This window comes from Nicotiana tabacum, chromosome 1, assembly GCF_000715075.1.
Source record: "Nicotiana tabacum cultivar K326 chromosome 1, ASM71507v2, whole genome shotgun sequence".
Classification (NCBI taxonomy): domain Eukaryota; kingdom Viridiplantae; phylum Streptophyta; class Magnoliopsida; order Solanales; family Solanaceae; genus Nicotiana; species Nicotiana tabacum.
The window spans coordinates 183382052-183454140 of NC_134080.1; the positions used below are offsets into that span (position 1 = coordinate 183382052).

The 72089-nt window shown below is 40.0% G+C and overlaps 4 protein-coding genes and 1 pseudogene across 4 annotated transcripts; 2 read left to right on the forward strand and 3 right to left on the reverse strand.

The window, feature by feature from the left end:
• Nucleotides 1–21364: 21364 nt before the first annotated feature.
• Nucleotides 21365–24944, forward strand: LOC107787560 (large ribosomal subunit protein eL43). Its single transcript, XM_016609149.2, has 5 exons — nucleotides 21365–21481; nucleotides 23968–24007; nucleotides 24277–24365; nucleotides 24459–24541; nucleotides 24629–24944. Exons 1-5 carry the CDS (start codon nucleotides 21479–21481, stop codon nucleotides 24690–24692), a joined length of 279 nt encoding a protein of 92 aa, XP_016464635.1. The 5' UTR covers nucleotides 21365–21478; the 3' UTR covers nucleotides 24693–24944.
• Nucleotides 24945–25745: 801 nt separating this feature from the next.
• LOC107787559 (uncharacterized) lies at nucleotides 25746–29431 on the reverse strand (annotated as a pseudogene).
• A 4051-nt stretch (nucleotides 29432–33482) lies between these two features.
• On the reverse strand, nucleotides 33483–33878 carry LOC107787557 (uncharacterized). Its single transcript, XM_016609148.1, has one exon. It carries the CDS (start codon nucleotides 33876–33878, stop codon nucleotides 33483–33485), a length of 396 nt encoding a protein of 131 aa, XP_016464634.1.
• Nucleotides 33879–42945: 9067 nt separating this feature from the next.
• Nucleotides 42946–53240, reverse strand: LOC107787558 (casein kinase II subunit beta-1-like). Its single transcript, XM_075255161.1, has 5 exons — nucleotides 52748–53240; nucleotides 45880–46098; nucleotides 44310–44419; nucleotides 43941–44106; nucleotides 42946–43308 (listed from the first exon to the last, which is right to left on the reverse strand). Exons 1-5 carry the CDS (start codon nucleotides 52983–52985, stop codon nucleotides 43154–43156), a joined length of 888 nt encoding a protein of 295 aa, XP_075111262.1. The 5' UTR covers nucleotides 52986–53240; the 3' UTR covers nucleotides 42946–43153.
• An 11830-nt stretch (nucleotides 53241–65070) lies between these two features.
• On the forward strand, nucleotides 65071–65508 carry LOC142164367 (uncharacterized). The gene has a single exon (XM_075222343.1). The coding sequence runs from the start codon at nucleotides 65071–65073 to the stop codon at nucleotides 65506–65508; it is 438 nt and encodes a 145-aa protein (XP_075078444.1).
• Nucleotides 65509–72089: the final 6581 nt, after the last annotated feature.

Here is a 72089-nt window from a genome sequence, read left to right on the forward strand (position 1 = left end):
AAGTTTCTCCTATCAGGCTAACACCTAGGAAGGATCCTAAATGGATGCTCCACCAAACTTTGAAGAAGGACAATCAACCTATAGACCTCCCAAATTCAATGGTCAATACTATGGCTGGTGGAAGACCCGGATGCATGATTTTATGATGGTAGAAGATTCAGAGCGATGGGACATCATTTGTGATTGTCCACATGTTCCCATGAAAAAACTTGAAGAAACAGGACCATTGGTGCCCAAATGGATAAGAGAGTACAGCGACATTGACAGAAAAGCTATAGAAAAGAACTATCGTGCCAAGAAAATCTTGATGTGTGGCATAGGACCTGATAAGTACAACAGAGTATCAGCTTGTGAAACTACCAAAGAAATATGGGAAGCTTTACAAACCGCACACGAAGGAACTACTCAGGTCAAACAATCCAAGATCGACATTCTCACCACTAAATATGAGCTCTTCAAGATGAAGGATGATGAGTCCATACAAGATATGCACACTAGATTCACCTCCATCATAAATGAGCTTCACTCACTTGGAGATGTCATTCCCAGAAACAAGCTTGTAAGGAAAATCCTCAGTGTTCTACCTGGGTCTTGGGAAAGTAAGGTAAATGCCATCACTGAAGCTAAAGATCTACAGACTCTGACCATGGATGAGTTGATTGGCAATTTGAAGACATATGAAATGAAAGAAAGAAAGACAGTGAAAGAAGAGAGCCCAAAAAGGAAAACAACCTGGTGCTTAAGGCTGAAAGCAACGATTCAAGTGATAAAGATAGTGACATGGCCTATCTTACTAAGAGATTTCAAAAGATGGTTCGAAGAAATGGTGGTATACCAAAGTGGGGAAGTTCAAGTAAAATAAGGAACAACGATCTCTGTCATAGATGTGGAAAGTCAGGGCATTTCATCAAGGACTGCCCCCTCGCAAAATAGGAGCAATACAAGCAAAATCCTGACAAAGCAGGAAAAAGGAATCTGGTTCCAGATAAAAGGTTCAATCGAAAAAGTGCTGCAGACAATATTGTTAAGCAGGCTCTTGCTGCTTGGGGAGACTTCTCGAGTGAATCCGAAAAGGAATCAGATGCAGAAAACAGTTCCATGATAGCAGTGGAACTAAAGCAACAAAGTACGATTCACTATTCGCGTTAATGGAACAGTCAGATGATGATGATGAAGAAGATGAAGAAGATGAGGTAAACTTCAGGGATGTTCAGAGAAATCTAAAATCCTATTCTTCTAAGAAGCTAATGTCTTTATCTAATATCCTAATTGATGCCTATTATAGCCTTGTAAATGATAAGGAGATCCTGACCGTAGAACTAGGAGAGGTCGAACAATCTAGACATGATCTAGTGGTCTGTGTAGTGGACTTAAATGAGACCATAGCTCATCTTGAACAAGAGAAGAAAGCCTTGAATAAAAGAATAACTAGTGTGAAAAATGAGAGAGACGATCTGATGGTAGTAGTTGTTGATCTAAAAGAAATAATAGAAGGTCTTACCAATGAGAAACACACCTTAGAAGAAAACGTTGCATCTACTGAAGAGGAAAGGGATGACCTGTTAGTAATATGCACTAATCTAGAGGAAACCGTTGAGGGACTCAATAGAGAACATAGGAATGTAAGTCTTGGAAAAGGGAAGTAAGTAGCCAGTGAGTCGCACATCATGCTTGAAAAGGAGTTAACTATTGTAAAAACAGTCTCTGTAGTGAACTCGAGAGGAATCAGCAACTCCAAGCTGAGTTGGAGAAAGTAAGAAATGATCTTCAGAAATTCCTAAAGTGGACCTGGTCCTCAGATGTTGTCACTGCCATGTATCTCAACAATAGTGGGAACAAGCAGGGCATCAGGCTCCAAAGGGAGAAAAGTCCCTACAACCCGCACATCAAGTATGTCACTGTACCTGATAACTAGCTATACCCACTGTGGGAACAATGTGCATTTTAAAGAAAATTGCCAGGCCAGGGTTCAGTCTACTTAGAAGTACAAAATGTATACTGATAGAGTGACTACTAGCAAAGGATCAGGTACCACTCACAAAAAGCGGATGTTGCCTGTATGGACTAGGAAATCCCTCATTCATCCTTTTTATAATAACAAGGGACCCAAACTAGTTTTGGTTCCTAAATCTAACCCTTGATGTGTATGAGCAGGGAATAGTGAGAGGAAGCGGACTGCGATGGACTATGGACAGTGGATGCTTAAAGCATGCAGCTAAATACATCATGAATTTCTTCTCCCTGAAAGCCCTATAGGAAGGGAATGTATCCTTGAGAAGGAAGTAAATGGTAAATTCTTAGTGAATGAAAAGGTAAAAAGGTTCTTTCGGCACTCAAGTGGGAACAAGCACTATGTGAATAGCCTAAAAAGTGCAGCCACCAATCTGATAACTCGCCAAGTGGTCTCAGTGGACAAAGGAAACAAGAACATTCACTCCTATTAATCATGAATCTCCACAAGTTGGCTGTATGAGATGAGTGAAGTCGCAACCATAGCATGAAGGATTGGTATATGCAAACTTCTCACCTCCGAATAAATTAAGTCAGCCGAACCTGGTCCGTGGTCTGCCAAACTCAAGTGTCACCTGTACATGAGTTCACAAAATGATAGAGGAGGGGGAGAAGGGATCACACACAATTTCTCAACACCAAGGACTCCACAGCAAAATGGTCTAGCTGAAAGAAAGAACGGAACTGAAAAATACTGCATGGATAGTGCTCATTGCCTATGGAATCGCCAAGAAATTCTGGGCAAAAGGAGTGAATACTGCTCTCTACTTTGAGAACAAGTGTCGCACCAGGTCCCTTATAAATCAAAACCCACTAGGAGCTGCCTAATGGAAGAAAATGCCTTGCTTTTGACAACAGGAAGGATCAGCTTGGGAATCTCAATGCAAAAAGACGAGCGAAGGAATCCTTCTGGGGTACAATCCAAAAAATAAGGCCACAAAGTCTCCAACAAAGGGCACACTAAATGGTAGGATGTGCTCATGGAGTATTCAACAAGACATTCCCCCTTTCCAAGAAAGAAACGGTGAGGATCAATATGATGAACCAATCCTATCTATGGGAAATATATGAGGATTCGAATAGGGGGTGATAAAGTGAGCAAGATGAAGGAGATTGGCGAAAGACAACGCAGCATCATCCTCCACATCTCACAAAGAACCTGGTACATTACCTACTATTACTGAAGCTGAAGGAAGAGTAAAGATGCAACTCATGGCACTGCACAAGTAGCAGAACACGAAGTGTGGGGAAATCAAATCAACCTCCACTTCTCCCTCTTCAATCGACTTCTGTCTCAAATTGGAAAACCAAAGGTTCCCATCTGTGTAACAAGTCAATTACTCCCTTTCACTTTAGAGCTGGATAAGAATGTTGTCCTATGGAAAAGAAAAGTGCTTTTTGGAACGGTTCACTTGTCATGTTTCATGCCTCATCTTCTGGGAGACAAGGAAGCAAAACGGAATGGCCTCATCAACAACTGGAGAGAAATTTCAAAAAACAAGAGGATCAAACACATTGAAGGGTGAGATCTTCTTCTGAGGGTCAATATGAAGAAGGGATTGATCGGTGGAAAACATTGCAGAATAGAAGACCAAACTCCAAATATCTGCATCAAAGCCTCAAGCAGAGAGTATTCTGGATAAATCAAGGTGAAGATGGGGTCACAAAGAATCTAATGAAGAACCTGATCCTCCATCTGTTGGCTGTGTAAGACACCGTCAGGTAAAGGTAGCTAAAGTGTTTTCTGACCAAGCCTAACTTATATCAATACCGTTGTAGGTAAACACGCATGACGATCATAGAAGTTAAAGGTACAGTTATGAACTACGAGAGGGGAACTGCTAAAACCTTGTTCAAAAGATTGCTCTAGCATCAAGTTCCTATATCTTAGGTTAGTAGTAATGTGCTTAATTATGCATGCCCTTTCTAAACAAAATAAATAAATATTTTGTAATTCAGCTGCCACATCATCCGACTTTTCAACATTTGCGTGTCATGTCTTGTCTTTCAAATCCTTTCATCCCCTCTGCACGGTAACACTTCCCCACAAACCTACCACCGTTTTCAGGACTATTCAGAGCCTGTTTCGCTCTCTACTCATCATTAGCCCTTCTTCTAATAAAACTTTCTTTCTCACGGCAAGCCATGAACATTCATCTCCTTTGTATAGCTAGGATCTTCTCCATATCTCTCTCTTTCACTCACTACGTGTCTACCAAGTACTCATCTAATGGCCATCGAACAATCGTCTCATTCTCCCGCCATTAACACCGCTCCCACTTCGTCATTATCCTTGAAATCATCCCTAGAGCGTCATTATTTCACGCCTTCTACCACCTTACCCACTCCTAGTTCCTCCTCCACTCCTATAGTTTTTCCATTTCTGATACCTTTTTACCACTATTTTGAGAATCCTATGTCTAGTCAATCGTACGATCTCATCAAAGACCACACATTAGGTTTTACTCCTCGAGTGTTAGAAGCCCCTGAGGATGATCCTGACCAGTATCTGAACTCCTCCATGTTGGACTCAGTGGCTCTCAAGGAGTCACCAGAAAAGGAAGCAGCTCATAACATCATGGCTATAGTTGATGAGAGTCTGATGAATGAAGGAGCATATCTCTATTCTAAGTACTAGGGGGAAGAAATTCCATTCCTAGGAGATGTAAAAACCACAACACTTCTCGAGTCCTTGGCTCATGAGATATTCTTAGAAAAGCCTTCTGATGAACCTGACTCTCTTTCATGCAAACTCACTCTTGCACCTCATGTTCACTCCAATCTCTTAGAGTCTTCCTCCAAATCACCCACCACCAGGTCACTACAGCAGGAGAGTTTTGAATCCTCATTGCAGAAAAGTAAGAGGAGTGTCAAGATAAGGAAAAAGAGGAAAATAAATCCAAAGGATTTCTTCAAGGGTGTGTCAGTAAACCGGACAGACAAAGATGCTTCTAGGGAAACTGGTTCCTTAGTACAACAATCTATGACAGTTGAGGAAACTATTGAAGAACAGAAAGGGTCATCCGAGAAGTACAACAACAAGTCTAAACGGAGTCCAACTAAGCTAGCCGTGTCTGAAGATAATACTGTGGGGATGGCAAGCTGGAAAGGAAAGTCTGTCGAAGGGTCTAGCCAACAACAAGGGGAAACTGGTAAGGAACCTAGTTCAACAAGGTCCATGACCTGTGATGGTGTTCTGTGGCAGCAGAGATTAAGAACTCAAAAAGTGTTGTGGGGTCGTACATTTGATCCAGCAATTTCGGAGATGGTAGGCATGAGACAAATTCTGGAGATTATGGAATTTCAACAATGGGAACACCTGTTTGAAGGGAGCACGCCTCTGGTGTACGAAGATGCAGTACAAACCTTCTACGCATCTCTTTTCACTATTGAGGGGGATCACATCTGTGCGCTCGTAAATGGAGTGGACATTGTACTCGACGCTTCAACGTTGGGAAAGGTTCTCAGAATTCCGTGTGAAGGCGTGTCCTCAGTTAAGGGTGTCTGTGGAATAAACTTTCGGAGAGCTATCATGAAAGAGCAAGCTATTCAATGGGGGGATAGGTCCATAAGAAGGTATTGCTTCTTGAGTACCAGCTTCTTTTTGAACTGGTCAATAAAGTATTATTACCTCGCTCTAAGAGGCACTCTATTGCTACAAAATCAGATATGGTCCTAATGGAAGCGCTTGATGAGTTTGTCCCAATCAATTTGCCAGCAATCATGATAGACCATATGCAGAAGGTGGAAAATTTTAAGGGTGGAAATCATGGGTTACCTTATGGCTTTCTCCTAACTTAGGTGTTCAGATTCTATAAGGTCCTCTTGAAAAATCCCAGAGTGGGCACACGCAAGCAGACCTTCTCTAAGACCACTCTAGAAGAATGTGAATGTATAAAAAAAGTTGGTGGAAGCATCTCGACCATTTCTCAGCTGATCAATGCTCAAAATGCATCCTCTGAGGAAATAAGAAGGTTGAGGGCTCGAATGCCATACTGGAAACTCAGCTCAGTCAAGCAGCTAAAGGACCTGATTTTGTACATGAGGAGGTTGTCGTCTGACAGAGGAAAATGAGAGACTTCGGGCTCAATTACTTGAATAGGCAGCCCTATGGGTTCGGTCACAATTCAATAAAATTTCCATTTTCCCCGCTATTGGAAACTGGGGTAGAATTTTGAGAAGGACCCTCAAAATTCCGAAGTCGATTCCAGCCATTTATCATTAACAGTCGTCAGGAGCAGCAGCCCGGTAAACTGGGACAGAATTTTGAGGAGGACCCTCAAAATTCCGAAGCAAGCGAAGTTGCAACTTTTGAACCACGTCGCAGTCGTCGGTTCATCTAAAAAAAATTATTCTTAATTATGCACTTATATTATGCTTTTACTAAATCATGCATGTCTGTAACCAAAATTTCTTTTTTTTAGCAATGCTACCCCAATGATACGCACAGTATCACTGAAACAGAGCCGAGTAGGTCAAGAAAAGTCAGCGGGGATACGAACTAACCTTTCCCTTTACAAAACTCATGATTTTTCTTTGGATGCAGGCACCTAAGTTGGAAAATCATCGAATATACTATACACTCATACTGATCAGGAATACAACTCTCAGAACCGTCACCTACTCACAGTTGCTATACGCACATAATATCCCCAACAGCCACAATATCGAAATCAGATATCAGCTAAGAAAACTCTACTGCCACCTGCCTTTTATTTCTTGCATAAGGCTACCATTATGCATTCCGAGACGAAGCACTGTCTCCATCTACATTCTTTTCATTGCATAAGGCTACCATTCTTCCTTCTGAGGCTAAGCACTATCTCCATCTGCATTCTTTGCATTGCATAAGGCTACCATTATGTCTTTCGAGGTTAAGCTCTACCTCCATCTGCATTCTTTGCATTGCATAAGGCTACCATTCTGCCTTCTGAGACTAAGCTCTGTCTCCATTTACATTCTTTGCATTGCATAAGATTACCATTCTGCCTTCCGAGGTTAACCTGTACCTCCATCTGCATTTCGTTGCATTGCATAAAGCTAGCATTCTGCCTTTCGAGACTAAGCCCTGTCTCTACCTGCATGGCTAAAATATCGCCACTTTATTTATGTCTTGCATGGCTGAAAGATTGCCACCTTCATCTACATCTTGCACGGCTGAAATATCGCCGCCTTTATTTTTATTGCATGGCTGAAATATCACCACTTTCTATCTTGCATCGGCTGAAATACCACCACCGCGTTTACATTTTTTGCATGGCTGAAATATCGCCACTTTCTATTTACATCTTTCATCGGCTGAAATACCGCCACCGCATTTACATGTTTTGCATTGGCTGAAAGATTGCCTCCTTCTACATCTCATGGGCTGAAAGATCGCCAAATTGTCCGAAGGCATCACTGTTCGGAGGCACCATTTTCTATTACTTGAAGAACAACTGTCTGAAAATGCTAGACTGGACCTGGTTCTTAAAACCATTGTTGTCTCTTCCTCCAAGCCTCCTTCCTTTCGTGTCCCCTAGGATCCTCCTAGTATCAAGCTATTTTTGCTCTAACATCTTGTGGCTGCTGTTTTACTTTTGTTTGCTTGTTGTTTTGATGGCATGTTGAACTTAACCATTACTGCTCCTGAATTGCTCAGTCCAATGTAAACATTAATAAAACAGCTCTTCATCTTTGCCTGTAAAATACTGTGTTCCTTTGGCTTCTCTTTTCTGTCATGTTATGTGCACATATGTGGCATGAGTTAGCTGTGTTAGACTTCTTTATGCTTATTAACTTCTTGTGCTCTTCTTCATACCTATACTTTTTAATGATGCCAAAAGGGGGAAAAGCACAGGTTGAGGGGGTAATATGCTTGTGTAAAGGTAAGGTTGATGGGGTAATATGAGGGGGTAATATGCTTGTGTAAAGGTGAGGGAAAAATCAAGTCTGAGATTGAGGGGGAACTAAAATCACAAAGAGGGAGATCTAAGATTAAGGGGGAATTGGCATCTCATCTGGTTATTTCTACTCTAAACAAATACTATCCATGTCTAAGTTTGTCATCATTAAAAAGGGGAAAATTGATGGGTTTTCAATGTCTTAGCCTTATGTTTATTATGTTTTGATGTTCTAAAAAACTTGTCATGAAGAACCAGATAGAGAACCTGGCCCACAGGATACATTTCATGCGAACTGGTCGAAGTCTGAAAATCAGCAAATGGATGAACGACCACAATGAAGAAAACATCAGGGACCTGGTGACCTAGTCCCTTAGGGTTCTCTGACACAAACAAGTCAGTGACTGTACGTAATCAATATAAAGAGGAACACAATACAGACCTGCTCCCTTAGGGTTCTCTGATAGAAGTACAAGTCAAGTACACAGCTGGAATGTAGCAGAAGAAAGTGATCATCTGGCAACTATCACAGAAGAGGAACACAACTAGGACCTAGTCCGTTGGTGTGTCCTGACAGAAGTATAAAGTCCACTATCTAGCTGGAACGCAACTGCCCAGAAGTGGCTGTGCAGACAGTACAGTAGTCACTTCTCATTGGGAAGAAGCATACACCAAGAGTTGACATCACTATCCATTGTGCTATCTTATGTGATAAAACAACCTGGTACAAGACACACCATTCTTTGTGCATTCAGTGATATTCCCTCAAGAAGCAAAAGTATTCATCCGACATTGAAGTCACTGGTGTGTCAAGAACAAGAAGACACCTCCACTAAGGATCAGTTTCTAAATGAGTTTATGTACATCCATAGTTGAGTTGTAATCTTGTTATTTGTTCGTCATTGTAATTCCTAGTTTGATTTCTTAGAAGCGTTGTCTTAGGATCAAATCAAATTCGTAAACTTCTGAGTTTATGTTGTGACTAGGGATAGTCATAAGTTTAAATCCTTTGTAACTAGGAGAGTTATAGAGTGGCTTGTGATGGTTGCATCACAAGTTAGTTTGAAGTCTTTGCAATAGGGTGTTTGCAAAGTGGCTTGTAATAGGTAGATTACAAGTTAGTAGATGTAACGACCCGACCGGTTGTTTTGAGCTTTTGCACTTTGATCGCCTGTTCTCGGGCATGACTTGCCCCGTATGATGTATTATGACTGATGTAAATCGTTGGTTTTGGTTTTCGCGGAGATCGGTATGAATTTGAAAGAACAGTTTCAGTTGAAAGCTTTGAATTTGAAAGGTTTGACCAAGAGTTGACTTATTTGTATATGATTTCGGAATGGAATTTTTATGATTTGGTTAGCTTCGTTGGGTGATTTATGACTTAGGAGCTTGATCGGAATTGGTTTTGGAGGTCCGGTGTAGAATTTGGCTTGAATTGGCGAAATTAGTATTTTGGCGATTTCCGGTTGGTAGGTAAAATTTTGATCTGAGGGTCGGAATGGAATTTCGAGAGTTGCAATAGCTTCGTTGGGTCATTTGGGATGTGTGTGCAAAATTTCAGGTCATTTGGACGTGGTTTGGTAGGGTTTTTCATCGAATGCGTGTTTCGAAAGTTTTAGAAGAACTTAGGCTTGAATTCGATGTGAATTGACGGTTTTGGTGTTGTTCGAGGTGATTTGATGATTGGAACAAGTTTGAATGATGATTTAAGATGCGTTGGTGTGTTTGATTGAGGTCATGGGGGCCTCGAGGTGGTTTCGGATAGCTAACGGGAAGAGTTTGGACTTGTGTTGTTGCAAATTTTCTGGTGCTTCAGGTATTTTCACACCTGCGGTTTGGGGACCCCAGGTGCGGTATCGCAGATGCGGGTTGGGGGTCGTAGAAGTGGAAAAGGCAAGGATTTGTTGGGACCGCAAATGCGGATAGGGAGCCGCACCTGCGGAGCCGCAGATGCGGCCAAGCGGGACTTAATGAGGTTCCGCAGATGCAGAGTATCAACCGTCGGTACCGCAAAAGCGGCTATTTGACCGCAAGTGTGGTTATGGCTGGGCAGAAGGTATTTAAGTTCTTCTTCGCGAATTTTGAAGGGTTTCTCATTTCTAACTTCGGACTTGGAGAATTTTGGACGATTTTGAAGAGGGATTTCAAGGAGCTTCAATAAGGTAAGGATTTTTGGACCTAAAACACAATCCTATGGCGTTATTACATGAATTAAGACCGGAAATTTTAGAAAATCATGGACTAAAAATGGAGGTTAGGGCTTGAACTTAAGAGAGCTAAGATTAGGGATTTGAGGGGTCAATTGAACTCCGATTCTTGTGATTTTTATATGTATGAATTCGTGGCGAGATAAGGAATCTAATGATGTAAAAAATTCTGAGTTTCGAGAAATGGGCCCGGGGCTCAGATTTTGCCAATTTCGAAATTTTTGATATTTTTCAACTGTTTTCGATTGGGTATTCTTCCCTTAGCCTATTGTGACGTATTCGTTATGGTTTTGGTCAGATTCGACGCGCGAGGAGGCCAATTTGAGATGCAGGGGAATAGCGAGCTAGAGTTTTGGCCGGCTTGAGGTGAGTAATGATTGTAAATGATAGTCCTGAGGGTTTGAAACCCCAGATTGCACAACGTAGTGCTATATTGAGGTGAGACACGCGCTTAATGGCGGGCACGATGTCAATTACTATTGAGGATTGCGACTTGATCCATCCCGATTGACGTTTTTACCGCATATTTGACTGAGACTTAATTGTTATCATCATGACTTGGGCTTATTGCCATATTTGGGCTTCGTGCCGATTATTTGAATCCTTCGTGGACTTTTATCATTGTTTCCTCACTATTTTAAAATACTACTTGAACTCAGTCCTATTGATTTACACTACTTTACAAACTCAGCCACTTTTACTTGAATTTGAGACTTAAATGATCTTTCAAATGTTGTTTGGCCTGAGCACTACTGTTTTACTGATGCCCAAGGGACTTGTGATGATTTCTGGACTGAGTGAGGCTGAGGGCCATATGTGAGGACATGCTGAATGATATGAGATATTTTCTATGCCACGAGGTGGCTTGAGTGATGTGAGGCCGAGTGCCGAGTGATGTTGCCACGAGGTGACTTGATATAGCGCTTGGGCCGTAAAGGGCCCCATCTGAGTCTGCACACCCACAGTGAGCATGGGTACCCATATGGTTGAGAGTGAGCCCGAGGGGCTGATACTATGCTGAGTGACTGAGAGTGAGCCCGAGGAGCTGATACTATGCTGAGTGACTGAGACTGATCCCGAGGGGCTGATACTATGCTGAGTGACTGAGAGTGAGCCCGAGGGGCTGATACTGTTCTGAGCTAGTTACACTGTGCCCGAGGGGCGGATTTCTACTTGTTATTTAAATGTCAAATTACCTGTTTTACTTGGTTTTAAGGGATTCCTACTGATTTCTCACTATTTCACTACCTTAAATGATTTTTACTGCTTTAATATAGAACTACTTTGTGCATTTACATGTTTCATGCTTTCAGTCATTATTTATAATTATTACTCACTGGGCCGGAGTACTTACATTACTCCCTGCACCGTGTGTGTAGATTCAGGCATAGCAGAGTCCGCACCTGAGCACTGATTCCTTCCAGACCAGGCAGCGATTTGGAGTTACGAGGTAGTTGCTGACGTTCGCAGCCCCTTGTCTCCCCTATCCTCTATCATTTATGTTTTCTTCAGACTATTGTATCGGATTCCATACTTCGTAGACTTATAACAGATTTTGTAGTAGCTCATGACTTGTGACACCCCGGTTTGGGCTGTGTCGGGATGGTTTCCCTTTTGTTATTATCGTTTTTTCCGCAATTATGGCTATATTAATCATGTTTTAGACTTGTTTATGTTAATTAATTGTTAAAAGAGGTGTCTCATTCGTTTTGGCTGGCCTTGTCTTCAATAGAGGCGCCATCACGACCGAGTTCGAGAATTGGGTCATGGCAAGTTGGTATCAGAGCCTAGGTTACATAGGTCTCACGAGTCATGAGCAGGTTTAGTAGAGTCTTGCGAATCGGTACGGAGACGTGTGTATTTATCCTCGAGAGGCTGCAGAACCTTTAGGAAAATTTCATATTCTTGAATTCTTATCGTGTGTCCTTGATTAAGCTTGAAAAGTAACTCTTGAAATTCCTTCCACGCGTTCGCATGCGCGCATGAGCGCGCAGTATCAGACGTGCCTTGATGGATTGTGATTCCCTGATCGAGGGGCGAGATGTGATCTCTGTGAGTTTGATGTTGGGCCAGTCTGGAAAACTTGAGGCCGGATCTTTGTCTGTGGCTTGAGCACCGAGGTGCTGATTGTGTGAGCAAGTGTGTTGCACTTATATATTTAGTATTGCCCCTATTAGTGGAAGTGACTGCTGGATAACTGTGTGGTGAGTATGTTAGTATTGCGAGATGTATCTATGCGACTTGGAAGTAACGAGGAAGGCCGGCTGGAGGATAGAAGAACTATTAGGTGCTTGAATTCCATCTTAATTCGAAGTATAGCCCTGAGTTATAGGCGCGTGAAGGATCTTTTCATGTTTTCCAGTTGAGAGTGAAGTAAATTTTATGTTGTGGTATGAGTTCAGACTCAGGAAGACCAAGTGACTGTGTAATGTGTATGACAGTGGAAGGTATACAGAAATGTTAGATTGAGGCGAAACAGGTGGGTTATCGCCTGCGGAGTATTCTGAAGTGATGTGATCCTTATGTGTATGTTAGAATATCTCATGTGTAAGTGAAAAGTGCGTGTTGAAATTTGAAATTTCGGGTCGCTTAAGAGAGTGGGCTTAACTGTTGCAGGGATGAATACGAGATTTGCAGAAGATTTAAAATACTAGATGATCTGTGTTTTCACAAGCTTACAAAAGGATTTGAGCTTAATCTCACTAGGGTATTGTGTCATCAATAGAGTATAAGTGTTATGAGTTATCGAGTGTATTTTGATCTATGGCACCGAGCCAAGTGGGGGAGTCTGCTGTGAGTAGTTGGTTGCACGGTTAGGCGCTATGTTGGTTCCAGTTTGAGGCGTACGGGCGAATCAGTTATGGCTTGCGGAAATTGAGACCGAGGATGACTCGAGTAGAGGAAATTTTTTGACAAAGGTTATATTATGCTTCATAGAGTAAGAAAAATCACGGGATGTCTTAAGTTGTTGTTGGTAAGGAATGCTCGGTGCATAGAACAGGAAGTTGCCTGGATGTGTTCGGACGAGGATTTCATTCTGCGGTGTCAGAGTGCTAATGAGGCACGGGTGACTCTATTTGTTTGATTAGGCTAATTGCAGTTTGAAGAGAGTGAGTGACTCTCGAGAATGGTTCTAATGTGTTCGAGGTTCTACATGTAACAATTGGGTATGTTAAAGTTGTATATAGGGTTAGAAACTGTGTTTTCATGGGAAGAGGTCAAGACTTGTGATATTTTTATATTGAATATAGGACTCTATGTATCAGTATCAGGAAAGCAAAGGTAACAGGTTTAGATTCGCAGGAAGTTCCTCAGAGTAAAGTGTTCTGGAATGTGGTGTTTCTGGGAGTAATTGAGTGAGTATTCAACGGATTATAGGTCTTAGACAGTGTGGTCTTGTGCTTGGGTCTCGTATGGTAAGCCTGGGTTGAGGAATTATAGTGCTACAACAAGAGGGAATATCCAGTTGAAGATGAATCAGAAGGAAATTAGATAGATGGAGTAGCTCGATAGTAGACCAGGTTAATTCTGTGCGTGTGTTCGGGGTAATGAGTTCTTGCGGGCATTTTGCAGCGATGCTTTTAGGTTTTGATGACTTTCTTAGCTTGGTCGAGTTAGAAGGATTCAGTCCTGGCAGGCCTAATTTGTGCAAAGGGAATTCGAAGAGTTCCTGATGGTTTTTACTGCGGTTTGGAGATGTATATTTTCTATGGGCATGCTTAGCATGGGATGTATAGTGATTTTTCTTCTAGATGGGACCAATGGAAAGTTCATGACTAGTTGAGTACGTAGATGTCTGTGGCTCGGAAGGGAGATAAAGTTCTCATGTTATCCTAGGATGGTATGGTATATGCGGTATGTTGTGAGGATTGAGATTTGCATGTGTAAAGTTACGGGCAGTTCTGAAAGGAAGTTCATGAAACCCTTAAGCAGCAGGTAGCCTCAGATGATTAAGGAAATTGTACTATTAATTGGAAGTGATTTGACGAGAGTATATGTTTTAGTAGAAGGGCAATGTGATTAAGTTAATGGCATTTCGGTAGTATTGCGGCACTTTCTTGTTAGACCGACTGGTGATATTCGGGATTGCTTGGTGGCACAGGGAAATTTTAAAGTATCTATCGTGGGATGATTGGTTATTAAAGGTGTGACATGTGTTCGGACGACGAAATTGGGATCGAATATGGTGATTCATGTTCCATGTGGATGTGGAGACGGAAGTTCTCATATTCAGGCTATGATGTGGTTGTAGATCGCATGTATCGGCACTGTTTAGCAACTACCGGGATTTGGAGGCCCGAGTGGATCTTTCTTTGCTTGGTATATTAGATTTTGGATGTGATGTTGGGGCTTAGACTGGTTGTCTCCATGTTGGGTTATTCCGGACTATTGCGCTTTGGGCTATGCCGGAAATGCCACGGGTTGAGTGGCGAGTGCGTCGGGTTATGTTCTAGTAGAGTGGTTTATATTTCAAGGACCCAGCGGACGGCTGGGAAGGATTGCCTTTCTTAATTGGGCCTTCATGATGGATGTCAGTGCAGAGGTTTCTACCATTGATTCAGTTCCGGTGTTGAGGGACTTTTCGGATGTGCTTCTTGTGGCCGGGCATGTCGCCGGGCGAGGTTGTGATTTCGGTATTAATTTGGTGCCGAGCACCATATCGTATGGCTCTGGCAGGAGTTATAGTAGTGGAAGGAGTAGCTTCAGGCTTCATTGATAAGGAGTTCGTTGGCAGGCCAATGTGGATGCGTGTTCTAGCTGAGTCGGCTTAGTTGGCCCCAACCTGTATTGTTGAGGGACATATTGATTCAACCATTATTGAGCTTACTAACGATCTGGGAGATCTATGAGTTGCCTTTCTGTGTTGCGAGACGTTATGATTTGTTGGTTATGGGCACATATGGTGCGGTTCTATTGGGGTTCATAGTGGAAGTCGAGCGGGAAAAGTAATTGGGTGTTGCTCGGTGGATGGCGTATAAGTTACGTCCTATCGGGTCTGCGAGGTATATGTTCCTTGTTTCACCGTGGGTGTAGTGATTTGCTTTGGTTCCAGGCGTCAAATTGTGCACGGTTGTCAACTTTGAGCATAATGACTTGAAGTGTTTCATGTGGAATAGTGTTTGGATAGGATCGCGCATTTTGTAGCGAAGCTATGTGGAGATATGACCTTGCGGGTTAGATTCAGGTGTTCTATTTCTATGATGTGAGACGGGTCCTCAGTTTTGTGTTGTGGTAGTACGGGTGAGCTTGAGGTACAACTCTTCATTTGAGTCATTTTCATGATTTGAGTATGTTCGGACCGTTGCTTATTGGTCCGCATATTATGCAAGTTGTGGCTTAGGCCTATATTGACATGTCATGTCGCCAGAGTGGTGTGTTGGATTAGAGGAGATCGTTGGGATCATTAATGAATATGAATGGATTCGATTTCAGCATGTTAGAAGGATAATATCGAGGTTCCGCTCGGAAATTTGCTATGGTATTTGCCAAAGGAGAAGTAACTTCATGAATGGTTGACTTGAGAAATGGTCGTGGTTTAGTGCGTATTTCATTTATCGTTTGCAGTATATGAAAGTGTTGGAATGAGACTTTAGTTGATAAGAGGTTTTCTACCAGTATTCGATTGTTGTGGGCAGCTTCTATGAATAAAAGTTATCGCTACAAGTGTTTGAGTTATGTGGTATATCATGGGATTGCTCCCGATGTTGCAGGCATGGGTTATTATAGCCGATTCGGGTCTATTCAGAGTATAGGTGTGATGTTTTGATCATATTGATGGTTTCGGAAGTGGAAATGTGGTTCTATGGCTTATGGGCCATACTGGATTGCGTAATTTTAGTTGCAATGTGATATCGGACCTATATGAGATAGGGTGACATGGGATCACCCCCGGGTATATGAATGGTAAAGTTATTCAGCTATGGGTTGGCTTTTAGAACAACTCTGGGTACGTTCGAGGACGGACGTATGTTTAAGTGAGGGAGGATGTAACGACCCAGCCGGTCGTTTTGAGCTTTTACACTTTGATCGCCCGTTCTCGGGCATGACTTGCCCTGTATGATGTATTATGACTGATGTAAATTGTTGGTTTTGGTTTTCGCGGAGATCGGTATGAATTTGAAAGAACAGTCTTAGTTGAAAGCTTTGAATTTGAAAGGTTTGACCAAGAGTTGACTTATTTGTATATGAGCTCAGAACGGAATTTTTATGATTTGGTTAGCTTCGTTGGGTGATTTATGACTTAGGAGCATGATCGGAATTGGTTTTGGAGGTCCGGTGTAGAATTTGGCTTGAATTGGCGAAGTTAGTATTTTGGCGATTTCCGGTTGGTAGGTGAGATTTTGATCTGAGGGTAGGAATGGAATTCCGAGAGTTGCAATAGCTTCGTTGGGTCATTTGGGATGTGTGTGCAAAATTTCAGGTCATTTGGACGTAGTTTGGTAGGGTGTTTCATCGAATGCGTGTTTCGAAAGTTTTAGAAGAACTTATGCTTGAATTCGATGTGAATTGACGGTTTTGTTGTTGTTCGAGGTAATTTGATGATTGGAACAAGTTTGAATGATGATTTAAGATGCATTGGTGTGTTTGGTTGAGGTCCCGGGGGCCTCGAGGTGGTTTCGGATGACTAACGGGAAGAGTTTGGACTTGTGTTGTTGCAGATTTTCTGGTGCTTCAGGTATTTTCGCACCTGCGGTTTGGGGACCGCAGGTGCGGTGTCGCAGATGCGGGTTGGGGGTCGCAGAAGCGGAAAAGGCAAGGATTTTCTGGGACCTCAAATGCGGATAGGGAGTCGCACCTGCGGAGCCGCAGATGCAGCTATTGGACCACAGATGCGGCCAGGCGGAACTTAATGAGGTTCCGCAGATGCAGAGTATCAACCGCAGAAGCGGCTATTTGACCGCAAATGCGGTTATGGCTGGGCAGAAGGTATTTAAGTTCTTCTTCGCGAATTTTGAAGGGTTTCTCATTTCTAACTTCGGACTTGGAGAATTTTGGACGATTTTGAAGAGGGATTTCAAGGAGCTTCGATAGGGTAAGGATTTTTGGATCTAAAACACAATCCTATGGCGTTATTACATGAATTAAGACCGGAAATTTAAGAGGATCATGGACTAAAAATGGAGGTTAGGGCTTGAACTTAAGAGAGTTAAGATTAGGGATTTGAGGGATCAATTGAACTCCGATTCTTGTGATTTTTATATGTATGAACTCGTGGCGAGATAAGGAATCTAATGATGTAAAAATTTCTGAGTTTCGAGAAGTGGGCTCGGGGCTCGGATTTTGCCAATTTCGGAATTTTTGATATTTTTTGATTGTTTTCGATTGGGTATTGTTCCCTTAGCCTATTGTGACGTATTCGTTGTGGTTTTGGTCAGATTCGACGTGTGAGGAGGCCGATTCAAGAGGCAAGGGCATAGCGAGCTAGAGTTTTGGCCGGCTTGAGGTGAGTAATGATTGTAAATTATGTCCTGAGGGTTTGAAACCCCGGATTACACAATGTAGTGCTATATTGAGGTGAGACACGCGCTTAATGGCAGGCGCAGGGTCGTTTACTTTTAGGGATTGTGACTTGGTCCATCCCGATTGATGTTTTTACCGCGTATTTGACTGAGACTTAATTGTTATCATCATGACTTGGGCTTATTGCCATATTTGGGCTTCGTGCCGACTATTTGAATCCTTCGTGGACTTTTATCACTGTTTCCTCACTATTTTGACATACTACTTGAACTTAGTCCTATTGATTTACACTGCTTTACAAACTCAACCACTTTTACTTGAATTTGAGACTTAAATGATCTTTCAAATGTTGTTTGGGCTGAGAACTACTGTTTTACTGATGCCCAAGGGACTTGTGATGATTTCTGGACTGAGTGAGGCCGAAGGCCATATGTGAGGACATGCTGAGTGATATGAGATACTTTCTATGCCACGAGGTGGCTTGAGTGATGTGAGGCCGAGTGATGCAAGGCCGAGTGCCGAGTGATGTTGCCACGAGGTGGCTTGATATAGCGCTTGGGCCGTAAGGGGCCCCTCCGGAGTCTGCACACCCACAGTGAGCGCTGGTACCCATTGTTCTGAGTGATTGAGAGGGGCTAATACTACGCTGAGTGACTGAGAGTGAGCCCGAGGGGCTGATACTATGCTGAGTGACTGAGAGTGAGCCCGAGGGGCTGATACTATGTTGAGGGACTGAGAGTGAGCCCGAGGGGCTGATACTGTTCTGAGCAAGTTACACTGTGCCCAAGGGGCGGATTTCTACTTGTTATTTAAATGTCAAATTACCTGTTTTACTTGGTTTTAAGGGATTCCTACTGATTTCTCACTGTTTCACTGCCTTAAATGATTTTTACTGCTTTAATATAGAATTACTTTGTGCCTTTACGTGTTTCATGCTTTCAGTCATTATTTATAATTATTACTCACTGGGTCGGAGTACTCATATTACTCCTTGCACCATGTGTGCAGATTCAGGCATAGCAGAGTCCGCACCTGAGCACTGATTCCTTCCAGACCATGCAGCGATTTGGAGTTACGAGGTAGTTGCTGACGTCCGCAGCCCCTTGTCTCCCCTATCCTCTATCATTTATGTTTTCTTCAGACTATTGTATCGGATTCCATACTTCGTAGACTTATAGCAGATTCTATAGTAGCTCATGACTTGTGACACCCCGGTTTGGGCTGTGTCGGGATGGTTTCCCTTTTGTTATTATCGTTGTTTCCGCAATTATGGCTATATTAATAATGTTTTAGACTTGTTTATGTTAATTAATTGTAAAAGAGGTGTCTCGTTTGTTTTGACTGGCCTTGTCTTCACGAGAGGCGCAATCATGATCGGGTTCGGGAATTGGGTCGTGACAGTAGAGTTAAAAGCCTACAAGAGTAGGTCGTGGTTTTTTGATCCCCTTGCGTGGGATTTTTCCACGTAGAAAATCTCTTGCCTTCTTTATATTCAGTCTTTATTGCATTTTACGTATCATCTCATAGAGGACCAACTACTCTATTGTTTGGTGGACTCATATAAACTAACATAAACTTAGATGCAATTTGTTTATATGATCCATAGTGTATTATGGAACTTATTACTGTAAAATTTTACAGCAATGAAACATTTATTTTAAAGATTTTCTTAAGTACTAGGAGTAGTATATATTGATAACATAATAGATATAATCAAGATGTTCTTTGAGTTTTTTGTGCAAGTCGCAGCAAGTTGTTTAGACAGACGATTTTTAAGTTGTCACGTTTCTCTTTTCCGAAATTAATTTGACTATCTTCAAAGCTAAATTAAATTAAATTGATTTAATATTTTAAAAATTAAAATTAAAATATTTAAAAGCTATATAAAAAATACTATAAGTTATAATTTTTTTATGTCAATATGATAAAAAAATATATTTTAAAATATTAATCAAAATTCACATAATTTAAATGTCAGAAGAAAAGAATGCGTAAGTGGCTATAAAGTGGGCGTTACTTATTAGTTATTTGCTTATCTCATTACCACTTCAAAAGTTTATTATATACAATTGAAACCAAACATCTGCCCCACCCCAAAACCTCACAAACCAAACATATTAGATTGTAAGATTCATATTACTTAAAATTAAATACTATGATTGTTGCAATATTATTCGGGCTTGATTATTTTCTTGACGCAAATTTATTGTCTATAGATAGTAATAGCGTGGGGTAGCCACATTTTAGCTATGTAATTGAAAAATAATCACTTTCCTTTAGTTTTAAATTCCCTGGGTGAAAAACTATGATAATATCCTAAAATTTTATGGAATTTTTACCTCCTATAGCAAAGGTTAACACCTTATTTATTTTAAATAAATATCATTTTAAAAAATTATATTTTATAGATATTTTTTAATGTTTATAGCAAAATATCTAATTTTGATTACCTCCTATCCCTAAGCCACTAAATATGTTATTCGGTTACACTATTTTCTTTCTCTCTCTACTTTGATACATGTCATTCTCTTCCCCTATTCCCTGAAAACACGATGCTCAATCTCAAAATTCCTCTCACCCACATCACCTACCGCTAGTCACAAACGGTGATTTTGCCTTCTCTTTATTCTTCTGAAAAGCTGCTGAGAGTGGATATATTAAGGATTTAATTAGTTGAAACTCATTGTTCCTAAAGAATCTATCGATGGCCTAGGTTCTTACTTTAACCGTTATTGTTCTTATATTCCTCTTTTTCTCATTCAGTATTCTAAGATGCAACATTATCAAAAATGATATGCGACGTCTTGCATGATTTTTGCTTGGCTACTGTATAGGATGCGTGAGAACAGTGAGATTCAGGGTTTTTGCTCGACGGCGGATTCGCCGGAAATTAGGGTTTGTTCTTGAACAAAGACGATGGAGTTTGGGGCTGAGCAACTTGATTTTCTGTTAATATATTTCAATGTATTTTCAACGTATCACGCTGTATTTTCATGTCTTTCATTGTCTTTTTTTCATTATAATTCAATGTATCTCGCTGTATTCCATGTATTTCATTGTATTCACTGTCTTTTTTTCCATTGTATTTCAATATATCCCGCTATATTCTATATATTTCATTGTATTCACTGTCTCGCTATATGCCATGAATGTATTCATTTGTTTTTTTTTTTAATTAATATAATTTATGTATTCAGATGTATTATATAATTTCTCTAAAGATTGCTATATTTTTGGGGTATTTTTCGGTTAAGAATCTTTTTTATAACTGAAAATACAAATTTTGTGTATTATAATTGAGTTTGTTGAGTTATATTAGGAGTCTATTATGTTAATTGATTCACTTTCCATTTAAAAACAGCGTAATCCTCTGTTTCACGCCGTGAATACAATCGAATACAGTCGAATACAATAATCTGTCCAGCTGTAATCCAATATTTCACACCATGAATATAGTCGAATATACTCGAATACAACAACTGATTAGCTGGACTTCCCTGATTCACGCCTATTTTTGCTACTGTATTCATGAATACAATAGCTTAAATACATCTAATACTTCTTATAACAACAGAAAACGTATCTACAATCCGTAATATAGCAAATGGTATCTATAGATAACTAATTACCACTAAAAGATAGTGCTTTATGAAAATTTCTCAAATATTATAGGCGTGACTAATTTTAATTACGAGTATTGAAAAGTGGCTATAGGTGAATTTTATCCAACAAACTGGCCAATAAGGAATAATTGGTAAATGGGCCTGAATATGACACTGGGCTTTACGGCAAAATCACACTCGAATTTGGGCTACCTATTCAAACGCCTAACAAGGATTTAACAGATTCTTTCGTAGCGGATTCTAGGGTTTGTTCCGCTGCTGCGTCTCTCTCAGGGTACTTCTGTAATTCGTCAAAATGGTAATCTCTCTTTTACTCTTCTACAAGCAAATTCAGACTTAGTAATTTTTGTAGATTTTTGAGAAATACTCGTCAAAATCATAATTAATCACGAAACAATTAAATTCGTTCGCTTTACTGTTATGATTTTGTGAACCACTCATATTTTACTAAGGCCATCTTCAACCTTACCTTCATTCCCCATAATGGGGGCAATTTTTGGGGTAATTTAGCTCCCACATTCCCTCATTTTTGTCCTCAAAATGGGATGAATAGTGTTCCCTCAAATATGGGGTACGCTATTCATCTCCCCATTACTATTCATCACTTTTCTATTATTATTATTTTATTATTTAATTTTTTAATTTATCTCTTTATATATACCTAATTATGTTTATGTAATGACTTTATAATATTAATTTTACATCAACTTTGGTGTATAGTTTTGATAATTTAATTTTTGTGCATTTATTATTTTTATGTAAAATTGTAACTTAATTTTATTATAAGTTATAATTGTACAAAAAATATATAATTATCTCAAAAATGAATGGTATAAAAGATGTAATTTGTTTAATGGAAATTAAAAAATAAAATTGAAATGAAAGGTAATAATATAATATAGAAGATAGGGAAGAATATAAAAAAGTTTGGGGAAAAAAATAGGGGAATGATTGGAGTAAGTTGGAGATGCCCTAAGAATTTCAGAACTTCGAAGTTTGAACTGGTTCATTTCTACGAGAATAAATAGATGACAAATTGTTGAAGGTGCAATGGGTTATCATTTCAAATGATACTTCAGTGTCGCGATACAATCAGTATCAAAACTAGTGAAATTATGATGAATCTTTGAAGTAATGCCTTATTAATTTGGGATCGATGCGTAATTGATTGACTGCTTGTGGAAATACTTCTTCCCTTCCAGTTTATCTTAAACACCTTTTTTTAGCTCGTTTAGAAAAAATAACACTTTTAAGCTTTAAAACAATTAACTTTTCCGCTTCTCATTTTAGTATGATGCTTTTATAACCACATAAATATTATGATATGTTTAGACCATAAGTTTTAAAAGTTTTATAGCAACAAAATGTTATGATATGTTTTAGAGCACAAGTTTCAAAAGTATTTATTTCCTTTTTAGATTCCGTACCGATTCAAACTATGTCATTTAAATTAGAATAGAGGGAGTACCTTGTTAGTTTGGGGTTGAGACGTAGTTGATTGACATTGATTTGATTGACTAATAAAGAGAAGTCAATTAGAAATGTGGTTGATCATATGGAAACTGCTACAAGATATGGAATTTAGATGGTAAAAACTTACCCGTAATCGGTGAACCTTATCAACTTACCACGAAGTGATTTAATAAAGTGATAATATGCATTAATTAACAATGATTAAGTAAAAGAAGTCTATATGCAAACACATATCATGCATCTATTTGTTTGGTATAAGTTTCTACCAAGTTAACTTTGTTTGAGATGCTAACCGGGGTTTTTTCTTGAGAGAAATATAGCTAGGATCCGGCTTGTGATGCATCTTGGATTGTTTCAATTTTTGTACGTAGTTGGTCCTCACGCTAGTCCACCTGTTATCTATTTAATATGTGTGGGGACTCTAAATCATTTAGTGGAGGCTCAAGCATGTCTTCAATGTTTAAATTCCTTTATGGTGATTGGTTCCAACCTAAGTTGCTCTGACATGGTAGTTTAGGTGCCGCACCTATGTCGGTACGACACTAGTATAGGTGTGGGTATGGGATCCGTACCGGATCTGGTCAAACAATTTTGGGTACTTTGACCGCGACAGACAGAAAAATTTGAGTCGAGATACAATTTGATTCGCAAAATCAAAACCAAAACCAAATTAGGGTAAATTTGAAAAAAAATAGCATATCTTATCTAGGAAATTAATCCTTTACTTATCTACCACTTGGTAATAAAAAAGAAATTCACACTCTACAAGCTATACGTAAGTATTCCACAAAATTTATCATAATTTCGAGATATTTTTATATTTTAATTTTTTTTTGAATTATTTTTAGGTGGATCTCCACACCCATATCCGTATCCCCGAATCTTAGAATTTACATCTCGAAGGATCTGACTTCTAGATCCGCACCCGTGTTGGACACCCGCACTCGTGCCCGAGCAACTTAGGTTCCAACATGTAATCAGGATTGTTGGAAAATTGTGTACAGTTTACGACATTAGCTGTTATACCTTAGATTGCTTGTGTTTGAAAAAGGTTATGGGGAAGGAGAGGCTTATAAATTATGGGCATGGCTCTGTATTTTTTCGTTGCGTGGGTGGAAGAGTTTACTGAGTTGGAAAGATTTGTCATAGACTCAAACCGTCGGTTTCACAGGTTGCTGCTGTTTTTCCAGTAAATTTAATGTCTTAGCATGTAGTGTTCCATTATATTGTTTTGGAGAGGCTGCATTATATTCTTTCCTTCTCGATTTAGTTTGATATACTTGTTAAACAACATTTTCCTGATATATGTAGACCAAGAGAACCAAGAAGGCCGGTATTGTCGGGAAGTATGGTATGTCTCTAAAATGCTATTGTACTTGTGTCATTACGGAAAGTTAAATATGTTTAAGAGAATTGTATGAAATTTCCGAGTTGAAGCTCCGAGCTGATAAACATGGATTTTCACCAAATTGCATATAGATTTGTCCTTAACCATGCATTGGAGACCACAAGCGAGTATTCCCTAAGAGTTTGCTGTAAAAACATAGTTTCCATATCTGCATGTAGATTAGTCCATTCTACGTCTAATTCATGGCTTGGTATAACATTGTGTTTTTTCAGGTACCCGTTATGGTGCTAGTTTGAGGAAGCAGATTAAGAAGATGGAGGTCAGTCAGCACAGCAAGTATTTCTGTGAGTTCTGTGGAAAGGTACAGCTTTGCTTATATGTTATTTGTTAGTTTTCTGGACCCTGTATTCATAGTTGCATTGATAATAATGTTAATTAGATTCTGGCATTGTAGTATGCTGTGAAGAGGAAGGCTGTTGGTATTTGGGGTTGCAAAGATTGTGGCAAAGTCAAAGCAGGGGGTGCCTACACATTGAAGTAATTTTTATCTGAACTGATTGCTTCTATGTTTCTTGTGTTAAGCAAGCTTTGAAGCACTAATGACTTACTTCCCTTCTTTTGCAGCACCGCGAGCGCTGTGACTGTTAGGAGCACCATTCGAAGGCTTAGGGAGCAGACAGAGAGTTAAGAGGCCCAGTTTAGTTCTTCTGGTATTTAATTTGGAGATACTTTCACTGTTTAATGCAACACTTGAGCTTGTATTAAATGCTTCATCTTGCCAGTAGTGATCTGCATTTTGTCCTGATGTTTTTATTATCTAAAAGAATGTACCGGTGTTCTGAAATATTTGATTTTTTGTTAACATCTGAACACTATTCCTAGACTCAAATGTTCATTCCTGGTTCCTTTCCAGAAGGTGAATTATTCTTGTTTAGGCCGTTCACGCAATTGTTTTTTACTTAATCTGAATTCTGAAGGCCTTCAAGAAGTTAATGTCCTCCATGAACTGCCATATCATTCCTTATTTTCTCGTTTGAGCAATCTGGATTTGGCATTTACGTGCAAAATATTTGCCTAGTCTACTTCCAACAAAAATCTCATTACCTCCATGATAATTCAAAACTTGAAAGTAGTTATTCATTACATACTCCCTCCGTTTTAATTTAGATGAAGTAGTTTGACTTGACACAAAGTTTAAGGGAAAAAAACTTTTGAACTATGTGGTCCTAAAAGCTTATAGGGCAAAAGCTTTATTGGGTCATGACATTTCTGTGGCTATAAAAGATTCGCATTATGGGTAACGTATGTAAAACGAAAAGTTTAAAGTTAGAATTGTTTCCCAATGTAGAAATGTGTCATTCTTTTTGGAATGGACTAATAAAGAATGACACACTTTCCTTATTAGTCTGTTCCAAAAAGATTCCTTATTAGTCTGTTCCAAAAAGAGAGAGTTCTTCGATCTCGAAACTGCCAAATAATAGGTTAGAAAACAAAAAGTAATGTACTTCCTCTCTTCACTTGTCAAGTGAAGAGAATCAATTTGACTAATCTTTAAAGTTAAATTGGATTAAATTTTCTTAATATTTTTAAATTAAAATTTAGATATTCAAAGTACTATAATTTGTAATTTTTCTCATATCAATGTGGCGAAAAAATACATGTTAAAATGTTGGTCAAAGTTTATGTTTAAATCCTCAACCGCAGCCCCAGAGAATAGCTACAGACTAGGTTTTCTATATTCTTTTCTTTTTTCCGTTTCATTGGCACTTCCACAGATTCTCAAGTCACTATTACACTAAATGCCGACTGGGTAGAGATTATCTCTGGACACCAGCACTCAGATTTACTACTAGCTAAATATACAAAACAGATGAATGAAAAAAGGTAGGCTAGCGGATAGCATCATCCACTTTGTTCACATTAACAAGGCCATGATGCAGCAGCTTGAAGATTTGCCCAACTTTAGACAAGGCAAAAATCCAGCAAACTATATGACCAGCTACCCCTTGTGGCGCTAAAAGGTAATAACAAGAGAGTCATCATGGACAAAAAGGTGTGATTAAGAGGGTATTTTAGGGACTAATTCCCTCGCATCTGCTTGGGAAAATGGATGACCATTTGATGGCTTAAACTGATAACATTCAGTTGAACATTGGAAGGTCATCACTGTTCCTCCGATGATGCATTTGCTTTTGCACAGCTTTCACCGCAGCTACTCTAGCTGCATTGGCTGCTCTGTTGGCTGCTGCAACTGCCCTGTTCGCTCTCTCATCAACCTTAGTCACATCGTAGGCCCTCTCTGCTGCTCGTCGTGCCTCCTGATGGAAAAGCAACCAGCGTTTGGTCAAATTAAACCTGCATTTTCCTTTTCCGAACCTAATCTTTTAGAGTGTCGGATTATAGAATAAAATGACTAGGACAAGTAGTCCATCGAAAAACTTGAAAGACTAATTACGTCAGTATATAATCCTTATTATGTGTTGGCAAAGAAGATATGAGCAGCCAAGAAAACTAGTGCTACTCTTTTGCTATATCTAATTTACCTGTACAGCATTTAGTACTTTGAAGTGGTAAACCGCAACAGGAGATAGAGGATAGGAGGTATTCTGTGTGCTTGGAATGTGGAGGACCCCATTTTGCCAATGACCAGCCTGGGTTTCCCCATTCCTAAAAGTATACATCCCAAGCCCTTGCCTCCTTCCCTCCAGGCTCCTTCATACCAATGCCCATTTGCAAAACAATATACTCCAAAACCATGCATCTTATCAGCAAAATATTCTCCAGCATAAGTATCTCCATTCCTTTTTTGAAAAGATAAAACCAAGTCAATGGCAGGAAAAACAAAAACAAAAAAAACATATTACTCTACCGCAAACTGAAGGGTTCTTCAGATAAAAACTATGCATAAGTCTCAATTATTCGTTTTTTCAGCTTTATTGGTGATAAACATATCTAACTCAAAAGTTTCAAGCGTCAGATATAGGCATACAGCCAGAGTCATTGACAATTTTAAAGCACTTAGAATCACTAAAATGAGAAAGAAGCTCTTCGAAATAATTATAATGTTCTACTGACCACTTCAACCTTTCAACTTGATCCAAATATACCACTTAAAGCATGGATCTCTTAGACTCACAGAATGGAATTAATTGTCAAGAAATGTGGACGCGGACGTTTCTATGGTGTAAGTTTCCCAATGTACTATGTGTACATTTCATGGTGCTTTTCAGGTTCTATAGGTGATTAGCGATTTGCTTAAATTATAAGAAATCTGGACATGTGCCTTCATTAGGTGGAATTTACCAGCGCCACTTTTCCTTAAGTCGCACAATATACCTCCTAGGAGTGATAATTAATTTAGCAATTGAAACTACATAAATAAATGAAGTTGCTGAGGCAAACAAATTCAGAAAGGATCTTCACGAAATCTTTTTATAAAAAAGAAATGCCAAACAATTGTTATTCCTTGAAATGATCGTGCTCTTTCTGTCTTTGACTTATAATTAGTTGATTATGAATCTTCTAGAACCATACATGCTGTACTATGAGATGATCCATCAGCAATTAGTTTCTCTAAAGGGAGAATAACTGTTCTTTTTAATCTATTCAGAAGTAAACATATAAAGGTTGTTCCCTTTCAGTTACACCAATATGATCATTTACTCCTGCTTCTTTTAACAAACCACATCCTTCTTGTTAGTTCAGAAAAGAACAACCATACAAATAGAAATTTATACAGTGACATCCAGTAGAAAAAAGTTACCCTTCACTCCATTGGGACATAAAGCAAAAAGCTTAACGAATATCGTCGTCATCCTCTAATCATGATAATAATTAATAAGAATTTCAAGGTCACATGATCTGCTTTACATAATATATTATCCACAAAACAGCAATAACTAAACTCAACTTTACTGCTTGAGATGATGTACGTATATCTAAGGTGTTTAAACTGTCTGCATACACCAAAAATGCACCACCTTTCCCAATAGGCTTGCACCACCTTTCCCAATAGGCAAACAACTAGATAAAATGCCATGATCAATACATTATGCATATAACACATATGGACATTGTGAAACATCTCATACCCAATAAGATTTAACAGGATTACTTCAATTTGCTGATGAAAAGACGCCACCAAATTCAACCAAGGAAAAATTCACACACGAAAATATGAAACCGAAAACATCAATGACAACAAATTACCTGAAGTGGTAATGTCCAAAGCCATGCTTAACTCCCCACTTGAATTCACCAACATACCTGCTCCCGTCCTCACAAGTATGAACTCCACACCCATGACTTTGTCCATTAGACCATTCCCCAGCATATACATCACCTGTATAAAACCTAAACCCCAAATCCATGCCTAAGTCCTTGCCTATATTGTCCCCTATATCTGCTCCCCCTTGCCCATGTTTCCACCCCATAACCATCATACTTCCCATCAACCCAATCCCCTTCATATCTCCCACTCATGTAATAGTAATAAACTCCACTTCCACTACACTTCCCTTTATGAAACTCCCCCTCAAACACATCTCCGTTACTGTATGCCTGCACATAACAACCTGAAGTATTTACCTTTTTATCAATTCTTGGCCTTCACCCTATTGACCAAAACACTGGTAAAGCATTCTTGGACACTTGTTTTGATGAAAAAACCTTAATTGGAGGCAAAGACTTAGCCAAGAATAAACGAATTGAGGGGAATTTTGGAAGTGCTAAATTCAGTGTAAACAAAAGGGCTGCTGAAAAAGCAAAAGCAGAAAGAAAATCCAAAAAGAAAGAATATTCTGGACGTGAAACCAAGAAATAGAAGAAGGGAAGAGAAAGGAGGAGTATGAGCCGAATATGGCAGGGGTAGAAATGGAAATTGCTCAAGTTTCTACATGGGTGTTGACCCTTTACAGAGGAAAATTGATATTTGTGAAGAGAATTGGATAAAGTTGGAGTCTTTATGAGAGATTTTGAAGGGTTGTTTGATGAAACACCCAAAAGGGGTCTTTTATGTGGGGTGGTAGGGGAAATTGCGTCATTATTGTCATTATCAATGAATATTTGAATAGCAGTATGATCCTGATATCCAGGTGAAGAAGAAGGTGACACAGAAGATGAGAAAATCAAATGTTGGGGACCAGAGTTGAAATTATGGGAATTTGAAGGGTGTTTCTGATGAAGAGAAGATGAAGAAGAAACAAGGGGCGCTGTAGGATTGCAATCGGAAGAGATGCAGCAAATGCTTTCTTTTCCAGTTTGCAATTCAGATTTCTTCTGATGCATTACCTATAAATAACACCAATCAAAGAAAAGAAAAAGAGGAGAAGAATCTTCCTTATCTACAAACTTTACTCTCCAAATTCACCAAAAATTCTTCCTTTTCTCGTTTGAAATTATGTTTCCAAAAATGGGTTGGTTCTTTCTTGAAAAAAAAATTTCTCCCTAAAGGCTAAAGGTAATATTCTTCTACACAAAAAAAAAAAAAAAAAAAAAAAAACGGAAAAGGTCATATTTATTCCTGTACTCTTTAAAAATGGTTATATTTGTCCTTCGTTATACTTTTTTGATATATTTATTCTTACCATTATACTTTAGGATCATATTTATCCATGTACTCTTCAAAGAGGGTTACATTTGTCCTTCGTCATACTTTTTGACATATTTATCCTTACACTTATACTTTAGGATCATATTTGCCCCTCATCCATTAAATCCCATGTCCCACCTTTGTTTTCCTACCTATATGGATTTCTTTTTCCTCCAATTTAAATATGGTCAACTATTTAAGATAATTTAATCCGCCCACCCAATTTAAATATGGTCACCTATTTAAGATAATGACACTATTTCAGCTCCATATTTTTCGGATAGCAGCGGCAACATATTGGCAAACAAGAACTTTGAACTCAAAATCACTAATCTGATACAGCTTACAATTATTGCAGTAACCAAATTAAATTACGAGAAGTTGCACAACAATGAAATTAATGACAAAGGTCCGTGCTTAAAATAGAGCATTGCTAGAAGCCTAATATTGTCTAGGATGGTTTCCTCAAACATATTTTTTCTCGAAAAGAAAATATTGCTCCCTCCTCTCATTTTATATGAAAGAATTCGATTACAAGGGTCAAAACATCTAGTTTTTTTTGTGATTTGGGTATATAATTTTCATGTTTTCAAAAATAAAATAAAATTACATATTTTAAAAAGTATATCTAAATAATTCAACTTTTTGGATGGCAGAGTCATGATTTAAAGTTTATGGGTTCTGATCTTGCTCATAGCTCATTTTAGTTATTAAGTTCATAATTAAATATTTATACATATTTAATGTATTTTCTAATAGAACACAAATCTAAACAAAAGCTATAGAGTTCATTCAAACCATACCTAATACTCTAGCTCCACCCCTTATCTTCGACCTGGTTTAACATAAATCTACAATGACGAATAATATTAGAGTAATGTGAATTATCAGAATAAAGCCACTATATTTTATATATTGGCTGCCCAAAGACACAAATAAGTGCAGACAACCAAATTATGGTTTATGGTTTATGGTTAAATTAAATTATCTTAAATAGTTGACCATATTTAAATTGGAGGAAAAAGAAATCCACATAGACACCATGTAGGAAAACAAAGGTGGGACATGAGGATTTAATGGATGAGGGGCAAATATGATCCTAAAGTATAAGTGTAAGGATAAATATGTCAAAAAGTATGATGAAGGACAAATGTAATCCTCTTTGAAGAGTACAGGGATAAATATGATCCTAAAGTATAATGGTAAGGATAAATATATCAAAAAAGTATAACGAAGGACAAATATAACCATTTTTAAAGAGTACAGGGATAAATATGACCCTTTCCAAAAAAAAAATAGAATTGTGTTTATAGATATATGTTGGAAGTGAAATTATGAGCCCGTTTGGCTTAGCTGATTTAGAGTAGCTGATAAGCATTACGTGCTGAAAAGCACTTTTAAGTGCTGAAACCGATTTAAAAAATAAGCAGTTACGTATTTGGATAAAAGTGCTGAAATTAATAATATGCAGTTGAAGAACTGGGTATACGAAAAGTTTTGTTTTAAAAAGAAGTATTTTAGGGATAAAATAGTAAATATTTTGGTCAAACTTAAAGTGCTTATAAGCTAAAATTTGATAAGTTAGGGTAGACCAACTTATGGCTTTTGGCTTATTTTTGGCTTATAAGCACTTAACTTATAAGCACTTTTAATTTTACAAAATGCGTAGATAAGCCAAAAAGTGCTTATAAGCCAGTTTGACCAGCTTATAAGCTTAGCCAAACACCCTCTATGTGTGTTTTGGAAAAGAAATAAGAGATAGTAATGGGAGGAAAAAGTTTTTTGAGTTTAAAAAGGTAAGGGGTACTGGGGTGGGGTAGAGCGGGGGTGGGGTGAAAGAGATTTCTCAATTCTGCGCGTGGAGAAAAACCAGTTTAAAACTAGAGGCGTACGAGTTCTTGTGACAAAAGCTTATCAAGAGGTTAAGTCTAGAAACTAATACTACAACAACAACAACAACAACAACTACCCAGTAAAATCCCACAAAATGGGGTCTGGGGAGGGTAATGTGTACGCAGACCTTACCCCTACCCTGATAGGGCAGAGAGGCTGTTTCCGAGAGACCCTCGGCTCAGAAAAAAGAAAAAGAGAAGGAGACAATTCATTAGTAACTACAGTAGAAACCATAATAGTAATAGAAGCATAACAACCAAAAGATAAATAACATGCAATAACAGTAACCAATAACTAAGGCCCAGGGCTAAGATAAACAGCAAGGATGGTGTGGATTCAACATAAACTGCAAGCTATTTAAGATCAGCCCTAATCCAACCCCGCCTCACCCCCGGTATGAAGTACGCAAAGCTCTACTACCCCCTAACCTACAACCCTAATGCTTGACGTCCAAACCTTCATATCAAGGGCCATGTCCTCAGAAATCTGCAGTCATACCATGTCTTGCCTGATCACCTCTCCCCAATACTTCTTAGGCCTCACTCTACCTCTTCTCGTACCCACCACAACTAACCGCTCACACCTGCTTACCGGAGCATCAAGGCTTCTCCTCCGCACATGCTCGAACCATCTGAGCCTCGCTTCCCGCATCTTGTCATCCATACCCACCTTCTTCTGAATATCCTCATTCCTAATCTTGTCTATCCTAGTGTACCCGCACATCCACCTCAACATCCTCATCTCTGCTACCCTCATCCTCTCGATATGGGAGTTCTTAACCGGCTAACACTCTGCCTCATACAACATGGCCGGTCTAACCACAGCTCTATAAAACTTACCTTTGAGTAACGGTGGTACTTTCTTGTCACATAAGACTCCCGATGCAAGCCTCCATTTCATCCAGCCCGCCCCTATACGGTTAGTGACGTCCTCGTCGATCTCTCCGTCCCCCTGGATTATCGACCCAAGATACTTGAAGCTATCTCTCTTGGGGATGACCTGTGATCCAAGCCTCACGTCCCTGCCTACTTCCCTTGACTCAGCGCTAAACTTGCACTCCAGGTACTCTGTCTTAGACCTGCTCAATTTGAAACCCTTAGACTCGAGGGTCTGTCTCCAAACCTCCAATCTCTCGTCAACACCGACCCTCGTCTCATCAATTAGAACTATGTCATCAGCAAATAACATACACCATGGCACACCCCCTTGAATATGGTGTGTCAATGCATCCATCACCAAGGCAAATAAGAACGGGCTAAGTGCAAAGCCTTGGTGTAATCCCATAACAACCAGAAAATGCTCCGAGTCGCCTCCCACAATCCTAACATTAGTCTTAGCTTTATCATACATGTCCTTGATTGCTCTTATGTAGGCTACCGGCATACCCTTTGCCTCAAGACATCTCCAAAGCACCTCCCTGGGACCTTGTCATACGTTTTCTCCAAGTCAATAAACACCATGTGCAGATCCTTCTTCCTATCCCTGTACTGCTCCACCAACCTTCTAATAAGGTGGATAGCTTTCGTAGTGGAGCGACTCGGCATGAACCCAAACTGAATATCGGATATAGACGTCGTCTTCCTCACACTCACCTCCACCACCCTCTCCCAGACTTTCATGGTATGGCTAAGTAACTTGATACCCCTATAATTGTTACGGCACTGGATATCACCTTTGTTCTTGTACAACGGTACCATTGTGCTTGACCTCCACTCCTCCGGCATCCTCTTCGTCCTAAAAATTACATTGAACAACCTAGTCAACCACTCTAATCCTGCTCTACCCACACATTTCCAAAACTCAACCGGTATTTCATCTGGCCCGGTCGCTCTACTCCTACTCATCTTGCGCAAAGCCCCCACGACCTTCTCCACCTTAATGCGCCTGCAATACCTAAAATCTCGGAGTCTCTCCGAATTCCCCAAGTCCCCTAGCGCTATATCCCGGTCCCCCTCCTCGTTCAAAAATCCATAGAAGTACGTCTGCCATCTCTGCTTAATCTGGGACTCTCCCATCAACATCCTTGTCTTTGATGCACCTTACTTGGTCCAGATCCCGGGACTTCCTCTCCCTCGCTTTAGCTAGCCGAAACAACTTCCTGTTCCCGACTTTCTCCCCCAATTCCTCGTATAGGCGGCCAAACGCTGCATTCTTAGCCTTCGTGACCGCCATCTTTGCCTCCTTCCTTGCCACCTTGTACCTCTCCATATTCGCTCTTCTTTCCTCCTCGCTTGTGCTCCCTGCCAACTTCGCATATGTTACCTTCTTCGCCTCCACTTTACCTTGGACTACGTCATTCCACCACCAGTCGCCTTGGTGCCTGCCGGAAAAACCCTTCGATATCCTTAAATGTACATTCTTTAGTTTTGTCCATGAATCATGATGGCTCATTCTTATTGCTCAAAGTGTCATTACAATTTTTTTTCTTTTCTTTAATCTGAAATTTATTGGCCTAAGTAATTTGGTTTGTATCTTATAAATAGTCTATAAATGAGAAAACACTCTCATTCCCTAGCTTGAATTCGAGGCTCTAATTAACACATCACTCTGTTACGCCCAAATCCCACTAAGGTTATGATGATACCTAACATCGTCGGTTAGGTGATTCAACACAAAAAGTACACAAGAGCAAGATAACTCATAACCAAGCCTCACAGACAAATCATAAAATAAGTCGATACATTAGGCTAAATATAGAATATATAGTCAACCCTGAAACTGGTAATATGAGTCATCGACTAAGACGGAATAATACATCTGCATTCAAGTATGGCAGCTCATCACGAATTATGTCCTGCTAGTATCAGGAAAAAAATCTGTACAAAAATATGCAGGCGTGTAGTATGAATACGAAATTAACATGTATCCAGTAAGCACCTAGCTGACCTCAAAACATATAACGATATGCTTAGATAGAGCAAATGAAACGATGCGCTCTATCACGACTACGCAAATCCCATGCATGTATCAATGCATCGCTAACAACATTGTCGCGACTCAAACTCTCACCGGAGCCATAATGGTGCCTAACATTGCTTGCTAGGCAAGCCAACAATTTCACAATAATAATACACTCAAATACCATAAGTTAATAATCCCAACAACGGTAATATTATAAAATATCTAAAGATAGAAACAATAACACAACTACAACCATTCCAATGATCTGATGTCAACGAATACATGAGCACTACATAATCTCAAAATACAGAGTCATTCCTCAATAAAAACTTTCTAAATGGTAGAACAACGATAACAAAGACACACAAAAGAGAACTTCAAGGTCTGCGAACGACATATCAGCTATCTCATAGTTTCCACAAGCTGGTACCGATGCGAGCTCTAGAAATTACCATGTTCAGAAGTACCTGGATTTGCACATAAAGTACAAAGTGCAGTATGAGTACAATCGACCCCATGTACTCAATAAATAACAAACCTAACCTCGGGTTGAAAGCAATGTCGGAAGGAATTTAGTGCCCAACACAAATAATCAATAATAACACATGATATAATGATGACAGTAAAAGTAAATAACTCAACATATATCATGTTCAGCTCGTCCACAAATACAGAAAATTAGACATGTTTTTCAAGTATAACAGTCAAAGCCCAATCTTTCACCAAATTTACTAAAATATGAGTTTATCAAGAAAACAATATTTTTCCAAACTTTCAACAGCAGATAAGACATTTTATTTATCATCTAGCATGAGAAAAAATATATCTCTATGCACACATGTCAAATATACATGTCAAGTCAATAACATTACAGTGAAACCATCACGTATACTCTTACTGAGAACACTTACGGTGCTTGGCACAAATGCCCCTCACCATCACACACAACCATACTCAACAATGTACGGGTGCCTAGCACAAATTCCCCTCATAAAATACATATACAACCCTATGCCTGCGCTCACTGTAATATCAGACTCCGAAGGGGCGGATCCTTGCCCAAGTGCTAATCAATAATCAATATAACCGTTGTAGTGTGCAATCCGATCCAAATATCAATTTGTTGCGGCGTACAACTCGATCTACTATAAATTACAATACGGCTCTATGACACATATCAGTCATCAACTGCTCAAGTTTCAATGGCTCACATCTCACAGAACTCAGCCCAAACAGTATCACACACAGAAGGAAACAACATCATGTGATAGGACATACAAATAATGTACAAAGACTGAGACATAACATGCAGACGAAGAATTATGACTGAGAATAGGACTGCAATTAAGGCAAACAACTCAAAACAACAAGAATAGCCCTATCATATCTCAAACAAATAAGTACATAGCCTAGACATGATTTCTAAGACGAATCATAGCTCAAATGATCATACAAGTAGATAAAATACTGATATAATGAGGCTTGAAACCAAATAAGTCTTATAGTAGCCTAAAGTCTACCCGGATCATAAATACCCCGGTGTACGCAGACATGCCCGTCACCTAGCACGTGCTCACCCCCAACATATCCCAAGTATCATAGCCTACATGGATAATTACCCTCAATCCAAGTTTAGATATGTTACTTACCTCAAAACGCATGAAGCAATACTCTAAAAGCCCTTCCTACGCGAATGGCCTCCGAGCAACTCAAATCTAGTCAAAACAACTTAATATCATCAATAGAAACCATAGGAAACAACCTCAAACAATAAATCTAAGATCTTGGTTCAAATATGCAAAGTCAACCCCGGGCCCCCACCCCGGAACCCGTCAATACTCACAAATCCCGAACACCCATTCCGATATGAATCCAAATATATGTGTTTCATCCAAATCCAACCTCACATCGACTCTCAAATCATCAATTTCACTTTCCAAAATCATAGTAAAAAATTCCCAAATTTCACCTTTAATTCATATAAAATAGGTGTAATAATCCATGGGTAATCAATATCTAACATAAAAATTAAGTAAACATCACTCACCTCTTCAATTACAGTGAAAAGCCTCCCAAAAATCGTCTCTAGACGAGCTCTACAACTCTAAATAATAAAAAATGACCAATCCTTCGAAATCACATAGGCTGCCTAGTGATTCCGCATTTGTGGTCCAATTACTACATCTGTGGTTCCATATTTGCCGTCAAAATCTTGTATCCGTGAGTTCACTTAAAAAGCTGACATGCCGCTTCTGCGGACACCAAGCCGCATACACAACTCCACTTTTGCGGACAAATTCCACATCTGCGGAACTCCCCCTTGCCAAGACAAGATCATACCTGCACATCCCATGCCGCTTCTGTGGCTAAATGTCCGCATATACGAAAACACCAGAACTCAAAAATCTCAGCAAGCCAGCTCAATCCAAATGATTCGAAACACACTCGAGGTCCCCGAGACCTCGTCCAATCACACCAACCAATCCCAAAATATAACATTGACCTACTTGAGGCCTCAAATCACACAAAACAACATCAAAACTACGAATCACCCTCAATTCAAGCCTAAGGAACTAATAAACTTCTAACTTCCAAAACTCATGCCGAAACACATCAAATCAACTCGGAATGACCTCAAATTTTCCACACAGCTTCCAAATGACACAAGGGACGTGTCCAAATTCCCAGAACCATAATCCGAACCCGATGTCATCAAAGTCAACTCCTGGTCAAACCTATGAACCTTCCAAACCTTTAACTTGCTGTCACGCCCCAAACTCAGGGATCACGACCGGCGCTCAACCGAGTGAACCTGGCCGAGCAATCCTGTTAGATTTTCTTCTGCCCAAACTCCTCCATCAATAAAGAGGAGATGTACTCCATTAATCAAACACTAATAAGATTTCATTAGCAACATCCATTTCATGTCCATTAACAACTTCACTCATAATTTTCAGAATATTACAAGTTTATAAATATAATGAAAAATATGTTTGCCAAATACCAATATTTCTAGTTTTGACTCCCATCATCAACCACCACCCACAATCTATCTGCAGAGCCTCTAAGTACAACTGAAGAGTAATATGGAGATGCCAACAACAAGGCCCCGACTATACCTCAAAACACAGTACATGAGAAACAAAAGATACATGACCCCAAAATGACGTGGGGCTCACCAAGTCAGCTGAAGAGAGTGTACCACTATCACTGATCAATGCCGTCTGATGTGGAATCACATGCATCCATTAAAGATGCAGCCGCGCCAGCAAAAGGGACGTTAATATCGTTGAATAGCACTAGCATGTATAGCTTAAAGTCCTCTTTTAAAATAGAATGACCATATAAGAAAAAGGAAAGCCATAGAAACAACAAATCATCATCAACAATATCTAAATGCCCAATTTGAAACATAACAATTTCAAAATACGAAAATTCTATATATTTTTGGTTGGGAGATCATTAGCACCGATATACCACCATCTTTGTTAGCGTAGAGTCCGATCACGCCCGATCAGCTAGGTCATCTTCCCACGAACAATGTGGTTTGACATGGATGCGAAAGAAAATTGTTACCTACCAAGAGTAGTACCATCATGTGCACAACATGGCGTCCGATCTCCACCCGATCAGCTAGGCTGTCTTCCCACATATGCCGTGTGGGTCGACTTTTCCAATTCACAGCTATTACCAGTGCCATCCCAATTAAGGGGAATAATCACAATTTCACCAATATTTCAAGTGCATCCCAAATAAGGGGAATAATCACAATCCACCTCTACACAGGCACATGTAGTTTCAGGTGTGGGCCTTATGACCCACCCTTCCTTGGTTTTGCCACAAAGGTAACATTAATACAATTGTACTAACCTCAACACCTTTCACATTGTATAAATTCTCATTAGTATTTCCAGTTATTCACAACAACAATATTTCCTTGGCTCATTTGGCCATTCACAAGATTCTTTATTCCTAGCACGATGGCCGTATTTCATATTCTACACTTTCACCTCTTTTATTTTCAAGGATCACCACCAAATACCAACATATAGAATATTTCAGAAATCATATACCTCAAGTTTATTAGTAATGGAAACTTTAAACACAAAAGGTTTCTTCCCAAAGAAGGGAACATACCAACCAACAATAGAAATACACCTCAAAGTCACAAATAAGCAATACACTAATTATTCTTGAAATACTCTTTTCCAACAACGACAATGTACAATTTCAACACCGGAGTATGTAAGAACTCGAATCATACTTGGTGTATTTATAAGGAAAGGCATTAGTTAAAAACAGCCACTTATGGGCATGAATTGAGTACAAAAGTTTTTAGGCAATTCTATTTTCGAAGTCATTTTAAAACAGTTGAGTCGAGGCTCATTTCATAATCTTTCTCATTTTATTGGTATCACTAGCCACAATTATAACTTAAATTCTTGGCACGTTGGTCACACTTTATTTTCCCAATTCACTTATTTCATTTTCAAGCATCTTTATAGATTATCAACAACAAGACATTTTCAATCATGACTTTAGGTACACATATGAGCAATTATGAGTCTTAAGCATATCGAGTTTTTCTCACCCAATTGGTATACTAGTTTTCATTTAAAACACGACTCAAAGTCATACCATTTTACTATGCAAACCACACTTTGAACATCTATCTTCCGACATAAGGCTCATTCAGAATAATCAAGTTTATAGGGGATAACCCAGAATATAGAAATTAGGAATCTTGAGCAACCCACTTACGGAACATTATGGAATTCGATTCTAAGAAAGAAAGTTTAGCCAACATACCTGTTTGAGTTTTCCTTAAGTTACTACAGTGCCCCGACACTTCTAGCAATTAACAATGAAAAGGGAAATGCGAGAGTGAGTTTCCTTTCATTGTTTGGATTGAGGAATGTGAATTGAAGAATTTGAAAATTTAGTCTTAAACAATTTACATCAATGAGAAATATAGCTTACCATATGATAAACTTATTTTCAACATTTTACGTAAAGAGAGCAAGAAACATGCATAGCGTATTGAAGAGTGACATGGAGTAGAGACCCAAAAGTTCGACAGATTGAAGAGTGAGCGTAGAATATAGAAGAGAAAGCAGATATCTCAACAAGCTAAAAAGTAGGTCTGGAGCAAAGTGAGTAAGAAGTTCAGAGTAGCTTGACGAATTTATGAGTTATAGAGAAAATTAAGCCCGTGAGCATGTTAAAATAGATAGAGAAAAACAATTGTGAAAATAGATTTGCTTAAGTTTGACTTTAATATCTTGTGCAAAATATGAGCATCATCCAAAGTTTAATGCAATTACTGATATAGTTAGAGACATTATAAACATGTGTGGAAATAGATATCTAACAGGAGCCTCAAAGGCACTACACTTTCTTCGTTCTCTCTCGCGAATTAACCAATACAATTTATTGAAAGATGCTCTAGGAGATAAATAAATACATAAATCTAAAATACGACTTTTTCGAAAAGATTTTTCACGTGGACGAAAAGCTGGATTATCCATTTTACTTTTTCAAAGGTAACTAGTTTTTCTTCTCTTTAAAGTCTCGAGATATAGCTGATTAAGTATTGATTTTTCTAATAGGAAAGGATTAGGGACCTACATTAGTAACTTCTCCGCCCTGATCACGCATCTGTCTAACTATAATTAATGACATTAAAGGTGAAATAGGCGGCGTAATTTTCATATCTTTAAAACAATAACAATAAAACCAGTACATTTTTACAGGTAGAGTTTGGAGAGGATAGTGTGTACGCAGACCTTACCCCCACATAGTAAAGGTAGAGATACTGTTCCAATAGACCCTCGGCTCAGAAAAGATAAGAAGAAGAAAGAAAGAAAGGAAAAATGAAAGAAAGATAGAAATAAAACGAAGAGAGAAGAAAAAGAGGGAGAAAAGAATAAGTACCAAATAGTAAAAACAAGGAAATACGATAACTGAAACGAACTAAACAACATGACGTAATATAGATCAAAGAATATGAAAGAACATGAGTGCTACTAATACTACTGGTAAAAAAGGAGAAACTTTCAACTACCTAATAACTTTCTATCCTAATCCTTGACTTCTACACCCTCCTATCAAGGGTCAAGTCCTCGGTAAGCTGAATCAACGCCATGTCCTGCCTAATCACCTCTCCCCAATACTTTTTTGGCCTATCTCGGCCTCTTTTCTAACCCGTCAAGGCCAACCTCTCACACCTCTTAACAGGAGTATCAATGTTTTCCCTCTTAACGTGCCCGGACCATCTCAGCCTCGACTCTCACATCTTATCCTCCATGGAGACCACTCTCACTTTGTCCCGAATAACTTCATTCCTAATATTATCTCTCCTGGTATATCCACTCAGCCATCTCAACATCCTCATTTCTACTACTTTCATCTTCTGCACATTAGAGTTCTTAATTGGCTAATACTCAGCCCCATACAACATAGTCGATCGAACCATAACTCTGCAAAATTTACCCTTAAGTCTTGTCGGCACATTCTTATCTCATGGAACACCGGATGTGAGCCCCCATTACATCCATCTCGCTCCAATACGATGTGTGAAATCCTCACCAACCTCCTCGTTATCATGGATAATAGACCTGAGATACTTGAAACTACCTCTTTTGTGGATAACGTGAGTATCAAACTTCAAGTCCAGGTCTACTTCATGAGTCACGTGAATTTACACTCCAAGTATTTTATTTTGGTTTTGCTCAACCTGAAACCATTAGACTTCAAGGTCTGTCTCCAAACCTCCAACCTTGTGTTAACCTCACCTCCTGTCTCGTCGATCAACACTATATCATTGGCATGCAACATGGCACCTCCCTTTGGATGTGCCGCGCCAACAAGTCCATCGCCAAGGCAAATAAAAATGGCCTAAGAGTTTATCTCTGGTGCAGCCCCATCACGACTGAAAAGTGTTCCAAGTCACCTCCCACAGTCCTCACCCCAGTCTTAGCACCATCATACATATCCTTAATCACCCTAGTGTACGCTACTGGAATGCAGCTAATATCCAAACACCTCCACATAACCTCTCTCGGAACTTTATCGTATGCCTTTTCAAGGTCAATGAGCACCATATGCAAGTACTTATTCCTTTCCCTATACTGCTCTACTAATCTCCTCACTAGATGAATAACTTCTATAGTCGAACGTTCCGGCATGAAGCTGTACTGATTCTTAGAAATAGACATGTTCCTCCTCACCCTAACTTCCACCACCCTCTCCCACACCCTCTATAGTATGACTCAACAGTTTTATACCCATATAGTTGTTGCAAATTTGGATATCACCCTTTTTCTGGGACAACAGAACCATCGTACTCCATCTCCATTTCCCGAGCATCTTTTTCGTTTTAAAAATAACATTAAACAACCTTATAAGCCACTCTAAGCCAATTTATATCCTTACAATTATCACAAATTCCATGCCTCTCTTTTCTGTTCATTTACTCTATCGCATTTTGAAAAGGATGAAGAACCGCACGGATATTATTGGATGATTGAGATCCTCTCTACTCTTAACCAAATATTTTGAGTCCAAATTTAAAAAATGGGAAGTTTCTTAGTAGGGATCATTTTGCCTTCCTTAGTGAGCCTATTCAGTGTGAAGCCGAATTAATCAAAGCCAGTAAGTTTCAAATACCGGATGATTTTAAAGAAGGATGAAGAAACTCTTGTGCTCATGTTGAACGTTTATTTTGAATTGGAACAAATGAATCTAGACTTTCATGGACAGTAGTATTCCAAAAGTTGCAATTCCACCGCTAATATTCAAACGAAAATCCTGCCTTCATTTGGAAGGTTACAAAGCCTATAAGCTACCAAAGTTAGGAAAAGCATCTTCCACCTTTCAATACTTGACACGCAGGTAACGAAAGAAGCAAAGGCGGACGAAAAAAAAATTGAAGAGGAAACATTGAAAACTATATACTCCAGATGAAGTCACACTCCCTTAAAAGTTTTGACAACTTGTCGTGACTTGACTTCCTTTCCAATGGAGTAGGTCAAGAGTTGCCGCATTTCAATTTTTAAAAAAAATTATATATACTCTATTACTTATGTGAAAATCGAAGTCATACTTCTTTTTGTTACAAATACAAATACTCATAATGCTATTAGAGGATGAGGCGATGAGCTTTTCTGGTTGAATTGCCATAACTGTCTAGCCATTCAGGAAAATAATTTTACTTGTATGTATGTACTATTTCGGTATTTCCTCCTCCAGGCGAAAGTCGGATTGCCAACCACTTCTGTTTTAATTTTATTTTTTTTCTTTTAATTCTATTTCAGGAACGTGTATTTGGTCTAACTTCATAAAAATTGGCTTATAGTGTTAGAAAAACTACTTTTAGAAATGCCTTTCGGTCATTCTGTGTGCAAGTAAGGAGAAAGAAAACGAGCATTTTAGTAATGTTTTGTTACCAAATATTGAGACATCTATTTTTTCCTTTTTAACAATGAAAAATTAGGCCTGTACCTTCTTAACTACCATTATGCAGCAAGAAAACGGGATTAACAGATTGCCAGGATTACATGAGGAAGCACGTCAATAAAACTGGAAAAAAAATAAGATTACAATAGAGATTTGGGGGACAAATTTTAATTGAAAGATTGGCCACAGTTACTTTTACATCAATGAAAACAATTGTGGACATTAACTCTACATTACCCAATTCTACCATGACGAATTGTACAAATGACAGGTAAGAACCATTTCCTGGCAGAAACTACGCAATCTCATCAAATTTCACAGAGGGCCTTCAATGTCGTCCTGTGGAGTTTAAAACCGAATACCCTGGGAACATAATTCTGCGATTGCTCTTGCGGCTTGAGATGCCCATAAGTCATAAAAAAGAGGTGAGGAAATGTTGTCCCAATGTAAGCTCCGTCAATATCTTGGCCGGTTAAAGAAATCAGATCCAAGGATGAGTAATACTTTAGTCACAGTAAGGGAGGAAACACTAAAATGAACTGTGTGCAGAACTAATCTGGATGTTAATATGCATCCCATGTCCTAAGGCAATTCAAAATATGCAGAATCACAAAAGAAACTTCAAGCACAACCAATCCAAGCTAACAAAAAAAGAAAAGCATACATGAGAAGAGCAGTGTTGTTTGAAGGATCATTAGATACATGCTTAAAACCTGAAACTAGGGCGAAACAAGTTGTGTGATTTGCCTCACTTGAGAGGCGCCTTCAGTGCAGGCACTAAGGAGCCAAGACATGTGCATCATTACCCTTGGGCACTATCTTGATGACAGTGACCAAGCAATAAATATTTTACCTAAATTCTTTTGTGTATATGATTCGTTTGGGTTTATAGTTATTTAATTTTGAACTACAAATATGTTTACATCTTTCCCTTCAATTGTGTCTTTCTCCTTTAAGTCAGGCACTTAATTTGCTCTGCAGTTGGCTTAAAGCGCAAATAGATGCCAGTTTTTTTCGCCTTTTGCCTTTAATAGCACTTGCTAACGAGGAAGTGTTTTAGGGAAAAAGGCATAAAGTGATAACAGTGAAGGATACTGCCTTGGTATTTTGATCGTGGATAGTAGATATCTTCACATTTTGGACAATAAATTTTTACAGTACTTGAGCGTGGAATATCAGACTGACCAACTGGAAGACAAGGCTGTCCACTGCAATAAACTCGTGGGCATCTACCAAAGTCGTAGTTCTTGTACTTCTCCAACTGAAAAACGTTTACCAGGAAATCATTTTTCAAAAAACGAAGACCACCAAAGGAAAGGAAAATACGGGGGTTGGGTGTGTGGGTTTTTTTTTTTTTTTTTTTTTGTGGGGGGGGGGGGGGGGGGGGGGGCGGTAGAGGAAGCAACCAAAGCAGATAACACCAGAATCCTAAAAACGGCGACAGCCTGACATAAGATGCATTACCATTGCAGCCATTCCCTTGCTGGTCAAAATATATCGGACGTGGATCAAGCCATAGAGCATCTCTGCTGCTGATTCAACCAATTCATTCTGCCCTTCAGTGAACATATCACCTATTCAAAGCAGGACAAATTAAAAACTCCTATTAACATTTTTAGTTGCAGTAAAATAGAGACCAAAATTTGCACTTTGAATGGGAAGAATGCCTTGTTTCTCAACACGAAAGCCGAAATTAAAAACAAAGGAATCCAAAAGCTTGGTATGGCACCATATGTACAAGGACAAGCTAGCAAGGAAGAGGTTATTATTTTATTCTGTTAAGAAAAATGGACCTTGGTTTGATTCAACTCCAACAACTAGCTCATGAGATGAGTAATTCTCAAAGACCATACAAGGAACAATAATTCATCTCCTCAACCTATGTGGATATTCTAACACAAGATTCAACAGTTTGTACCGAAAAGCCTGTTTAATTAAGCAAAATAATAATCCCAAAGTTAGAGCACATCAATTTTCCTAGCATTAGAATTCATTCGGTGACCACAATATGTGATTACAGCGGCATGCCTCTTCACAAAAATGAAACAAATGAAAATCGAATATTCTGCAAAGCAGACAGAATTATGTACAAAGTTTTTTTGATCGGTCAGAATTATGCATAAATTTAATAGTAGCATCTAATTTCAAGGTAAAGTAGTCTTTTTTCAGTCAGAAATTTGCAAAGAACTAAAAAATCCCTATAGATATTGGCTCTGTTTTCATCCAAGTTAAGCCAGACGTCCCAAACCAATTGAGCAAAGTATCTGATTTGGGGGATAAGCTGGGGACCAGTTCCATACTTCCTCTTTCATTTTTTTTTTTTTTTGGGGTGGGTGGGGGGGGGGGGGTGTCCCAATTCCTTAAGGTTGCATTCATAAAACAGATAAACTATTCTTCAGAGGTTTAGCAGGCTTATCAACAGAGACTGAATGTTTATTTGCGCTAACTTTTTATCAATAGCCACCACCAGAAACTACCCATCCCAGGAGAGTTTATCTTTCTTTTCTTTTTTTGATAAGGTGAGAGTTTATCTATTGAAACAAGAAATTTTTCCGAATTCCTGAAATTGGAACCTGCAGAAGTGATGCCCAAGCACTACACAGTTAAATCTTGAAAATATGTTTAATAACAATTGGAATTGGAATGGAGACGTCCTACAGAAAGAATAATTAGATGGTGGACTTGGCAGATTGATATTTTAACCAGCCGTACAAGCTAAAACAGATCACCGACTGTTTCCATCAGATAGAGATGAAGCTTAGATTACACCAATGATCTTATACGCAGTAACTGTATAGCTCTGCAGGAGTCCTGAAATAACAACATGATTCCAACAACCTTGAAGTGCCAAAGACAATAACCAGGCAACACTAATGATGTTCAGTATGTTTCCACTATGACTAAAATAACCTAACCCTTTTTATCCATGGAAGACCAAAAACTTGCATCATTAGATTGAAACGATAAGTTAAATGTAGTTCTAGTGCAATCTATCCAAAAATATTAGGCAATCTAAAGAAGCAACTATACTTACCATGCGAGGATTCAACATCAAGGATTAGATCAAGTGCAAAGTCATAGTATGGAACTTGACTGCTCAATCCACAGAGGTTAAAATCATCTTGAATGTAGTCGTCATCAACCTTGCAGAAGAACTCATTCCCACGCAGGTTACAAAACCAAGTAATCCATGATGTGTCATCTCCATCAGAATCACTAACATCAGATTCTTCACTGTCTGATTCAGATTCCTCTGCAAAATACACATCCATGGCATTTACTCATATCTTGCTTAAAATGCAAGTAAAAAAGTCAAATCATTAAGAAAACCGAAGCATAAGCAAAATAAAATGGCTGATGTCCCCAGGAGTAATGAAAACATAGTGGCCACATACTTTGGCTTTTCCAGTATCTTCGGGTGAAACACCAAGAGTACAACAACAACAACAACAACTACCCAGTAAAATCCGACAAAGTGGGGTTTGGGGAGGGTAATGTGTACGCAGACCTTACCCCTATCCCGATAGGGCAGAGAGGTTGTTTTCGATAGACCCTCGGCTCAGAAAACAAGAAAAGACAATTCATTAGTAACTCTAGTAGAAACCGTAATAGTAACAGAAGCATAACAACCAAAAGATAAATGACATGCAATAACAGTAACCAGTAACTAAGGCCCGGGGCTAAGATAAACAGCAAGAATAGTGTGGATTCAACATAAACTGCAAGCCATCTAAGATCAACCCTAATCCAACCCCGCCTCACCCCCGGTATGAAGTAAGGAAAACTTTACTACCCCCTAACCTACAACCCTAATGCTTGACCTCCAAGTCTTCCTATCAAGGGCCATGTCCTCAAAATCTGCAGTCGTACCACGTCCTGCCTGATCACATCTCCCCAATACTTCTTAGGCCTCCTTCTACCTCTTCTCGTACCCACCACGGCCAACCGCTCACACCTCCTCACCGGAGCATCAAGGCTTCTCCTCCGCACGTGCCCGAACCATCTGAGCCTCGCTTCCCGCATCTTGTCATCCACAGGGGTCACGCCCACCTTCTTCCGAATATCTTCATTCCTAATCTTGTCTATCCTAGTGTGCCCGCACATCCACCTCAGCATCCTTATCTCTGCTACCTTTATCCTCTGGATATGGGAGTTCTTAACCGGCCAACACTCTGCCCCATACAACATGGCCGGTCTAACAACATCTCTACAAAACTTACCTTTGAGAATCGGTGGCACTTTCTTGTGACACAAGACTCCAGATACAAGCCTCCATTTCATCCAGCCCGCCCCTATACGGTGAGTGACGTCCTCGTCGATCTCTCCGTCCCCCCTGGATCATCGACCCAAGATACTTGAAGCTATCTCTCTTGGGGATGACCTGTGATCCAAGCCTCACGTCCCTGCCTACTTCCCTCGACTCAGCGCTAAATTTGCACTCCAGGTACTCTGTCTTAGACCTGCTCAATTTGAAACCCTTAGACTCGAGGGTCTATCTCCAAACCTCCAATCTCTCGTTAACACCGAACCTCGTCTCATCAATTAGAACTATGTCATCAGCAAATAAGATATACCATGGCACATCCCCTTGAATATGGTGTGTCAATGCATCCATCACCAAGACAAATAAGAACGGGCTAAGCGCAGAGACTTAGTGTAATCCCATAACCGGGAAATGCTCTGAGTCGCCTCCCACAGTCCTAACCTTAGTCTTAGCTCCATCGTACATGTCCTTGATTGCTCTTATGTAGGCTACCGGCACGCCCTTTGCCTCAAGACATCTCCAGAGCACCTCCCTGGGGACCTTGTCATACGCTTTCTCCAAGTCAATAAACATCATGTGCAGATCCTTCTTCTTATCCCTGTACTGTTCCACCAACCTCCTAATAAGGTGGATAGCTTCCGTAGTGGAGCGACCCGGCATGAACCCAAACTGATTGTCGGATATAGACGTCGTCTTCCTCACCCTCAACCTCCACCACCCTCTCCCAGACTTTCATGGTATGGCTAAGTAACTTGATACCCCTATAATTGTTACAACACTGGATATCACCTTTGTTCTTGTACAACGGTACCACTGTACTCGACCTCCACTCCTCCGGCATCCTCTTCGTCCTAAAAATTACATTGAACAACCCAGTCAACCACTCCAATCCTGCTCTACCCACACACTTCCAAAACTCAACCGGGATTTCATCTGGCCCGGTCGCTCTACCCCTACTAATCTTACGCAAAGCCCCCACGACCTCCTCCACCTTAATGCGCCTGCAATACCTAAAATCTCGGAGACTCTCTGAATGCCCCAAGTCCCCTAGCGCTATATCCCGGCCCCCCTCCTCGTTCAGAAGACCATAGAAGTACGTTTGCCATCTCTGCTTAATCTGGGACTCTCCCATCAATACTCTACCATCCTCGTCTTTGATGCACCTTACTTGGTCCAGATCCTGGGCCTTCCTCTCCCTCGCTTTAGCCAGCCGAAACAACTTCCTATCCCTGCCTTTCTCCCCTAATTCCTTGTATAGGCGGCCAAACGCTGCATTCTTAGCCTCCATGACTGCCAGCTTTGCCTCATTCCTTGCCACTTTGTACCTCTCTCTATTCGCTCTCCTCTCCTCCTCGCTCGTGCTCCCTGCCAACTTCGCGTACGCTACCTTCTTCGCCTCCACTTTACCTTGGACTACGTCATTCCACCACCAGTCGCCTTGGTGCCTGCCAGAAAAACCCTTAGATATCCCTAGCACCTCTCTTGTCGCCTCCCTCACATAGTTCGCCGTCGTTGACCACATAGTGCTTGCGTCTCCACTACTCCTCCAAGCTCCTATAGCGGATAACCTCCCATCCAATTCCTGGGCTTTATCCTTGGTTAACGCTCCCCATCTAATCCTCGGTCGGCCACGAGCATGCCTCTTCTTCCTCTTCATCATAATGCCGACGTCCATCACTAAGAGCCTATGCTGAGTCGCGAGTGTCTCTCCCGGGATAACCTTGCAATCCTTGCACAAACCTCTATCACTCCTTCTGAGGAGAAGGTAATTGATCTGAGTCTTCACCGCCGAACTTTGGAAAGTAACCAGATAACCAGATGCTCCTCCTTCTTCGGAAAAGTCGAGTTCACAATCACCAGCTCGAAAGCCTTGGCGAAGTCTAACAGCGAAGTACCTCCTCTGTTCCCAACTCCAAGGCCAAAGCCGCCATGCACCTCGCCATAACTACCAGCAGCTGACCTAATATGGCCATTAAAATCCCCTCAAATAAATAACCTTTCAGTAGGTGGAATACTGCGCACAATCTCGTCCAAACCCTCCCAAAAGCGCCTCTTAACCTCCTCATCCAAGCCCGCTTGCGGCGATTAAGCGCTAACTACATTGAGGGTGCACTAACCAATCACCAACATAATAAACATTAGCCTATTATTCACTCGCCTAACCTCCACCACAAACTCTCTAAGATCCCTATCCACAAAGATACCCACTCCATTCTTACCCCTCACGACTCTAGAGTACCACAACTTATACCCATCCGCATTCCTCGCCTTCGACCCTGCCCACCTAGTCTCCGAGACACAAGCTATATTAACCTTCCTCTTCTGGAGAATCTTTGCCAGCTCAATAGACTTACCGGTCAGCGTGCCTATGTTTCACGACCCGATCCTCAATCTACAAGCTCCCTCTTTCCCCTTACCCTCCTTGCCTCTTGTCCCATCTACTGACCCCCTCCTCACCCCACTTCTCACCCCCGGCACCCTTCGAGGACATGACCTTACTCTACCATCCCAGACCACAGCCACTATACCTATGACAAACTCCGGAAAACACTAACACAAACCCAAACTAGGAATAACACGTAGCAACTACAAGTGCTCTAATAATATGCTTGAAGTGATGCTAACTAAATAGTCACAATTTAACTAGCATAAAGAAAGATACAAGAAAGCGGGAGGTACCAACTCCCGATGGAAAAAATCTGGAAATATGACTTGACGTCGGTTACCGCCACGCACCACCACTGCCGCTAGGTGCAACTACTGAAATCGCCGCCTCCGTGAACCCTAAGCACTATTCTGATTGACCTAGACAAAGAAAAGGAGGAGACGAAAAAAGAAAAAGATGGTCCCACTGCCTCTACTGCCACTATACAGTGGGCAGCAAGCTTAAACGGGAAGGCAAAAGAGGGGGGTAGCAGGGAAGAAAGAGAGGAGAAAGAAAGAAGGGGGGAAAGAGAGATAGGGGAGAAAATAGAGAGGGGAGAAGGCGTAGGGGAAAGAAAGGAGAGATGAGAGGGGAAAGAGAGCAAGATAGAAGAGGGGAAAGAACTCGAAGGGGGAATCGTCGTCGCCAGTGTTCGCCGGAAATCTGCCGGCCCGATCACACCAGAAGAAGGACAACGAAAAAGGAGGAAAGAGAAAGAAAAGCAAGAGAGGGAAAGAGAGAAAAGAAAGGGAGAAGGGACGAGAAAGGAGGGGGGACTTACCTGTGACTCGCCGGCAATTGAGCGGCGATGGAGATGAGCACCGTTAGCAGGTGAACGTTAGAGAAAACGTTAGAGAGTGAGAAGAGTAGAGAGATTTTGAGCCTTTGCTTCCAAGACTCAAATCAATAATAGTCTACCTCTATAATATAAATCACTAGAAGATACCGGTAATCAAAAATCAAGGTTGATATCAAAAGAGTAATGAAAATAGAGAGGAAACCTGAGTTAGCTCCAAGTAACTATAGGTAGTAACTCAAAAGACTCAAATCTATAAGTCTACCTCTCTAAGATATAGCACTAGAAGATACCGGTAATCAAAATTCAAGGTTGATGTCAAAAGAGCAGTGAAAAACTGAAAATAGAGAGGAAACATGAGTTAGCTCTCCAAGTAACTATAGGTAGTAACTCGAAACAAATTGATAAATACTCTAGATTTCAATTTCCGTGAGACACCAAATGAAACCATCAGTTAATAATCTATTTACCCGTACCACCCTAAACCATAATAGCAAGATATTGCAGCTGAGTATTCATCAGTAGATCCATATACAGTGAATCCACCTCTTACAATGCCTGGTAAGCAGGTCCCAAGATTCCCAAAGAAGAAGCAATTGCAAAGAAGACATAATATCGTAAGCCATGACCAACAATGAATCATGCTTAGAACCAGGATACTCTATAAAACCATATATCATTTTACCTTGAACGTCTTGAGAATCTATGAACTTTTTACAATGTAACTTCATAAGATACACAAGGAAGCAGACGTAGAATAGAATGACATTCCAGTAATAGCTATTCCAGCCACATTCCACCTTTGATACTTGACAGAACTTTTCCAGTAATAGCTTTTCCAGCCACGTTCCACCTTTGATACTTGACAGAACTTTTTTCACATCTCATTTACATGCTTATTAGGAGAAATTGAATTTTTATTATTCCAGCCAAGTTAAATGCATTCTATCAGGAAATAAAACCTTAACTAAGGAAAATAGATCCATCTAAGACTCTACTGAGAAGCAGGGGTGGATTTAGGGGGGCGGAAGGGGGTTCACGCCGAAAAATTACACTATATATATAAGGCAAAATCTGTTTTTTACCTTTATATATTAAGTTTTGAACCCCCTTAGCACAACCCAAAAGTGTAGTTTAGTGCTCAAGGGGGTTCAAAATCTTCATAAGGTCATAGATTCAATTCCCACTAGCTACAAAAAAACTTTTTTGAACCCCCTTCGTGGAGATCCTGCCTCCGCCACTGCTGAGAAGTGCCAAAGAAGTCCCTTTTTGACAATAAGTGCCAAAGGAGCCCCCTTTAAATATTCATGCAGATAATGTAATTTCATAGTCTCATTCGGTCTGAATGCTATATGACTGAATGCTACATGAAGAACATAAGCCAGATGACGGAACGAGAAGACCCAGGATGTAGAAGATCATAACATGAGTGATTCGGCAGATTTGGATTCATATATATATATATATCCACCCATGTGGTACTTCATTCTACGATATATATAAGATCCATCTGTATAGATATCATCATCTACATCCAGAAAGCCATATGCTTTGGAAGAAGCTTGTACAGTTTGGGAAGGGGTTTTGATTGATCAAAAGAAGAATCTACTTCAACCGATATGCCCTTAGGCACGGCCATACATAACATAGAAATCACACTTGGAAAGGGTGGACACTTAGCTAGAGCAGCGGGTAGACACGAGTAAAGAAAATTGTAATCCAACAGTTGACATCAAAATTCTTTTTTTTTTACTACGATGGGTCTCCAGGCCAACTTGCGCGCACCTCGACTATTCCATCGGGTACCTATAACTCTGTCGGAGATGGGAAGAAATCGCTTAAGCCTAATTTCTTTTCTTATGACAGTGGTGTCCGGTGTCCTGACCAGCTTGCACGCACATCGATTATGCCACCTGTTACATGCTAACTCCCACTAGCACCGATACCGGGTAACTCTGCCAACAAAGGCTTAGGCAGATGGAAAGAAGTTTTTTTGCCTCCGCTGATATTTGAAAATCAAAATACTTAACCAAACCTAAAGCCCAAAACTCATCTCCAGCTATTTATTTCTAAGATCATAAAAAGAAATGAATGATTAACTACTAAACTAACCAATTTTTACCTGCAAAGAGCAAAATCTTATGCATTCAAAAACTTAAAAGCTGGTTGTAGCAGTACGAAAAACAAGTATTCCCTCTGTCCCATTTTACGTAGCAAACTTTACTTTTTTAGTCGGTCTCAAAAAAAATAACATTTCTGTAACTATAAACTTACAGACAGTGAGATTATTTACAGTCACAGAGATATTTATGATTGTTTTAGGTCACAAATCTCTAAAGTAATCTTTTTTTAAAACTCCAAGGTCAATCAAACACAGTCACATAAAGTGGGACGGAAAGGGTAACACTTGTACATACCATCAGAGCACTTGGTTTTGGTGATGAGAGTAGAAGAAGAAAGAGTATCCATATGCTGATTAATATTACGATGATGCGATTTTCCAGTTATAACAGCTGAGTTGGACGGAACAGCTTTCTTCTTCAACGCTCTGGATGTAGGTGCCGCTGAAGATTTCTCCAATTGCTTATCTAATGCAACGTTGATTATTCTCTTCCGATCCAACGGTCCTCCACCACCTCCTCGATCTCTATACATTTCTATATCTATGCTTCTAAATTCATGTGTATATATGTTCTGAGAAATGAATGATTCGATTACAGAAAACAACCACCGAAAGTTATGGAAATTGGGGAAATCGAGAGAGAAGAACAAGGCCAAGCTCTTATTATTTGTGTGCGTGTGTAGGGAGAGAGTGAGTTGGAAAAACGGATATAACTAGGGTTTCATTTCGTCTACATTAGCTAGGGGAAAAGGGAAAGGACACGACGAGCTCCTCTTCAGTTCTGTCTCTTCTTCTTTTATTTGGGTTTCCTCTTTTAAAGCTTGTTTGCATGGACTTATTTTTTATTATATTAACATAACAAGCACATTATAATTTGTAGTAATATTTTATACATAACAAACAACAACAACAACGATCCAGTATAATCCCACAAGTGGGGTCTAGGGAGGGTAATATGTACGCAGACCTTACCCCTACCCCGAAGGGTAGAGAGGCTGTTTCCAGGAGACCCTCGGCTCAAAAAAGCAATAGGAGATAATATATTAGTACCATAAAAATGCGTAATAAAAATAACAACAATATATAAGAGATACGAAATATGAAATACAGGATACGAAATACGAAATACAAAATAGATGGCTGGTATAGTACAACTAGAAGGTAAAGCCCTGCATCAATAGACGACCACTTACATTCCTAGTCTAACTCCTAACTAGATAGTCTCTCTCACTTGTGCTGTAGAAATATTCACACTCTCCCCTAACCTACAACCTTAATGCTCGACCTCCATAATTCCCTATCAAGGGCCATGTCCTCAGTAATCCTAAGTCGCGCCATGTCCTGTCTGATCACCTCTCCCCAATACTTCTTAGGTCTCCCTCTACCTCTCCGCGTGCCCACTACAGCCAGTCGCTCACACCTCCTCACCGGTGCATCAGTGCTTCTCCTCTGAATGTGCCCAAACCATCTGAGTCTTACTTCCCGCATCTTGTCCTCCATGGGGGCCACACCCACCTTCTCTCGAATATCTGCATTCCTAATCTTATCCATCCTTGTATGCCCGCACATCCACCTCAACATCCTCATCTCTGCTACTTTCATCTTCTGGGTGTGTGAGTTCTTTACCGGCCAACATTCAGTTCCATACAACATGGCAGGCCTAACCACTGCTCTATAAAACTTACCTTTTAGTAACGGTGGCACTTTCTTGTCACACAAGACTCCCGACGCTAACCTCCACTTCATCCATCCCACCCCTATACGGTGTGTGACATCCTCGTCAATCTCCCCGATCCCCTGAATAACCGATCCGAGGTACTTGAAACTACCTTTCTTGGGAATGACTTGAGAGTCAAGCCTCACTTCAACTCCCGCTTCCGTCGGCTCAACTCCAAATTTGCACTCGAGGTATTCCGTCTTCGTCCTACTCAACTTGAAACCTTTAGACTCAAGAGCATGTCTCCAAATCTCTAGCCTCTCGTTGACGCCGCCTCTTGTCTCGTCAATTAGAATAATGTCATCAGCAAATAGCATGCACCATGGAACCTCCCCTTGAATATGATGAGTCAGTGCATCTATCACCAGGGCAAATAGGAATGGGCTGAGCGCAGACCCTTGGTGCAAACCCGTAATAACTGGAAAGTGTTCAGAGTCGCCTCCTACTGTCCTAACCCGAGTCTTAGCTCCATCATACATGTCTTTAATCACCCTAATATAGTTACTTGGGACCCCTTTATCCTCTAAGCAGCTCCATAAGACCTTCCTAGGAACCTTATCGTACGCTTTCTCCAGATCAATAAACACCATGTGGAGATCCTTCTTCTTATCTCTGTACTGTTCCACCATCCTCCTAATAAGGTGGATAGCTTCTGTGGTAGATCGTCCCGGCATGAACCCGAACTGGTTGTCTGAAATAGACACCGTCCTTCGCACTCTCATTTCTACCACTCTCTCCCAAACTTTTATGGTATGACTTAGTAATTTGATGCCCCTATAGTTGTTACAGCTCTGGACATCACCTTTGTTCTTATACAACGGGACCATTGTACTCCACCTCCACTCTTCAGGCATTCTATTAGTCTTGAATATAACACTAAACAATGCAGTAAGCCATTCCAAGCCTGCTTGACCCACACACCTCCATAGTTCAACCGGAATCTCGTCTGGCCCGGTAGCTCTGCCCCTTCTCATCTTACGCATTGCCTCCATGACTTCATCGATCTCAATGTCCCTACAATTACTTACTTCATGGTGACTGTCGGCATTCCTCGATTCCCCAAGTATAATATCCTGATCCCCTTTTTCACTTAGAAGTTTATGAAAGTAGGTCTGCCACCTCCTCTTAATCTGGTCATCTCCCATCAAAACTTTGCCGTCATCATCTTTTATGCACCTCACTTGGTCCAGATCCCGAGTTGTCCTCTCTCTCGCCTTAGCGAGTCGGAATAACTTCTTCTCCCCACCTTTGTTCCTTAGCTCCTCATACAGACGAGCAAAAGCTGTCGTTTTAGCCTCTGTCACTGCCATCTTCGCCTCCTTCCTAGCTACCTTATACCTTTGACTGTTCTCTCTCTTCTCCTCCTCGTCAGTGCTCCCTACTAACCTTAGGTAAGCCGCCTTCTTTGCTTCCACTTTACCTTGGACAACTGCATTCCACCACCAATCTCCTTTGTGTCCACCATAGTGTCCCGTAGATATCCCTAACACCTCTCTCGCCGCCTTTCTTATACAGTCCGCCGTCGTCAACCACATTGTGTTTGCGTCCCCACTACTTCTCCAAGCTCCCATTGCCGATAACGTTCCTTCCAACTCTTTAGCTTTATCCTCAGTTAAGGCGCCCCACCTAATCTTGGGGTGTCCTTGTACTGACCTCTTCTTCCTCCTTATCCTAATACAAATGTCCATCACCAAAAGCCTATGCTGCGTTGAGAGGGTCTCACCTGGGATAACCTTGTAGTCCTCGCACAACCTTCTGTCGCATCTCCTGAGGAGTAAATAGTCAATCTGAATCTTCGCCACCGAACTTTGGTAAGTAACCAAATGTTCATCCCGCTTCGTAAAACTTGAGTTTGCAATGACTAGATCGAAAGCCTTGGCAAAGTCCAACAGCGCAATGCCTCCTCCGTTCCGCTCTCCAAAACCAAATCCGCCATGCACCTTAGTGTACCCACCTACAGATAACCCAATATGACCATTGAAATCTCCTCCTATGAATAACCTCTCAGAAGGCGGTATACTACGAACAATCTCATCCAACCCCTCCCAAAATTGCCTTTTAATATCCTCATCCAAGCTTGCTTGTGGTGCGTACGCGCTAACGACATTTAAAGTACCCTCACCCACCACCAACTTTATAGTCATTAGCCTATCATTCACCCGCCTGACCTCTACCACGGACTCCCTAAGATGGCTATCTACCAGGATACCCACTCCATTCTTACCCCTCAGGACACCAGAGTACCACAACTTATACCCATCCACGTTTTTCGCCCTCGATCCGACCCACCTAGTTTCCTGGACACACGCTATATTAATCTTCCTCTTCTGCAGGATTTTCGCCAACTCTATGGATTTACTCGTTAGTGAACCTATGTTCCATGACCCGATTCTCAACCTATAGGCTCCCTTGCCCCCTCTACCTCCCCTGCTACCCGACCCACCCCCTGAACCCCACCCCACACTCTGCCCCACCCGAGGACATGCCCTTATTCTATCATCCCAGACTGCATCCACTACACCTACAACAATCTAGAGAAGTCTCGCTAGTGTACAACGTACACAAATCAAACTTGAAGGAAACACGTGGTAGCTAGTATCCTAGTTCAAAGGTTTAACTATTGCGAAGTAAAATAACAGTAATTTAGCTAACACCAAAAGGGAAACAGTAAAACAGGAGGTACCAACTCCCGATAACAAAACCTGTGGCTGATTTGCTGTGCTCGATGTAGTTGTACGCTCCCGCCCACTTGCTGATATTTTATGCGATTTTTAAATATTTAAATTTTAATTTTAATATATTAAATTAATCTTATCCAATTTAATTTGAAGATTAGTCAAATTGACTTGTATGAAGCGAATATGACAACTAATTTAGGACGACAAAAATAATAATAACGCTTTTTTATTGTATGTGGCAGGTACTCCCGAACAGATTAATTAGATTCACTCCATGCAAGGCTCAAAGAAAGGTAGCCTTGTATTCGAACCTATTAATTAGATTTCGGGAAGTGAAATATAACAACTTACAAGTTACCTAAATATTATCAAATCAAACAAATATTTCCTATGTAATGACCCGATCGGTTGTTTTGAGTTCTAGCACGTCGTTCGGCGGTTTGAAGCCATGAGAAGTTTCACTTCGGGTATTATGACTTGTACGCGTGGTCGGAATTGAATTTTGGGAAGTTCGGAGTTGATTTAGAAAGAAATTTCTCATTTCAAAAGCTTTAAGTTGGAAGAATTGACCAAGGTTTGATTTTTGAGTAAATGACCTCGGAATCGAGATTTCAAAGTTCCAATAAATTAGTATGATAATTTCGGACTTGGAAGTATGTCCGGATCGGATGTTGGGTGACCTGGGAGCATTTCAGTGCTTATTATGGAAAGTTAGCATTTTGGAAGAATTTCATAAATTTGGGTTAACGTGTATTTCAATGTTATCGATGTCCGTTTGGGATTCCAAGTATGGGAATAGCTCCGTATGGTGATTCTGGTATTGGGAGCGCGTCCAAAAGTGGATTTGGAGGTCCGTAGGTCATTTCGAGGTCATTTGGCAAAAGTTAGAAATTTGAAGGGTTTTGAGAAGTTTGACCAGGAGTGGGCATTTTAATATCGGGGTCGGATTCCGATTCCGGAAGTTGGAGTAGGTCTGTAATGTTGAATGTGGCTTGTGTGCAAAATTTGAGGTCAATCGGACGTGATTTGATAGGTTTCAGCATCGAATGTAGAAGTTAGAATTTCTTAGTTTCATTAGGCTTGAACTGGGGATGTGATTCATATTTTTTAGCGTTGTTTGGTGTGCTTTGAGGCCTCGACTAAGTCTGTATTATGTTTTGAGACTTGTTGGTATGTTCGGACGGGGTCCCAAGAGGCTTAGGTGAGTTTCAGGGTGGTTTCGGACCATTTTTAGTTGCTGGTTTTTGGCTACAACAGTGTGCTATGCGATCGTGGGGAATTGGACGCGAACACGATGAGTAAAATGGGAGAAATTGGCCAGTGATTCGCGATCGTGGAAGACCTTTCGCGATCGCGTAGAGGGAACTTTCTACTGCACTAACCTGATTTTAAAAGCTTATATCTCGCAATCTATAAGGAATTTGGAGATGATTCAAAAATAAAAATTGTAGCCCTCTGTGTCTGGTTTTCAGAAAATCAAACTATTTAGATATTGGATTTGTGTACGAAAAGTTATAATTGGTACACTACAACCTATTCGGGAAGACTTTGGAAATCACGAAGAAGAAATTTGTGTTGCACATGGCTTATTTTGAAAGCTTATATCTCGTAATTTATAAAGAACTGAGAGATGAGCAAAGCATGAAAGTTGTAGTCCTTGGTGTCTAGTTTTCAAAAAGTTAAACCATTTGCAATTTGAAGTATTGTACAAAAAGATATGACCATTATACTAGAGGTTGTCTGGAAGAGCTGGGCACTTGTTCTTCGCAAACGCGAAGGGAAAATTTTGGGCTAAGAAAAGTTGTGCTTCGCGATCGCGAAGCATTTTCCTCGATCGCGAAAAGTAAATACCTGGGCAGAAGCCATATTTCGAGGTTTCGGCCATTTTTAACATATTTGGAGTTATAGCGCTCGGATTGAAGCGATTTTCACCATATGAATTGGGGTAAGTGTTCTATATATGAAAGTGATTATACTTTATGATTCTATGGTTATGTAGGCATATAAATTTTATTAGAATTAAATTTATTAAAGAATTTGGACTATATTTAAATGCAAGATATATTAGGCCAAATAAATATTATTGGCGAATATAATTGAATTAATTATATAAATACAATGTATATGGATTAAATAAATAAGTTTTAGTCCATTGGGCTATCCCATTTAATTGAGCTAAAGTGATGAGCCCACTTCATTAAGCCCACTTCATCATGCCCAAGATATCATCTTCCTAGAGGCCCAGTTTGGTGTCATGCGTGAAATGACGAGGCATGCTAAGTCAAACAGAAGAGCCAATGGGATCATGTCACGTGTCAAAATGACAACACATGCCAAGTCAAATTAAAAGGCCAATAAAATCATGCCACGTGTACAAGTGACATGTTCTGACCAATCAAATGGGGCCTTGTCACTCTTTAATCTAATTGGTCGGAAAGAGTTTGTTCTCATCACAACTCTCCATCCCAAAACTATAAATAGGGGTCTTCATAACCCAGAAAAAACAACAGAAGTTATAACAAGAAGCAAAAAAGAGCTCGTGGATCAAACACTACAAATTCTTCCACAAGTTTCAAGCAATCAAGTTCAAGCTCAAGAACGAAGAACAAATCAAGTTCAAGCTCAAGAACGAAGAACAAATCAAGGTCAAGATCAAGCAATCAACTTAAAGCTCAAGAACAAGATCATTGTTCATGGCAACAACTATAGATTCAAGATCAAGATCAAGTCCTTTGAATTTATTTAAAATCAAAAAGAAGAATCAGAGGATTCATAGAGATTGTAACACTCAAATATCTGAAATAAAATACTACGATTGTTGCGATATTTTCAGTCTTGATTTTATTTTCTCGACGCAATTTATTGTCTACAAATTCTGGCATGCCCAGTGGGACAATCTCTACCTCTCATCTCAACTTTTCAATCACCAAAGTTCAAGAACATTGAAATGGCTTCAAAGAAAATCAACTCCAGTTCAACTTCCACCAAGGCTGCTAATTCCAGGTTCTATGCTGATGTGGAAAGCATCCTCGATATTACTTTTGGAAGCTTTGGACCAGTTACGAATAGCAAAGAAAGCTCGTTAGGATAACAAGCACCCCAAGTGCCATCCGCATCAACCCCTATTTTTGGATCTTCATCCTCAAAAGGAGCAAGATCTTTCACAAATGCACCCGAAGAAGGAAGCAATGTTGCTGAAAAGATCAAGAAAACTCTTGCTCTACTTGACTTCTTCGGATCCAAGCACTCTGCTGTAAAGGAAGATGATGATGCTTCAAGTGATGGATCCTCCCCACTTACACCACATAGAGTGAGCCAATCAAGGATCAATTTGTGTGAAAATACATGCTACTCTCCATCGTCCACGACAATCATGCAAGCCATGGTGACAAACACTTCATTTGTAGAGGAGCAGTTGGGAAACTTGACAGAAGCAATCGCTGGCTTGACCAAGTGCATGCAAAATCAAGATGCTAGAATTGACAAGCTAACAGATAGGGTGGGAATCTTGATGGAAGAAGAATCCACCCATGCACCTGGCAAGCTCCCAGAAGTTCCAGAGAGTGATTCTCCCCCTAGACAAGTAGCATCCGCTAAGGCTATCCCCATCTCATCTTAAGGATGATTCCAATCGATCAACTGAAGGAGTTTATTGAAGGAACCATAAAGAACAAGTATGAAGTTGTTGCCAAGTCCTCCCTTACATATGCAAAGTTGTACATTGCAGGGGTTGATATGTTGAAGATGCCTGATGGTTATCAACCTCCAAAGTTTCAACAGTTTGATGGAAAAGGTAATCCAAAGCAACATATGGCGCACTTCGTTGAGACGTGCAACAATGCTGGGACTTGTGGAGATTACCTCATCAAGCAGTTTGTCCGCTCACTAAAAGGAAATGCTTTTGACTAGTACACAGACCTTGAGGATTGATCTATTGATAGTTGGGATCAGCTAGAGCAAGAGTTCCTCAATTGCTTTTATAGCATGAGACGTACTATGAGTATGATAGAACTTACAAATACTCGTCAACAAAAGGGTGAACCAGTTATCAATGTTATCAATAATTGGAGAAATGAAAGCATCAACTGCAAAGAGAGGCTTAGTGAAGCTTCTGGCATAGAGATGTGCATCCACGACATGCATTGGGGACTCCACTACATCTTGCAAGGTATTAAGCCTAACACATTTGAAGAACTTGCGAATCGTGCCCATGACATGGAGTTAAGCATGGACTCCGCTAGAAACGAAAGGCTTCCTATCTATGAGCCTCGCCAAGGGAGCGACAAGCAAGAAGTCAGGAAATGGAGCAAGTTTGTACCCAGATCTGAAAACAAAGAAGCTGTGAATGTCAACACATCACCTGTGAAGTTCACAACGAAGGTGAGCAAGAAGCAGAGTACGAAATCCACTTCTTTTCAAGATAAACCAAGTGGGAAGTTGACTTTAAAATAAATGCAATAGAAGAAGTACCCATTTCTGGATACTGATGTGCCAGCAATTTTTGAAGAACTCCTCGAGTTAAATCTCATTAAGCTTTCGGAGATGAAGCGGCCGAATAAAGCTGGTAAAATGAATGACCCAAATTACTGCAAATACCATCGACTTGTGAGCCACCCTCTAGAGAAGTGCTTTGTCTTTAAGGACAAAGTTATAGACTTGGCTCGTGAAAAGAAGATTGTGCTTGAAGATGAGAAGGCAAGCGTAAACCAAGTCTTTATCACCTTTGCTCATTCAGTCCGAATAAATTATATGGTTTTTAAAAAAGTAAAGATGAAGGATTACCGGAGATCAACAAAGTTGAAGTCGATCAACCTGATGATGATGAAGGTTGGACGTTTGTGACTCGTTGTAGGTGCCATAAAAGGAGCCCACAAAAAGAATCAATAGAACGACCAACAAGGAAAATAATGATAAAAAGTCCAATGAAACAGAATCCAGTTAGGCGTTTGGGGAAAGCAAAAGTGGAGGTGCACTACCCTCAAAAGCCATGACATCTAGTGACCTTGGAGGATTACTTGCCATGTTGGTTTCACATGAAGATTTCCCGTGATAGTATTCAAGCCGCTTGTTGCAATGCTGACAAAGGGGAAGAAAAAAGTGATGACCTACTATTGGCACCATCTTCAGAAAAGCTCACCGGGTCTATTCCTCAAGAAGTTAACGCGTGCGAGGAAAAAGTTACGTTCACAAATGATGACCTTCTACTATGTGACACTCTTCATAACCGCCCATTGGACCTGGTTGTCTATATGTATGATGAAAGGGTAAATCAAATTTTGGTTGATGGAGGATCCTCGATAAATATCTGCCAATTCGCACTGTGAAAGAACTTGGTATTCCCATGAACGAACTCCCAGAAAGTCGTGTGATGATCCAAGGATTCAACCAAGGGGGGCAAATGGGGGAATCACCATTGAAGATATACAATCAAGTGCATAGATGCATGTGATCGATACAAAGACTTCATACAACGTCTTGCTTGGAAGGCCTTGGATACATGAAAATAAAGTGGTTCCATCTACCTACCATCAATGTTTGAAATACTATGAAGGTGAAGTCGAGAAGAAGATAATTTCTGATGACGAGTCATTCACCGAGGCTGAGTCACACTTCCCTGATGCAAAGTTCTACTTGAAGAACCGCATTGTGAAGGAGTTAAAAGCTGATGATGTCATGAAAAGCAAAAATGACGAGCCCACAACTAAAAGAGATAAGGTGACTGCTGGTAGAGCCAAGGCTATTACTGAGGAGGTACAACCTAACTTGAATAAATTTTATAGAGGGGATATTGTGTCTTATGGAAAGAAAGTAACTAATGTGCTCCAATAGGTCCCTAAAAGGAAGAAAGATGAATGTGAATCATCTAATCTCCAAACTAACATTCTAAAGGAGTTAACTCTTTCGGTAAAATGAATTAAGGCAGTAAAGTCGTCCTCAAAGCCACTTGTAAGGTTTGTGGCCCAAAATCATTTGCAGAATGTGGCACTCCCTACAAAGCGAACAAATGAAGGTTTTTATCATAACGCTTACAAGCTATTTGCAAAAGCTGGATACAATCCTAATGAGCCATAAAAGTTAGGAAAGCTCCCATCAAAAGCTGCGACGAGGCAACCACATGAAGGTTTGGGATACAAGCAACTGTTACCAGTGCGTATCTTCATAAGAAGGGAGAGCATCAATTATATCAGTGTAGAAGATGAATCTGCCGCCCCTAACAAGCCTTCTGTCATTGATCGACTTAGAAAATCAACTGTGTAGATTTCTGTGTTTGAGATATTGGGTCCGTTAAAGAAAGAGAATAAGTTCCAGAGAAATTATCGAAATAAAAGGACACCTAGTTTGCCCAAAATTCGGAAGATCTCTAAGGATTTCCAAAGTCTGGTTTCTTCTAGAATGAGGCAACAAACAAAAGTCATGGTTTCATGTGATGAGGTACTAAAGGTAAAGCGATATACTGTGGTCTACACTAAAGAACGTGATGAAGACGAAGAAAGTGTGGGTTCTTCATATCATGTTACTGTACAAGGCGAGAATGGTGTTCCATCTTCAATGGAGGATAGTGCAGAATTGGAAGAAGTTTCACCGTGTTATCATATATCCTTCAACTATGGGGACCCTCAAGAAGATGAATATGTGAAAGATGCTCCACCTGAACTTGAAGAAGGGGTGAAGACGACAGTTGATGCCTTAAAAGAAGTTAACCTTGGCACCGATGAAGAACCAAGACCCACCTATCTAGGTGCTTTACTAGAAGTTGATGAAGAAAACACTTATATTGAGTTACTCAAAGAGTTCAGGGATGTCTTTGCTTGGAATTGCAAAGATATTCCTAGCTTGGACCCGAAAGTAGCAGTCCATCACTTTGCAGTCAAGAATGGTGCTCACCTTGTTAAAGAAGCTCAAAGACGCTTTAGGCCTGACTTAGTTCCCTTGATTGAAACCGAAGTTAACAAACTCATCGAAGTTGGCTTTATTCGTGAAGTTAAATACCTAACATGGGTTTCAAGTATTGTCCCTGTAAGGAAGAAAAATGGCCATATTCGAGTGTGCGTTGACTTCAGGAATCTCAACAATGCATGCCCGAAAGATGAATTCCTGCTTCCTATTCCAGAGCTGATGATCGATGCTACTACTGGGTACGAGGAAATATTATTTATGGACAATCCATCAGGCTATAACCAAATTCGCATGGCGCCAAAATACGAAGAGCTTACTACATTCCGTACCCCCAAGAGTATTTATTGCTACAAGATAATGCCTTTTGGATTGAATAATGCTAGCGCTACTTACCAAAGAGCTATGCAAAATATCTTTGATGACCTTCTCCACAAGAATGTTGAATGCTATGTGGATGACTTGGTGGTAAAATCAAGAGAGAAGAGCAACCACTTGAAAGACTTGAGAATGGTGTTTGAGTTGCTCCAGAGGTACCAACTTAGGATGAATCCATTGAAATGTGCTTTTGGAGTTACTTCTAGAAAGTTCCTTGGTTTCATTGTCTGATGTCGAGGGATCAAAATTGATTGAGCCAAAGTGGATGCCATTTTGAAGATGCTTGAGCCTTGGGATATTCATGAATTGAAAAGTCTTCAAGGAAAGTTAACATACCTTAGAAGATTCATCTCAAACCTAGCTGGGAGGTGCCAACCCTTCAGTCGCCTCATGAAGAAAGGCGTTCCTTTTAAGTAGGACCAAGCTTATAGCAATGCCTTTGAAAGTATCAAAACTTACTTGATGAAGCCTCTAGTTTTGACAACCCATATACTTGGAAAGCCGCTGATATTATACATTTCAGAACAAGAAAGGTCTGTTGGAGCGTTGTTGGCCCAAAAAAATAGCAAAGGAAAATAAAATTCCCTTTACTACTTGAGCAGGATGATGACACCAGATGGGCTAAATTATTCGCCAATCGAAAAGTTATGTTCGGCACTAGTCTTCTCAATCTAAAAGTTGAAGCACTACTTTCAAGCTCATGTCGTTCGTTTGGTTTCTAGAGCAAATCCCATCAAATTCGTGATGTTAAAACCTTTCCTTAGTGATCGACTAGCAAGGTGGTACCTCCAGTTTCAACAATTTGAAATTGTGTACATCCCTCAAAAGGCTATAAAAGGACAAGCGTTAGCGGACTTCTTGGCAGATCACCATATACCTGATGATTAAGAGCTAACTGACAAACTACCTGATGAGGACGCAATGGTCATTTAAGTTCAACCTCCATGGAAGATGTACTTTGATGGTGCTGCACATCACGGAGGAGCTCGTGTTGGTGTAATATTTGTCACTTCTCAAGGTGAAGTTCTACCCTACTTTTTTATGTTGACGCAACTCTACTCTAACAATATTGCTGAGTATCAAGCACTAATACTTGGGATTGAAATGGCTGTCGAAATGAAACGGTTGCAATGTCAAATGTTTGGTGACTCTCAGTTGGTGATCAACCAGATTTTAGGTAGTTACGAGGTCAAGAAACCTGAACTTCGCCCATATCATGGTTATGCTAAAAAATTAATGGGGTGGGTCAGTAACGTGACTATTCAACATGTGCCAAGAAAAGAAAACAAGAAGGCTGATATTTTAGCTGCCCTAGCTTCATCATTAACCCTGCCCAATCAAGCGCAAGTTACTGTTTTCCAAAATTTGGGTAGTACCGCTGCCAAGTGAGGCTGAAGGTGAAGAAAATAAACTCAGGTATCTTGTCGCTGTTTCTGAAGATGAGAAAGAAGAATGGCGACAACCTATTATTAACTACTTAAGCTGTGGGATACTTCCAGAAAATCCGAGGAGAAGGACTGGAATCCTTTGTCGTGCACCTCGGTTCCTTTACTACAAAGATACTCTATACAAAAGGTCATTCGAGGGAGTACTCTTGCGATGCTTGGGGGAAGAAGAAGCACTCCAGGCTTTGCAAGAGGCACATTCTGGGTATGTGGATCACACTATTCTGGACCAAAGCTCCGCTTCCATATAAAAAGGATGGGATATTGTTGGCCAACAATGGTAAAAGATTACTTGGACTACGCTCAAAGATACAAGTCTTATCAATTCCATGACAATTTTATTCATCAACCTCCTGAAGTGTTGCACCCGACTATTGCATCCTGGCCGTTTGACGTTTGGGGATTGGATGTTGTTGGACCACTTCTAAAGTCCTCTGGTGGGCACCTATACATCATGGCTACAACTGACTACTTCTCAAAATGGGCTGAAGTTGTTGCTCTTAAGGAAGTAAAGAAGGAAAATGTTGCAAGTTTCATCCGAGTAAACATTATCTATCGCTTTGGCATTCCTCGTTACATAATAATAGATAATGGCAAGCCGTTCGACAATAGGTTTATGAACAATATTTGTGGACTCTTTGGATTTAAGCAACATAGCTCTTCTATGTACAATGTTGCCGTCAATGGTCTAGCCGAGGCATTCAACAAGACTCTATGCAACTTGTTAAAGAAAGTCGTCTCCAAATCCAAACGGGATTGTCTTGACCGTATGGAGGAAGCTATGTAGGCATATAGGACAACTCACCGCATGCCAAGAAAAGCGATCCCATATGCACTCGTTTATGGAGTCGAAGTCATCTTGCCACTCGAGCGTCAAATACCTTTATTACGACTGGCTATTCAAGAAGGGATCACTGATGAAGAAAATGCTCGACTTCTATTAGCAGAGTTGGAGGCTCTTGATGAGAAGAGGTTGGAAGCTCAACAAAGTCTTAAAAGTTGTATACGGTAAAATCAGAGGGTCCAATTTTCGATCATTTTGACGCCCAGTAAGCGCGTTGTCGAAGGCTCGAGGCTACGATCAAGACTCACACTTGAAGGGCTATCGATGCCCGACCTCGGGGAAATGAAAATCGATGGTTATGATGAAAAAGTGGGAAGTTCCCAAGGCGCGTAGCTAGAGACGGCAAAGCCTAGTGGGCTAGTTCAGACCCGGATCAAGGCTTTAAATGGCTGTACCAGCCCTATATCTTTTCAATAAATGCATTTGTACTATGTTGGGATTCCCCCTGGTATATAAAGGGGATCCTTGTCATTTTGTAAACATCTATTGCTCAATATTAAATACACAAGAACATTCTCTCTTCTCTCTAACATATTCTCTTGACCTCATTACTTGCATTTATTACTTATATTCATCGTGTTCTATTTATTGTTCTTCATTTGTTGCTTATTATTGGACATAAAGAGTCGTCATTGATTTTATTATAACTGTTAGTCGTCCATCAACTACCCTTGGCGGGACATCAGGCTCGATCCCGAGGCCCCAAATAAGCAAGCTCGAGGCCCCGATTATCAGCCATTCAGTTTGGTTATCATCTTGTTTTCAAGCTCTTATCTTGTTTCCAAGTACCTCACTTAGCATCTATTGCCTAAACAACTAGTATAAAAATAGATCACGTATTTTTAGAACCATAAATCAAATTTAATTGTAATTACCATTTTCAAGGTAAACAGTTTGGTGCCAACCGTGGGGCTAAAAATAATAGTGATTATTTTCTTGCTGGTTTTACTACATAACGCAAGTTACCTTTCACACTTTTTCTTGTCCAAGATCTTTGATTTCAGGTCAAAATGTCTAACTCAGTGAATGTATATGAAAACAATGGTCTTGAGGACCACGAGGAGAATGGTGTAGCTATTCCAGGTATCGGTGCACCGTCACTAAACCATGGGGACGCACCAGAGCCAATCCCCGTAGATGTGGTCTCACGCGATGCCCAACACATCGATATAAGCTCCCACACTAACATGAGCGTACATCAAGGGGACCAACAAAAAGCTCAGAAAACCCCAACTAGGGAAGAACGGGAGGTTAGCCTTCACGTTATTTTTGAAATGTTACAAGCACAACAACTGGTGATTGCTCAGCTGTAAAGTTACCAGAAAACTCCCAACATGGTAGCACCGGGGATGGCTGCCCCAGCTGAGCAGGTACCAGATGTTGATACCCAATGTTTTTCTATATATTTTTAAAATGACATATATGTGCATATATAAGCACCCCAAAGGGTTTTGGCATTTTTAATGATTTTTAAATCAATTTATGGCCTATTTTTACATCATAAAATCCCAATAATTATTCCCAAAAAAAACTTGCCATTTTGAAAAATAATTTACTTTATTCTCATAATTACCTCAAATATAGTCGGCATGATTTTTTTTTCATATTTTTACAAATTCGTCTGGTATTTTAAAACTAAATTGCATGTAATTGCAATGCTAGCCTCTTTAAGATTTAATAGCATTTTTCTTAAATATAAATTGATCCCAATATTTTAAATTAAGGTTTACATATTATTTATTAACTCAGTACCTTTAATTTTCTTTTAAAACATTTTTACTATTTTTATAAAATAATAGGGGAAAAACTGGCTATTTCAATTTTAGCCTTAATTCGTTTCAATTTTAACCACAATTCCATCTCAATCTCAGCCAACTTCAAGCCCAAATTGGACCAGCCCAATTCAAATTTAACCTGACCCCCTGACCCATTAACTAAACCGTCCATTTGTATCTTCAAATCCTGGCCGTTGATCATTTTGATTAACGACCCTCATCCCTCCTTTCCTTTTCAATTTCGAACGACCTAACCCTATCTCTCATTTCTCTTCGACCGCCGCCCTCAAACCCTCCCTTTATCTCAAATGCTCTCTAACACTCGAAAAACCCTAGTCGCCTTCCTCGTGTTCTCCGACCAAATCTCACCGGAGTCCATGGCTTCTCAGGCCATGGACGACCTATGCTCACCTCCCTTCACCCCCAAATCATGGTTGTTCGAGATTTTGAGGTTCGACCTCAACGATGCCCGTTTAGATCCTCCACAGATCTGAGGTCCTATGGCCTCTCCGGCTCTGTTCCGATGTGTTCGAGCCTTAAAAAAGCATAGCTATGGCTCAGACCTCTTCGAGACCAGACCCTTTCCAAGCCTTCTCGTTTCTAGGGTTTCTGAGAAACCCTAAAGCTGTTCGAGGTTCCTTTTTCTTTTATTTTTCTTAGATCTGTGGTAAATCTGTGTTATACTCGAAGTTTTAAAACTTTTCCCCAATTTTTCTTTTTCAAAACTAGTCTGTTTCGATTTAGGGTTTTCAAAAATTTTAAAACGACTTCTGTCTCTTCTTCTTCTTCTTCTTTTATTTGTGTGAATCTGTATATGCCATGTTTCTTACGAGTTTTTCGCTTATGTCTTATGTTTTTTCCTCGCATATATTCTCCTATGTTCTTGTGTTTTGCCGTTATTACGCATGTTCTTCTGTTTTTGTGTTTTGTTCTTTCTCCTACTGGGTTCTATAAGCATGCTTTATGTGTCTCCCTCGCATATCCCTCTATTGTATTTTTTACTGAGCTTTTGCTCCTTGCCTGCCTTTACTGGATTTTTTGTTTAAAGCCCTAAGCATGATTCTTCTACTGTTTTCCTAATGGGGCTACCCCTTTTACACTTAAAAGGGATATACACAGAAAGACTTCGAACTTTTCAATACTTTCTCAACCTCTAGTATTGAGCACTCTGCTCCTCTTCTCTTTCTACTTTCTGAAACATTCTTGAGTTCTCTTTGAACTCTCAAGTATTTGCTGAAGACTCCTGCTGACTTCTGGCTGTTTACTTGCTTTTGTTGTTCTGCTATTCTAGTACTTGCAACTGGTATATCATTCTTAGTTAAATAATGCCCCACTAACTATGTGTTTATTTCCTAGTCTGTCATGCTCTCTCTTTCACCATGTGTTTACATCTTAGTCTGTTATGCTTTCTTTCCTTATGTTTCTGCAACTCTGTGTGTACTCTTCTCATGTGAATCCTTTTCCCTTTTCCCCTTTGTATGTGAGTATAGTTCCAGCCATAACAACACTTTGATATTGCTGTCTATGACTCTGAACTGGGTTCTTTGAACCTCCTAACTCAATCAATTCCCACTCCCTTATCCCCTTTATGTGCTTGAGCCTGGACCTGAGTCTGGTGGTGTCCTAATCACCATCCAGACCTAGGTTTGACCCTCAAGGGTCTGCTCCTAACTTGTTTGACCAACCAAATGGTCAGGGGTGTGCCAGTCTGCACCTGTGGCTGGGTATGACCACCATTTGTTATGGCTCCCTAATTCCTTTTCACTTTGCACTTACTCCTAGCTCTAAGTTCTGCCCCTCTCTTGCAAGCCATGCTTTGGGACCCTTGAGCTCCCACTGAACTTGGATGCCTGAGGGCTAGCTATTCCGCACTGCACTATTCTAATTCCAAATGGTATCCTGAGTGTAAGCAATGCCGGGAATCCTTGAGATTCCTTGGAACTTTGAAACACTTTGGATAAAGAGAAGGCTTGGGAAATCCGGAATTGGTTAATCACATGTTATTGGACATTAAGATTGAATTAGGCTGCTCGGATCTAGCTGTTAGTTTTTAATGTATTTATTTTCTTTCTTTTGGTCTGTAATAATTTGTATAAAGGATTTGGGGAATATAGTAAAAGGGTGTGGGAGGGGTTTTACCTTCTTGCATCAGTAAGGGTAGAAACCATGCTTTAGGATTTTAATTTTTCCTGCCTATAGGATTGTTCAATGTTTCTGATTCCACATCACCTAGAGACCATGCCTATAGGGTCAACGCTTCATTGTGTTACAAATCACATAGAAATCATGCCTATAGGACTTAACGTTCATGTAATCAATGCATATAGAGATCATGCCTATAAGGAATGCATATGCATTAGGCAAACTGTAGGGTTAATTAACACAATCATCTTTTACAAGTTCAATAACAGGTTTTAAAAAATCAATATAGATATCATGCCTATAGGATTTAACATTAAACTCGTCTGATTCGCTTAAAGTAATAATAATCTATTAACTGGTCCCTAACGTCTTAATAGAACAACGATTTCAGAAGTCTTAATTCTTTGACAAAAACTCTCTTGACTCAGTATGCTTTTAAATCCCTCAAATCGGCATCTTTTTCTGAAACAGTTTCTTTCTAAACATCCTGCCTAAATGTTTTACTCACTGAAATTGTCTTTTAAAATAGTTGCGACTTACCCTTTCCTTAGATATTTCTATCTCTAAAACTCTTTCACAACCATTTCTGTGTTTTATTTTTACTGCAGTCTATACTTTCTTTTCAAAACTCCTCTGCATTAGACTACTTTTTCCTGAAACCAGTACCCTTTAAATCACTCGCTTGAAATACCTTAATTTCTAACAATTGGATCCAAGTTTCCTAATGCAGACTTTCTATCTAAACATATGTGTTGAACCAGTCTGTTCGCCGCTTAATTTTTAACTTAAGACCAAATCAGTATATGCTAAGACATGCTAAACTAAGTGTTGTCTGATTTAAGGGGTTTATTTGAGCCTTATTTGCCTGTTTACTCATCTCTTTATTTGATATTTGTTTTGATTGTCGAATTAGAATTTTATCCTTTGAAACCCCATAAAGGCCCCATCCCTTTCTTCCCTCCTAGGATTAGAAGTCCTAATGCCCCAGGACTGATAGGTTGGGACGGGTACTAGCATGCAATAAGTAAACGAGACTGATCGCGTTTAAATACCTTAACGGGGTGGGAAGGGTAGATGTGGATATGATGACCGATGCGCTAATATCACATGCGACCCCTCTTCTGAGGAGTGATCGCTGGGTATTGCATTGAATTCATCCATATTAATTATAAACTTAGGACCCCCCTCCCTTTATTTGCTTTCATCGCTTCTTGTAAAACTGTTCAAATCTCTTTTTTCATGAATTTCTGCCCTCTCTACTTACCTTCAAAAATTTTCAACTTGGTCGCAATGTTATGTGCGAATCCTTATTTGAGCCTTGATTGTTTACTTGTAAAGTCACAATTATAAAATGGTCGGGAACCACACTAGTGGATCTTGAGGGGTGCCTAACACCTTCCCCTTAGGATAATTTCTAGCCCTTACCCTAATCTCTGGTCTCTTCATCTCAAACCCTTCTTAAAGTGTCCTAATGCACTATAATCATTAGGTGACGACTCTTCAACTTCTAAACCCAATTCTCGAAAGGGAATAGAGTTGTCCTCCCAATGTCGTATACCCGATTTCTGACCCCACGGTTAGAGAAAAAGGGGGCGTCGACAGCATGGCGACTCTGCTGGGGATTTCTTTAGGCTTTTACCATTTCATGTTGCTTGTGACTTTATTATTTCATTAATCGCTTTATTTATTTATTGTCCTTTATTTTTTTCATTGCAAAAACTGACTTGGCTTTTCATGTCTTTTTCTTTTTTATTTAACTGCTTC

Bases quoted from the DNA above. Each gene is read 5' to 3' on its own strand.
- LOC107787558 (XM_075255161.1), bottom strand. From the start codon at position 52,985: ATGTATAGAGATCGAGGAGGTGGTGGAGGACCGTTGGATCGGAAGAGA. The intron at 44,107-44,309 runs GTAATGCATCTT...AACGTTTTTCAG, and splicing joins GCAAGGGAATGGCTGCAATG to TTGGAGAAGTACAAGAACTA. The intron at 43,309-43,940 runs GTATCCTTCACT...TAACCGGCCAAG, and splicing joins ACGATCAAAATACCAAGGCA to ATATTGACGGAGCTTACATT.
- LOC107787560 (XM_016609149.2), top strand. The intron at 24,008-24,276 runs GTATGTCTCTAA...GTGTTTTTTCAG, and splicing joins CGGTATTGTCGGGAAGTATG to GTACCCGTTATGGTGCTAGT. The intron at 24,366-24,458 runs GTACAGCTTTGC...CTGGCATTGTAG, and splicing joins TCTGTGAGTTCTGTGGAAAG to TATGCTGTGAAGAGGAAGGC.
- LOC107787557 (XM_016609148.1), bottom strand. From the start codon at position 33,878: ATGAGCCATCATGATTCATGGACAAAACTAAAGAATGTACATTTAAGG.
- LOC142164367 (XM_075222343.1), top strand. From the start codon at position 65,071: ATGTACTTTGATGGTGCTGCACATCACGGAGGAGCTCGTGTTGGTGTA.